The sequence below is a fragment of the Megascapheus bottae genome, chromosome 22 (assembly GCF_031878675.1).
Source record: "Megascapheus bottae isolate mThoBot1 chromosome 22, mThoBot2.hap1, whole genome shotgun sequence".
Classification (NCBI taxonomy): domain Eukaryota; kingdom Metazoa; phylum Chordata; class Mammalia; order Rodentia; family Geomyidae; genus Megascapheus; species Megascapheus bottae.
In genome coordinates this window covers 27,682,438-27,748,640 of record NC_143530.1, presented here as the reverse complement: position 1 = coordinate 27,748,640, position 66,203 = coordinate 27,682,438, and the positions used below count along the sequence as shown (strand labels likewise).

The following is a 66,203-nucleotide window of genomic DNA, read 5'->3' as shown; positions in this document are numbered from 1 at the left end:
AGCTAGATGTAAATTACACATCTATATCTGTAAACATATATAGGTCATATGCATATTTGCACAAACACACTCATTAAAGTATGGTATGTGAACATATACTCTTTTGAACACCTAACTTACAGTTTTAGCAAAATGAGTATCAGGAAGCTGGAGCATATGTTGGCAGAGTGAGATTGGGAGGAGGGAGTAGATAAATAGAGAAAGGCTATGTGAATGTAGTCATAACATTCAACGTACATATATGAAAGTAGAACTAGGTAACTTATGGGATGGGTGGTATGGGAGACATGAGGGAGAATCATGAAAGAGGTGGCATTGATCAAGATGCATTGTATTCATAAACCATTGAAGGGCAGCTCTTTTCTACAGCTACTTAAAGATATATATCATTACATATAATCTTGTATATATTACATACAAACATATATGTATTATAGATGGATGGATGGATGGGGTCTCAGAGTGAGCTTGCCGATTAAGTTCCCACATGTTTACAATTATCTGTTAAGTGTTTATTTCTCCAATGCTGTGTTATTTTCCCATGTGATATAGGAACTCCTGCCCCAGTTGCAGCAGTCTTGTTACACTCCTTCTCAGAGTCAGACTCTTCCCCCAGTTCCTATAGCCTACGTAACACCTTCACAATACCTTCTTCTTAGGACTGACTCTACCCCCAAACTCCCACCGTCCATGGAATGCCACCCATGTGACCGCACACATATGACCGACCTCTAAAATTGTGTTTAAAGTTCACTCACACCTGTCCATTGCTGCTTGGAGCAGCTTGGCAGATCTGTCCACCAATAAAGCCTTGAGTTGGTATCAGTTGCTTGCCTCTCATTTCTTAAGAGTGTGTGTGTGTGTGTGTGTGTGTGTGTGTGTGTGTGTGTGTGTGTTTGTATTATGCATAATGAACTCAGGGTCTGATAGCTGTCCTTGAGTTTTGTTGTTGTTGCTGTTGTTGGTTTTGGTTTGGGTTTTGTTTTGTTTTTTTTTTTTTTTGCTCAAGACTAGCACTCTACCACTTGAGTCACAGCTCCACTATCACCTTCTTTTTCTTTTGTTTAGTTAATTGGAGATAAGAATCTAATGGACTTTCCTGTCTGGACTGGCTTCAAACCAGAATCCTCTCAGTTTCCTGAGTAGCTAGGATTACAGGCAGGAGCCACTGGAGCCCAGCAATAAAATACATATTTTTGAAAAGATTCATTATACTCCCAAAGTGGCATTTTTAATTAAAACACCTTTGTAGCAAAAATATAATGCCAAGAAGAAGGTGAAAAAAGAGGGAAGAGAGGGAGGAAGAGGAGGACAAAGACGAGGAAAAGGAGGAGGACAAAAAGGAGGAAGAGAACGAGGAGGAGGAGGTAGAGGAGAAAGAGGAGGAGGAGGAGGAGGAGGAGGAACTAATGAATTTGAAGCCAACATTATCTGGCCCTGAAAGCTGCAGGCCACCAGGCACTGGGCCCGATGATCCATCTCTTCCTGGTACTAGAACACTGTCACAGTCCCTCCTGATACCCACAGGCAATGCAGCACTGGGGGGCAAGTGCAAGACAGTGTAGAATGAGTGCCTCTGCCCAGGTATATAGTAAATCCTAAGGGACAGTGTCCCTTCTCTTTGTGCCAAATACTATCCCAGGTGGCTCTTGTTTTTACTGGTAAACCACTTGAATAATTCATCCAGTCCCCGTGAAGATTTTGGGGGTGAAGACTGCAGCTAGAGGGTGCTGCTAAAATATCAATGTCCTTTTGACATCTGCAAAGTAAGAGATATGGTACAGAGGGAAGGCTGTCTTTACCACTGCCATGGTCAAGTTCAAGCATCTGAGAAATAAGGCCATTTTGTCCTGAAGCAGATCTTGGCAACACATCACAGCTTTAATATGTGAATTCAGGGTACATGGTCATACTGCATTTCACAATCACTTTCTGGGTGTGTGTCATGACTCACACTCCTGCCCACAGATGGAACGAAATGACTCTTTACAAGCAGACTTTGGTACCCTAGGGGAAACCAAGTGTGACCTCAGGTTTCCCACAATAAATAAATAAATAAATAAATAAATAAATAAAATAAAATAATCTGGGCGGCTATTCTGTGAGTATGGGGACAGGCCAGACTCTCAGGGCTGGATCCCCTGGAAAATCTCTCTGCATGGATGGGTAGACAGCTTTGCTTACCAACAAAGCCATAATTCCACACAGTTCCAATTCATTGAACCATGATGAACAAAAGCATGTCAATTTCACAACCAATGCCCTTTCATCCCATTTTTACCTCCTTTTCTGAGCAAATAAATCCCTCAAACACCTGCTTGGAGTTTCTGCAAGGTTGCAGAATGGAAGAAAAGGCATATGGAGTCTGATTGTGATCCACCAAATTCACCATCACTAATAATGCAGGAACGACAGCTTTGTTTCAACCTCAGAAACCCAATCTCATCAGCTTCCTCTCAGACCAGTCATAGATAGGAAGTTGCGAATTATCCCGACAGACACATTTAGAAATATACATTTGTGGTTTTGAAAATCATGTGTAGCTAGTTTCATTTTAAAGAAAACAAACATAAGTTATTCCAGACCAAAATCTTTGTAGAAATGGAAGAAAATAGAAATTATCAGGATCTGTTATTTCCTGATGTTTTCTAGACACCGTGATGTTTACCTAGTTCATTTTGTCTGTTCCTCATAGCAACATTGAGAAGTAATTACCTTTACCTGTGTTTTTGTCACGGGATGCAGGTGAAGGGTTTGTGATGTTTTTTTCTTTAAAAGTAGGGACTCTTCACTTAGGTTTCTTGACTTGGATCACAGAATAAGAATTTCTGGACTAGTAATGATAGTAAGAAAACTTGACAGAGCTTTATTGAGTAAGTAAGCAAGTAGGGAAGCAGACAAACACACAAGCAGAAAGGCAGAGACACTCTTAACAGAGTGTGGGTGTTCTAAAGGAAAGACAGAAACTCAGCTCCTTGGCCATTTGGGGTATTTATATGGTAAAGGCAGGAGACTTTACTACAGATGAACAGAGAGGACTTTTATCTTTAATCACTTCTGGTGTTTCCTTCTGAGTTTCTGGATGTTCGGGGCATTTCTTCCAAGTAAGAATGCATCTATCCTGCCATAAAACAGATGTTTCTCCTTGAGATAAGGAAGACTTCCTGTTGCCTACATTTTTAGTAGGAAGTGGCTTATGTTTGGGGGAACATTTCTCACAGGAAGGCATACATCCTACCAGACCAATGTTAGTTCTTGCATCTCTCAAGAAGAAATGTATCCTGTTGGGGTTTTTTTGGAACATTGATGGAGCTTCTATGTTTCTAAATGCCATATTTCTGAGTCGCCTTCGCCAGGCTTCATTTTCTTTAATTTATTCTGCCTCCCTTTCCAGTAGTCATGTGATTGGCTCTGAGTGACAAGATTCTTTAGTGCTGTAGCAAGGATTTGAACCCAGGTCAATATGACTCCAAAGACAGTGCAACCTCTGCTCTACTGCTGACTTCATGATTCATCACAGCCACTCTGTCACTTATAAATATATAGCTATAAGAGAAAAGTTATGGCAATTACCACTTCACTGCTGGAGTATAATAACAGTTATTAAGTAATGAATAGTACTGAACCCAATTTAATTAAGATGAATTGGAAAGAAAGTGGATTATGATTTCCAAGAGTAGGCTTGGCAACTTTGGGTATGAGAAGAGGAAAAAGCCAGGCAAGCACCTGCATATCCACATAGGCCAACATCATGTTGTCATTGAGGAGGGCTCAAGGTCTGCAGCTGACTTACAAAGAGATGAGTACATGGTGAAATCTGGTTGAGGCTTCTGGATGTTTATAAAACCTTAGTGAAAACAGAAGTTTTAAAGATCTCCTGTCAATTTTCCAAACCAGCATCTCCTTCACTGTGACAACCATACAGAATAGGTTAAGTGAGCTCTGAGCTGAAGGCAGGTAGAAGGGATATAACAAGTCACGTGATGGGTAACAAGATATGAAAAACTGCAACACCTGCATCAGGTACTTTTTCTCTATGGCTTTGAAGAATGAGTCCACTTCACAGAGGCAAAAGTAAAACAGCAAAGGTTCATTGAAGAAAAATATAAGCAGAACTGGGTGCTGGTGGTTCACACCTGTAATTTTAGCTACTGAAGAGGCTGAGATTTAAGGACTGAGGTTCAAAGTCAGCTCAGGCAGGTAAGTTCATGAGGCTCTTATTTCCTATTAATCACCAGAAAACCAGAAATGGTGTTGTGGCTCAAAGTGGTAGAGCAAAGTCTTGAGCAAAAGAGCTCAGGGACAGCACCCAGGCTATATAGATATAGATATATATACACACATGTACACACACATATAATATATATGCATAGAGCTCTTGAAAGACAGGAAGGGTCCACAAGGAACCTGGAGAACCTTATGCAGGGGCTAATAAGGTGTCTCCAGGAGAGAACTAAGCAACTCCTGAGATCATTGGACAGCCTGCAGGTTATATGAGTCCACAGACATGATTAGAAGCTCCACTTAGCTTACACGAGCTCTCCAGGCTCCCTTATCCCCCTAGCCTGAGTGCCTATTTAAGTGAACACCTCTAGTGTACACTCGGCCAGGTGATCATGTGCAAGCCTTCCAGGGGCAATGGACCATGATGTAATGCCCAGGGGACTTGCATTCATGACTGTTCAAGGCCACAGGGATAGATAGAATGCCTATGAGCCTACATATGGATCTGCTGAACACCAGGGTCAGGGATATGGAACTTCTGTGGGATGGGCCTTCATCCTGATTGCCTATCAGGGTCTGGATGGGTAGAAGATAAGACCTGAGCTCTGACCCTCTGTGGAGAGGGTCACCAGCCTCAGCAGATGCCAGGCAGGAGAATGGCAAGTGGCCAGGGTTGGGGCTCCACACAGAGCAGGTCGAAGCAAGATACCTGGATACTTGAGCAAATCCAAGCTGAAGCCAGCTTGCACAGGGGCCAGTGTGGCAAGGCTGAAGCAGCTCACAGCTCGTTTGCCAAGGCCTGAGCAGGAATACCTACCAACCTGCTGCCACTCACTGGCCAAACTGGGACCTTCTTAACCTCAGGGCCCCTGGTCATTCTCCTCATCCTTGGGTGATAGCAGAAAAGCCAGAGACAGAGGACCACTTCCTCATTCCTCGTTCCTATCTTCTTTCTTTGCTGGGCAGGAGAAATTCTTTCTGAGGAGGGAGGAATGTACATGTCCCCAGGGACTACTGAGATCAAAATATCTTTCCAGAGAACATTTCCTCCTGGGGGCACTTCAGGCCTACAGGGAAAAAGCCCCAACCTTTCCAGATCACCAAGCTGAGCTTGCTCAACTCAGTACTACACCTCCCAGCACGAGGCATCTTTCCGTGGGCCAGAATGAGTCAAGTATGCTAGGTCTCTGGTCTCAGTTCATCAGATGACAAAATATTCAAACTGCCCAATTCTTTTCTGCATGGCTCTCACACACAGAGGAGGCTAGTGTTATAGAAAGAAGATTTATATACACTTTAAAAGGAACTGGGATGTGGTATTTATACACAATGGAATTCTATGCTGCTGTCAGGAAGAAAGACATCGCCCCATTTGTTAGGAAATGGAAAGACTTAGAAAAAATCATATTAAGTGAAGTAAGCCAGACTCAAAGGAACATAGGCTCAATGGTTTCCCTCATTTGTCATAATCAGTAGAAACCTTGGCCTCTCCTAGCAGAGATTTACAACAGAACAAAATCTAGAGACATTAGGCCAAATAGTATGACACTAGATGTAAGGACCTCTAGGATAAGGAAACAAAAGCCATATAATGAGTGACTGTTGTCCTTAATGTACTATGTTATCTCTCATCTCTTTTGCCATCCCTTGGTTATCTCATATTGTCACAATATTTCACCATGGGGACCATGTCATAAGAAAGGGTATCAATGTTTGTGAAGTAATGCACCTTCTATTAATCACAATAAAAAAGAAAAATTAAACAAAATTTAAAGAAATGTTTTTTACCACAAAAACAAAAAGAGGAACTGGGAACAAAAGCTCAGTAGTGTGTGGATCTCACCCTATACCCAGCAGTGGTCACATGCTCCAGCACCAGATTCTTATGTGGTTAAGGAACTCTTTCTGAGATGCTGGGTATGGTGGCTCACACCTGTAATCCTAGCTACTCAGGAGGCTGAGATCTGCGGATCAGGGTTCAAAGCCAGCCCTGGCACTAAACAACTTGAGACTCTTATCTCCAATTAATCATTAGAAAATGGGAAGTGGAGCTGTGGCTCTGTGATAGGGTGGTAGCCTTGAACTGAAGAACTCAGGGACAGCACCCAGGCCCAGAGTTCAAGCCCCATGACCTACAAAAAAAGGAAAGAAATCTTTCTGGGGGCCAGGAGCATGGCCTAGTGGTGGAGTGCTTGCCTAGCATGCACCAAGGCATTACTCAGTGTATGTGGTACACATACACAGAAAAAGCTGGAAGTGGTGTGTGGCTCAAGTGGTAAAGTGCTAGCCTTAAGAAAGCCCAAGGACAGTGCCCAGACCCTGAGTTCAAGGCCCAGGATTGGCAAAACATTTTTTTCTAGGCACTGGAGGCTCACATCTAGCTACTCAAGAGGCTGAAAATCTGAGGGTTGAAGTTTGAAGCCAGCATGGGAAGACAAGTCTATGACACCCTTATCTTCCATCAACTTGCAAAAAGCTAGAAGTGGAAATAAGACTCAAATTACAGACCACAGCCCTAAATAAAAAAGCCAAAGAGAATGTGAGTACTTAATCTCAAGCCCTAGTACAAGGAAGGAAGGAAGGAAGGAAGGAAGGAAGGAAGGAAGGAAGGAAGGAAGGAAGGAAAAAAGAAAGGAATGAAGGGAGGGAGAGAGAGGAGAGTGAATCAATGAAAGAAAAGAGAAAAAGAAAGGCTGGGTACGGTGGCTTACACCTGTGATTCTAGCTACTAAGGAAACTGAGATCTGAGGATCACAGTTCAAAGCCAGCCTAGACTGGCTTTAAGTCAGTTAGACTTTTAACCTCCAATTAACCACCAAAAAAGTGGCATTGTGGCTCAAAGTAATAGAGTGCTAGCCTTGGCAAAAGATCTCAGGGACAGCACCCAGGCCCCAAGTTCAAGCCACATAACTGATGAGAGAGAGGGAGAGAGGGTGGAAGAGAAGGAGAAGGGAGAGAGGGAAGGAGAGGGAGAGATCCTTTAAATTCCCCACAGAGTAGCTATCCTTAGCACCATCCTCATTCTGTTTTTAATGTAATTACCGCTTTTCTTCTCCTTTTTCTTCTTTCTATATCTCCCTCAGCTCTCCCTCTTCTTCCTTGTACTATGATTTTGTGGATTTTGCACCTGTATCTTACACAGCTCCAAAATTCAGAGCCCTGAACAGTCCTTGGGATGCAGGAGGTACTTGATACAGTCCCTTTTTTCTCTTTCTCTTCCTGCTTCCTCATTGTTACCAGGCCTGGATAGAAATCAGGGACTCAAATACATCATCACCTGTTTGTCTACACTCTCAAAGGACTAACTTCATGGATTTTATTACAGTCTTTTCCTCTCTCCATAACAGGCTGACTCAGTTAAGTCAACTCCAATCATGAAATAAAAAATAAATAAACTGGATGGAGGATACGAATCAGGAAAGCTATTTCTGATGAGTCACATCTAGTTACCTGGGAAGTTTCAAACTCAATTACCCACCTGTTCTTGTGCATTTCTGAAAACCCTGGTTCTTGCTGGCTGTCTCTAGTGAGACACATTAGCCATCAAAACCAACAAAGATGAAACCTATCCTGCTGGGTTGTGTCGCAATTATCAGTGGGATACCTGGTCATTAAGCTCTCTTTGAGTGAAGAAAGGCAAATTGCTTTGGAAAATAAAAATCTCTTCTCAAAAACTACAAAAACAAGCACCCCCCCCCTTCCCACATTCTGCAGGCAGCCCTGCCCCTGTGACTTGGGCTCTGTCTTCATCCAGGCCTGTTTACCTTCAGAGGAAAAGAGCTTTGTCTGCAGAGCCTCCCATTCTAGAATGAAAGCTTGTGATCTGCTGCTTCCACCATGACCTCCAACTCTAGTTTAGTGCCTTACTTTATCAACAATGAAGACTGGAGTGATAACCCAAACTTCTGAACACAGGGAATTAACACCAGGTCTTGATAGATTGATTACAACAATGGATCCAATTGGTTCAGACATCCTGTGGGTACTGTCTTACCACACTGTTGATGACATGTGACATGGGAAAGCCAATGAAAAAGTAGAAAATGAAACACAAAATCTTAGAAAGCACTTGGTTGTCAGAGTATGCCCTCTCACTGTCCTTGAACCACAAACTGCTTTGTGGACTAGGTTCTCTAGACAAGCCAGATAGGAAAACATTTAGGCATATGGAGTAGAAAAGGTAACCCAATGCATCCTAGCAGAGCCTTTCTTTTTCTCCCATCCCTACCATGCCTAGTAGCAAGTCCAGTCAAGCCTGGCTACAGAAAGCAGAACCATCCAGTTACATGAATTCAAAGCAGAGAGCTAAATAAAGAGCTATTCGGCCATTACATTTGGAGTTTGGGTCACACAGCAAAGGCTGACTGATACAAGGGCTCATTTCCTTCATACACAGAGAATCTCTTTCTATTTTTCTCATACAGAAAATCCCTGAAATTCAATAAGGGGCTCTATTATACCAATACATTCTCATGCATGAGAGACTTTGAATAAAGCAGGTGTATCTTTTGAAACAATCCTATTTCCCATCATCACAGTCTCTATTCATGTATGCTGTACATGCAACTGGAATGACTTCTATAGGAGGAATTTGATAGTCTGCCAAATTATAAATTAATCTTTAGCACAGAAATCCACTTGAGAAGAAGGGTTGTCCTAAAGCTTCAATTGCCCGTGAATTGTGAAAAAGTTATTGTACAAACAGTTACAACGCATTGGAAAAAATCCTCACATCTCTCAGTGGGATTGAAATGAAGGCTCTTGTGGGTATCAGCCAAAAATGCAGAAGGTTTAAAGAACAGATAATAATTCTCAGGATTGTTTAAGCAAAAACAACAAGAAAGAGAGTAGTATGCACAGCATGCCAAATTTTATGTCTTAAAGTGAAGAATAATATTGCATATTTTCATGTATGTCTACAGTTAGTGTAAAAAGTCTTTGATCAGGTGGGCACTAGGCTTATGCCTGTAATCCTAGCTACTCAGGAGGCTGAGATCTGAGGACTGAGGTTCAAAGCCAGACTGGGCACTAAAGACTGTGAGAATTTTTATCTCCCATTAATCACTAGAAAACCAGAAGTAGTATTGTGGCTCAAGGGGTAGGGTAGTAGCCTTGAGCTGAAGAGCTCAGGGACAGTGCCCAGGCCCAGAGTTCAAGTCCCATAACTGAAAAAAAAATGTATTTGATCTACGGGTAAGAAATGATCAAACCGGTAACCAGGGTAAAGTCAGAAGATTATTAGAGGTAGGTAAGTGAAAAATAGGAGTGTGGGAAGGGGGATTTTTGAAAAATTACCTTTTAAGTAGTTGTACAAAGGAGCTGCCATTAAACAAAGAAGTTTATGAATACAGTATATCTTGATCACTGTCACCCTTTTCAACATGAAAGAGGGATTTTTACAGAATACTTTTTTATTCCTGCCATGACTCTCATCATTCCACTAAAGCTGTTCCATCAAAGCTGACAGTGACTTCGGTGCTCATACTCAATGTTCTTTCTTCCACCTTCATTATAATATGATTACTGACTTGTGAACCTTTCCTCTTCTCAAACTCTTTCTCCACTTGGCGTTTAGGATTCTGTTCTCTCGCCCTCATCTTGCCCCTTAGTCCTTCTCACATTTGTTTTTTGTTTGTTTGTTTTTTGGCTGGACATGGGTGGGGACTTCACTCTGGGAGCCTGGGCTCTGTCCCTCATCTCTTCAGCTGAAGGCTAGTGCTCTACCACTTTGAGCTACAGCACCACTTGTGCCTTTCTGGTGGTTAACTGAAGATAAGAGCCTTATGGACTTTTGTGCATGGGCTGGCTTTGAACCACAATCTTCAGATCTCAGCCACCTGAGTAGCTAGGATTACAGGTATGAGTCACTGGCACCTGGATAAATTTTTTGTTTTGTTTTGTTTCGACAGTCCCGGAGTTTGAACTCAGAGCCTGGGTAGTGTCACTGAGCTTTCTCAAAGCTAGCACTCTACCACTTGAGTCACAGCACCACTTCTGGCTTATTCTGTGTATGTGGAATCGAACCCAGGGCTTTACCAATACATCCAGGTGCCGGTGGCTCACACTTGTAATTGTAGCTTCTTAGGAGGCTGAGATCACTGTTCAAAGCCAGGCTGGGAAGGTAACTCCATGGTACTATTATCACCAGTCAACCAGCAAAAACCCAGGAAGTGGAAGAAGTGAGTCAAGTGGTAGGGCACCAACTCTGAGAAAAAAAGCCAAATGAAAGTGTTAAGTATGGAGTTCAAGCCCCAGTGCTGGCACCAAAACCAAACAAAACCCTCAGAAATAAAGTTCCTTGTGGACACAGAGTCTTGTAGAAAATTTTTGAATAGGAAGAAAATGAGCCATGTATCAGTCAGCTTTTGTTGTGTAACACAAGTCCACAAGTTTCCCATTCTCTTTTTGTGACATCTATGCATGCTGCATTCAAGCCTCAGGCCTCAGAACTCTTCCATCTATACCCTCACTCTTAGTGACCAAGTCCAATCTTATCTCCTTTATCATGACAACTGCAAAACCTCCACCCTCATATTTATTTTTTCTTCACTCTAAATTCCCAATAGTAATTAAAAACAATAGTCATCTCAATTTTAGAATGTCCTAAACAGAAATTCTGCTCTTCCTTATAATAGCTGCTCTGCCTTTTTACAAACAAAGCAGTGTATTATCAGGTAATCACCCTAGCCAAGTTCCTCTGCCATGGCCAACCCAACCTTGATGGGCCATTGTCAGTGTTACCACTATGGTACACTGTCATCCTCTGCCTGGTTACTACACAGCCTCAGAATAAATAGTTGTCTGAATGTTGATGTTCTCCACATTCATGGGTTGAATTCTAAACCCCAAGTCAATAATATAAGTGATACGGCCTTTAAGGAGTGATTAGGTTATGGAGGCTCTACCTTCATGAATGGGATTAGTTCCTTAAACACAGAGGCTCGAGAGAACCTATTTGTCCCTTCCGATGGCGAAAATCCATACAAAGTATCCACATCTATGAAGAATAAACGATTGTCAGACATCAAATCTTTTGATGCTTGATCTTGGATTCCTAGACTTTTCTTGCTTATAAATGACCCAGTTCAAGGCATTTTGTCACAGCAGCCCAAACAGATTAAAACACTGGTCTCCCTGCTTCCACCTTTGCCCTCAGGTCTGCTCTCTACCCAGCGGCCAGAAGGATCCTGAACAATCCTCTTTCAATCCCACTTGTTTGCTCAAATGCTATGATGCTTCCTGATTCTCTCAGAGTCAAGCCAAAGCCTTACAATGGCTTCCAGGTCCCCATGACCAAGCCTAGGCATCCACATGGCTGGCTCCCTCACCTTCTAGTCTTCACCCCACCATCACAGTGAACTTGCCAAATCATCATGCTTGAAGCTGTGCTCAGGCCAGGAACACAGCCTAGTGGTAGAGTGCTTGCCTGGCATGCATGAAGCCCTGGGTTAGATTCCTCTGTACCACAGACACAGAAAAAGCTGGAAGTGGTACTGTGGCTCAAGTAGTAGAGTACTAGCCTTGTGAAAAAAAGTGCTCAAGGACAGTGCCCAGGAACTGAGTTCAAGCTCCAGGACTGACAACAAACAAACAAAACAAGAACAACAAAAACTGTGTTCAAACTTCTCCCTGTTTATTTTTTTCTGATGGTCTTCCGCTCACCTTCTAGTATGTTCTCTACACTAGTTACTTGTCTACTGCCGAGTTCTCCTCTAGAAATAGGCTTTATTATTTGTGGCTATATCCCTGTAATGAGGGATGGCAGGTCTGGAATACCTGTTTTCTAAATGAATAATGACTGAGGGAATGAGCTAACCTTCTAAAGTACGTAAGTTTTTAAATTTTAAAGTGTATAATTTTCAAAGCTAAAAGAGAAAAAGAGGTTAAGAGACAAAAAGAAAAAAAAACTTGTATCACTAAATAAGTGGACTTAGACAAAAAAAACTGAACTAGAACTACAGATTAAGTAAAAAATCTAGGTGTGTGAAACATTCTGTGCTTCTAGAGTGTAGACCAAGACACTGGCAATAATAGTCACCTCTAAATCGGAAAACTGGGCCAGCTCAGTGAGGGATTGGGCTTGACCTAGCAGCTCAATGAGCAATTTTCTTTTCTTTTTTTGCTGATCCTGAACATTTTTTGTTTGTTTGATGGAGACTAGTGCTCTACCACTTAAGTTCCAACTGCAATTCTACCTTTTTTGGTAGGTAAGCCTCATGGACATTCCTGTTTGATCTGCCTTTGAACTCAGATCTCAGCCTCCTGAGTAGGTAGTATTATATACGTGAGCCTTAGAAGCCTGGTTCAATGACCAGTTCTTTATCCCTCTTGAATTCTGTACTATGCGTGAGTAATATTTGTTCGAAAAAACAAAGCTGGGACTTGAAACATGGCTTAACAGTAGAGTATCTGCCTAACAAGCACAAGACCTGGAGTAAAAAAATTTTTAAAAATATTGCGCTGGAAGTTTGGCCTAGTGGTAGAGTGTTTGCCTAGCATGCATGAAGACCCGGGTTTGATTCCTCGGTACCACATACATAGGAAAAAAAAAAGCCGGAAATGGTGCTATGGCTCAAGTGGTAGAGCTCTAGCCTTGAGAAAGTCCAAGCACAGTGCTCAGGCCCTGAGCTCAAGCCCAGGACTGGCAAAAAAAAAATATTACCACTATGCCAGGAGTTTGGCCTAGTGGTAGAGTGTTTGACTAGTATGCATAAAGACCCGGGTTCGATTCCTCGGTACCACATACATAGAAAAAAGCTGGAAGTGGTGCTGAGGCTCAAATGGTAGAGCTCTAGCCTTGAGAAAGTCCAAGGACAGTGCTCATGCCCTGAGCTCAAGCCCAGGACTGGCAAAATAATAATAATAATAATAATATATTTGCACATGAGAATTATATGCCAAACCAATTGGTTAGAAATGAGGTGTGCCAATTCTCTTTGACTAGGAAGAATGGATTCCAGGTGTAAAGAGTGGCCTGGATGCATTGCTGTGTCTCGGAGAGAAGTGCTTGGTGACAGGGCAGTCAGCCACAGCAGCTTTATCAAAACTAGCCCGTCCAGTACCCAGGGACACCAGCTGTGGAAGAGGAATGTTGACCCACAGATCAGCGTTGGCTGTGTGGTAGTGGCCAGAGCCATAACTATTCCTTCCAAAAGGACATAGTTGGAGCATCACAACACCTGCCCTCATGGTTGTCCTACTGCTACTGACCCTCTCTTTTTTGGGGGGAGTGGGAGTCAGTTGTGGAACTTGAACTCCTGGGCTGGAGGGCTGTCCCTGAGCACCTCAGCACAAGGCTAGTGCTCTTCTACTTGAGCCACAGCACCACTTCTGATTTTCTGGTGGTTAATTGGAGATAAGAGTCTCTTGGACTTCCATGCCTGAGGCTAGCTTTGCGCCATGATCCTCTGATCTTAGCCTTTTGAGTAGCTAGGATTACAGGTATAAGCCACCAGCACCCGGCTTGACCCGCTCTTTTAAAGCAAGGGTGCTTTGGATCTAAGAAGAGGATCCTTCCTCATAATTGTCCTCCAAACATTTCAGTCCCAACTGTCACTTTTTTATACTGCTTATTTATTGAATTTTGAGGGTATGATACTAATGATATTTCCAGTAGTATTAATCTAATGAATCCCTTCTATACTAATTGTTGGAGCTAGGTTTGAATCATTATTTGACTTGTTCTACTAACTGGGAGTCATGACGTTTTATTTAAGGGACAGTTGTTTCTTTTGTAAATTCAGAGAAGGGGAAATCACTAAGGCATTTGAGCAACTACTCAAGATGGTTTCATGTTACCTGTGCCACAAAAGATGGATTTGTTCCTTATTTGTTTACTAGCTATAAAACCAAAAGCACCCCCTGGCCTGTGGCCATCACATCCTTTGCTATCCCATGTCCCCAAACAAAGAGAACAATCATCAATACACTTTAGCCAAGTCAATACATTCAGACAAGTCTTATGTGCATTATTGAATGGCCCACATGGAGGTGGCGGAAACTGTGGTCTTATTGGAAGAAGTGAGCCTCTGCAACATGTCCTTGAAGAACAGACTTGGTTTCCAGTCTTTCTCTGCCTGAATCAGTCTTATCTGGTATGAGGTGAGTTACCTTACCTATCCTATGCTACTATCATGATGCTCAGTTTTACCAATGAGCCCATAAGCAACAAGGCCAAGGGACCAAGAACTGAAACCATAAGCCAAAATAAATCTCCTTTCCTTTGGGATGCTATGCCAGGTATTCTGTCTCAGCTAATCCAAAATGTCCTCATAGACTAGTCACACTTTTTAATCGGAGGCAAAACTTATTGAAAGCCAATCTCTCTCCTGTGAGATTATTTCTGGAGTATATATAGAAAGTGAGCTACAAAACATTAACATTGGTCACAAATGCTAAATGATAGACTTCAGCAGAAATCTATTTTTTTAAAAGTATGTGTTTGTTACTACACTGTTGGTGGGAGTGCAAACTCATTCAACCACTATGGAAAGCAGTGTGGCAGTGCCTCAAAAGGCTAAACATAGAACTCCCCTATGACCCAGCAATTCCACTATTTGGCATTTACTCAACCACCCAGAAACAAGGACATACTAAACCCACTAGCACAACAATGTTCATTGCAGCACTATTCACCATAGCAAAGATATGGAACCAACCTAGATGTCCCTCAGTTGATGAGTGGATCAACAAGTTGTGGTATTTGTACACAATGGAATTCTATGCTGCTGTCAGAAAGAATGACATCGCCCCATTTGTTAGGAAATGGAAAGACTTAGAAAAAATCATATTAAGTGAAGTAAGCCAGACTCAAAGGAACTTAGGCTCAATGGTTTCCCTCATTTGTCATAATCAGTAGAAACCTTGGGCTCTACTAGCAGAGATTTGCAATAGAGCAAAATCTTGATACATAAGGCCATATAATGTGAAGCTAATTGAAAGGACCTCCAGGATATTGAAACAAAAGCCATATAATGAATGATTGTTGTCCTTAATGTACTATGTTGTCTCTCATCTCCTATGTTGTCTCTCATCTCCTTTGCTGTCCCTTGGTTATCTCATATTGTTACAGTATCTCACTTTGTTATCTGATATATTGAATTTATTTGTATTTGGATATCTGAAATTTGATAGGGAAGGGGGGAAAACCAAGACGGGTGGGGGGTGTGGGGGGGGGAGGGAAATGGGTACCAAGACATGTGAAAGGGTATCAATGTATGTGAATTAATGCACCTTCTATCTGGCAAATATCATGTAACCCTTTTACTAATTACAATTAAAAAAATTTTTTTAAAAAAGTATGTGTTTGTGTTTGTTTAGAATTTGCATAAAAATACTGCCTGGGTCAAGCATGATGACACACACCTGCAATCCCAATACTCAAAAGGATCACAAGTGTGGAATCCATTGTGATTCCTTGTCTCAAAAACACATGATCTGATGAAGCAGCTCAGTTATAGGGCACTTGCTTTAGTACTTGCAAGGCAGCATGTCACTAGGTTCCACCCAGAGCACTGGAAAAATAATAAAACATATATGAATATATATTATAGCAACACTAGAAGCTGATCAGTGTTGAGGGTGGGGTCAGATGGAGAAAGGAATGGTACTGAAATGTTCCGCTAAAAACCTTTAACCTTGGGCTATGCGAATATAGTAGCCACCCATCCCCAAGAGTCTTGTGCCTGTCAGAAAATGTTTCATATGAAGGATACGCACTACTTCTCTTAGTTTTTTTTGCTATGTGCCCAGCAGGAGATGAAATAGGATCGCTCACAGTGCATAGATTAAGTGTAACCTTGTTTTCTAGTTTCTGTAGATGATGCTTTCTCATTTCATGCCCATATTGACATGGACTGCCCCCCCACAAGAGTTGCCAATTGTTAGATATAATTAAAAAACTTCTTTGCTATCTCACATTTGTTCACATTTTTCACACAAGCCAACATATACCAAGGCCCATACCTTCAGCAACCTTCTTTATTGGTACCCATACTCCAGGTAGTGCACTATCCATCTGTCCTCATCAGCCCAGTTCCAGACACTAGGGGTAGCCCTGTACACTAGAGATCATGAAAGCTGTGTATCAATAGGGGCTTGGGTAGAGAGATACAGAAGCAGGCTCTATTGGTTGTTGGATATTGTGGGAGGGGTTGAGCTAATGAGGAGGATGTGTTAAGGGTGGTCAAAGAAGATTGCAGGTAGGAAAACAGAAGAATGAAGACTGAAAAAATTATCTTAGGAAGGGAGAGAAGAGAGAGTGACAGAGAACGGGATTGATTGGAATATCTGCATACACATGTGGGAATGTCAAAGACCCCTCCCCCTTCTTCTAGAACTAAGATATGCTAATAGTGCCTGGGATATAACAGATGCCCTGCTAAGTGAAAACTGAAAATGTATTGCATGCCCAGAAGGAGAAATTGGTGAAGGTTAGGACATGTTGCTCAGGCTACATAGCTGCTAACACTTTGAACATATTTCTAAAACTAAGGGCTATCCTGGAGAATTGCACGCATCTGCTACAACTCAGCCTGCTCAATCATCTGGTAGTATGTGCTCATCCTGATAAACACAATGAGGGCCCTTATTGGATGGCAACCATGAAAGGACAGGCCCAGGTCATAATCAGATCACACTGTAACCCTTTACTTCAAGTAAGCTTCCTAGGAGGAAACCAGCATTTGTTTGCAAAACAAAGAAGGAATGCTTCCTCGGTCTGCAAATGGCAAGTGCAAAAGTTCCCTTCAAATAGGGAATTTAAGTGACTTAAATGATTCAATGCACATAAAGTCAGGTTTTTAGGTCCTATTGAAAAATGAAAAGATGTAGCTATTCTGAATCCACACTGCTAAGTAGAACAATCCACTGAGTAGCGGTACCTTCACGCATGCATGAGCTCTCCATTTTGCTAGTCTCCACCACCCCATATGACTTCCACAGAGGTGTCAGCAGACTTAAATGTTCATCTATACTTAGAAGGCTCTCCAACAGGAAGAATGGGCCTAGAAGACTAAGGTTTTTCAGAACAAGATGGAAACTAGAGAATGTGCTGATGGTTTGCAGGCCTGATAAAAATCATCAAAGCTTCTTCATGGAAGGGTCAGGGAGCCAGAGGAGGGTCTTGACGGATAAATTCATCAAGGGGAGCAAGAGCAAGAGCTGAAGAAGCTGCTCTTACAGTGGGCAGACACTGGGAAGGAAGTGTCACTGGAGAGCAAGGGTGTTGAGGATATAACCTTTGGCATCAGGCACTGAAGATTAAATCAGAATTCACTCAACACGTTAATTGATCCTAAATAGTTAGACAAGAAGCTTGCCACTTGCGCAGAGCTGCACTAGATTCCTTCCTAGGAAAGGGGAAACTGGTTCATCTATCAGCCATCTAATACAGTTTTGACGATGAAGATGCCTTAAGCCAAACACGGGTGAGAGAAATTCATAGGAAGAATGCAGAAATTACACCAAAAAGGAACTTAGTGCTTACTGTGGTTGTCAAAAAAGCCAATGTGGGTGTTACAAATGTATATTCATGGGTATTCGTGTGTGTGTACATTCAAGTGTGTGTGTGTGTGTGTGTGTACATTCAGGGTCTGGACATTGTTCCTAAGCTCTATACTCAAGGCCAGTGCTCTACCACTTGAAGCACAGCTCTACTTCCAGCTTTTTGGTGGTCAGTTGGAGACAAGAGTCTCACAGACTTTCTGACCTAGGCTGATTTTAAATCATGATCCTCTGATCTAAGCCTCCTGAGTAGCTAGGATTCTAGGCATGAGCCACCAGTTCCAAGCTATGTGCTCAGTTTTCACTTTGGACAGATCTCCCCTGAGGGTGAGAACACATGATCTTTTTCTAAACAACAGTATGACAAGGACAGGGCCAGGCTCCAGGGCCAGCATCTCATTTCCTTCCTTGGGCAGGGAACAAAATGAACCACCCCTTTCTACACAAACATCTTCAATAGATCAAAGTAGAATGATTGATTTTATTTAATTAAAATAGATTAAAAACAGACTGTGTAAAAGAATTAGAATTCTCAATAATTTACTATTATATACATTAGCAAAGACCAGTCATTAGTAGACAGGGAGATGAGGACAGACTTTCCCCTGAACTACAGCCAGGGCTGTACACTCTCCCCCTTCCCTTCCATTTCTATTCATCAGGACAACTGTGCCCTTGAACTTCAGACTCTGGGCTGCAGGGACAGTGGTATACTCAGCACAGAGAGGCTGAGAGGGGCCGGCAGCTAGGGTGGGAGATCCCTTTCCTCCAGAAGACACTCACCTCTTGGGTCAACCTGATTGCCAGTAACCTCCCCTCTCGGTAGCCAGAACTTCTACTTGTGTTTGACCTGTGAACAGTCCTGTGTGCTATTCTAAAAACTAGTTTCCAGGGAGAAGATGAAAAATAATTTAAAAAAAAAAAAAAACAAGAGAAACTGCTCATCCTGGTTCCCAGGGACGCCCTGCGTCTGGACCTGTGTTGTCTAGAACCCGATGACTCATCAAAACTTACTCCTAAATGGGAATGGTGGGGAGTCAGGCTGGTCAAAATCCCTTGGCCAAGAAGAAGGCCCTCCAGAAAAGGCAGTGACTGCCTTTGGAATATGCGCACTGTGACACACTACTTGTGGGTCCCAAAGGAGAGGCAGGCTGGTGGTACAAGTGCAGAGATGACCCCTCGGGCTGTACAGGCTTCTGTTGTTGAACCTGCCTTCAGCCTGTAGCCAATCAGGGCCTCTGCAGTGCCAACTGCAGGACACTGGGCCTCCCTGGGGATGGTGACAGGAACCCCTGGGTAGGCCCACAGCTATCGCCACTGAGGCTACCCAGTGGACAGCAATAAGACCTGCAGTCATTGGCTGCGGCAGGGACAGCCCCATAGAGAGATCAGTCCAAAATGTCCGTCTCAAAGGGGACCAGGTGGTAATAGGACAGGTTGGTGACATAAGCCTCAGGATCATCACCATCTTCCATCTCTGGGGTGAATTCACTGCTGTTTTCAAACCTGAAAGAGAAGATAAAAGTGAGGGCTAGCTCATTGGACCCCAGCTGAAGAGAAGGAAAGGGGAGAGGTGGTCTTGGTTGGGTGCTGCGAGGTCAAGGCTGAGGGAGGCTGGAGGTAGCCCTGTGCATGCTTCCCAGGCTTGCTGCAGATGGGTGCCAGCAAGAAAAACCAGAACTGCAAACTAACCGGGCCAAATGCATAGTAGACTGGCAGAGTGACTGGTTGCTTAACTATACTCAGCAGGGCTCCCCTTCATTGATGGGGTGCTCACTTTGCTCTTCTATTTGGCACCAAGCACTGTCAGCCTGGGGACCAGCAGAGTAGTAGGCAAGAGGGGCTAGGCTGGGGAAGGGCAAGGAGGGGCAGGAAGCCCAGGGAGACCCTGGAAGGGTCTGGTAGCCTGTGTTGGGTGGGTTTAGGACCCAGTCTGTGAGAGGCAAGGACTGTTGGGATGAGAAGCTCACATGGGGAGAGGAGCTGAGGGAAGCACAGGTTTCCCAAAAGTCAACAGTAATTTCTACCAGCTGGAATAGTTCCTACTGCCTGATCAACGCAGATTCCAACCACTGAATGGGGAAATGATACTAGACATTTTAAAAACATGTAACTGAGACAGAAGGCCTGAATGTAATTCCCCACAATGTTCCTGGGCTGGAAACTTAAATCCTCCTCTTGCTCCCCTCTTTGGTCTTTCTTTCTTTTCTTCTCTCAGCCTTCCCCTCTCCCTCTCTCTTCCTTTCTCTCTTTGGCCAGCTTGTAGATACCATCCTCATGCTATTTTGCCATCTCCTCTTCCCTTTGTCTATCCCTCTCCCTCGTTTCCAGCCCCCTTTCCCTGGCACCATGCTATGATGTAGCATATAAGTCCTGACAGAAAGCCAGCACCATGTTATGAATATTCCTGTTTCCAGCACTGGGAGAAAGCCATTTAAGCCTTCTTTAGATGGCTCAGGCAGGGGCAGCAGCACAGCTTGATGGAGGAGGGCATTCTCCCCAGGAAGGGAGAGGATGCCTCTCCTGATGTGGCTTCTACCTCACTAACCTAGAGTCAGTATCAACAAGGCAGGATGAGGAGATCACCAGGCAGGGAAACTTCCCAGCCTACCATATGCGCTACATCCAAGCACTTCAAGACTCCACTGACAAAGTGGCGCTGTGGCTCCAGGGATAGGGCGTTAGCCTTGAGCTGAAGAGCTCAAGGACCGTGCCCAGGCCCAGAGTTCAAGTCCCACAACCGACTGGAAGTTTAGCCTAGTGGTAGAGTGCTTGCCTAGCATGCACAAAGACCTGGGTTCCATTCTTTGGTACCACATACATAGAAAAAAAAAAGCCAGAAATGGTGCTGTGGCTCAAGTGGTAGAGCTCTAGCCTCGAGAAAATCCAAGGACAGTACTCAGGCCCTGAGTTCAAAAGCCCAGGACTGGCAAAAAAAAAAAAAATGACACCATTGACCAGTAGAGAACTGTGGGAACCAATTCCACCTCTGAAGCTAGAGTAATGAGGAAGTCCACAAGATGTCCAGACTACACGGGCCCAGGCCTTCCAAACCCATGCCACATTGGATATATGAGGTTCTTGTACCATCTTCCTGGGACAACCCCTACTGAGAGACAACCCACCCCCATCTCCTCCTGAGAAAGAGCCCTACCTAGAAACTGAGAAGGGGGCACTGCTGGTGGATCAGGTTCCCAGGTGTGGGAGGGTCTCCTAGGGCTCATGCACAGCATAGATGCCATCCTGGAAACTCAGGCCATCTGATGTCCACTGAATCCTATTGGCAGCTGCCCAAGCATCTCAGCACATGACTCAGCCTCATCCTAGTTTTGACCTGTATCTTCTGGGGGTCACTGAATGAGTGAATCTGGTCCTGAGTCTTCCAGACACAAGCCCATCTCTAGGGCATTCTGCTGCCCACATGGCTCACTCAGGGGCTTCTGGGCCAGACAAGGTTTGCTCATCATTACAGTCTTTTGAGGTGACGTTCATCTGTGACAGTGCAGACAGCCTCTCTGGAGAAAGGGTCAAAGAAGTCCCTGAGCTCATACAACTTGGTCTAGACAAAAAAGAGGCATAGGGGGTGACTTCCCTCATCTGTCTAGGGGCCATGCTGCCCTAGTAATTCACCAGGAACCTGACAGGCAGAAGCAGAGCATGAAGGTAGGTGTGCCCACTGGCAGCCAGGTGCCAGGCTTTCTAGATGGTTTTACAGTTAGAAATTAAACTGTCAGAGGTGGACTGATAAAAGTGACAGTGGTATCACTGGCTGTGCAGCCTTCAGTGGTGACATATTTATCTGCCCTATACGACAGGGTTGATGATCAGACTCCATCCTGAGCCACTGATCATGCATGAGGCCAATGTATGTAGCACATTCACTGAGACACAGCTCAGAGGACTGAGCTCTTTAATTGTAGGAGTGTAGTCTTCCAGTCCTGGGCCTGAGCACTGTGTCACATGCCGCAGGAAAGCACAGACTGGCCTCACAGTCAGCACCTAAGCATCTCCACAGATCAGTGACCTCATCACACTCAGGTAAAGGTCACTTTTTAAAATAAAATCCAAATATGGACAATCTGTTGCCAGGTACCTCTTGCCTTCCATCCATACTTTTTATAAGCAGCAAGCCCAGCCTGGATCGCCAGACTGGGGTCCCCGTCTATAAAAACCCCTTGGAGATCAGTGTACTTACAAATGCTCTGTGGGATCGTCACCCAGGGGCTGGTCTTGCCCATTCGGTATGCTGTGATCAATAACTATCGTTTCCGTGTTTGCTAAACAAAATCCATTGGACCTCATGATTTCTGAAAACCAGAAAGGAAGGATTAAGGAGAGTCAGAATCTGAAGTTGAAAAGTTTGGGGCTTACCCTAAATTTTCATACCCCCTTTTCCCTCCACCCACACCTACTGTCTCCCTTGCTTTCCTTCATTGCATACCAGAGACCCACTGAAGGGCTCAGCCAGAGGCAGAGGCGCCTCTCCCTCAGGAGAGAAGTGCTATCTAAGCACCTCAATACTGTTCCCCATTGGTTCAAAGCAGGGTCCTGTAGGCAGAGAGGGGATTGAGTGAGCCTGGGTTTGACACCTTGTAGATCTATGGCACCGCAATGAGCATCACCGTGCAAGTCCCTGAGCCTTTCTGAGGTTTGGCTTGTGACAAAGACAGGAATGGCAACATCCACAAACCCAGGCTGTCCTCAATGCATTTCAAACCAACTGAGAAATTTCACCTTTTTATGCCTTACGTAATTCTGTGTAGACAATGGCTTCCCCCCACCCCAATAAGCACAGATTTAGTAGAACCTTGATATCTGTAGTATAAGAGATGGTGACAGGAAGACTGGCAAATGCTCAGGATATATAGATGGGCTGCAGGGGTTTGAGTCATGTTCCCATAATGCCACCCAACTTCCACTAAAGACCACTGATTTCCAAAAAAAAAAATCACATTTGCTTGTTATTTCAATAAAGCACACAACTTTTTCCATAAAGCAATCTAAATAGTTTTTTTGATTTTTGATTTTTGTTATTGTTGTTGTTTTTGCCAGTCCTGGGGCTTGAATTCAAAGCACTGTCCTTGGACACTTTTTGCTCAATGGCTTTGCCATTTGAGCCATAGCACCACTTCCAACTTTTTCTGTATACACGGTATCCAGGTCTTTGTGCATGCTAGTCAAACATTCTACCGCTAGGCCATACTCCCACCCTAATAGATTTTGGTTTCTATTATTTATTTATGTCAGTACTGTCACTTGACCTGAGGGCCTGGACACTGCCTGTCACTCACAACTGACAATCTACCACTTGAGTCATAGCTCCACTTCTGGCTTTTTGCTGATTAACTAGAGATGAGAGTCTCACCCACATTTCTGCCTGGGCTGGGCTGACCACAGTGCTCAGATGTCAGTCTCCTGAGTAGTTAGGATTATACACATCAGCCACTGGCACCTGGCTGGAAGGTACCGCGGTAAGTCTTAACAAGACAGATGCAGATTCTCCTGCCTCTCATTGTAAATGGTATGTCTGCGTGGAGCGAGGCTTCATTTTAAAAAATCAATCCTGCCCCAAATCTGCCTTTCTGAAGAAGCTCAGAAAACCTCTAAGCAGCCTCCACACAGCTGCCTGACAGCCTCACCCTTTCTCCCACCCCCTTGTCAAAGGAATTTGACAGGGGAAGCCTAGAAGTTCAAACACATGTCACTGGTGAGAATCATCTCAGAAGCAAAAAATGATGAGGTTACCTTGCATGCCTGATCTTTTCTTCCCTGTGAACCTTGGAGTTCTGGAACATAGAATCTTTACCAAGCCATCTAAAACAGACTGGCAAAAATCCTTTCTCAATTGTCTGTAACAAAAAGCCTTGTGCACTTCAATGTTGCTTTACTGCTCACAAGAGCAGCTGGGCTGTGAAAAACACTCAAGTGTGTTGGTACTTTGGTGCCTCAAAGCCTTAATGCAGGCCTAAAGAGAACTTTCTAGAAGAAGAGTATTTCATGAAAGATGGTTCCCAAGAAGCTCTGGATCCCATTTCTGTTCTCTGTGAGCTCCAGCACCTTGAATAAAAACATCAGAGCAAGCTAGGTTGTGCAGCTATTAAGTCTGTAACAACCTTTTGGGTATGGGTTTTTGTTTTTTTCTTGTTTGTATGTGCTAGTACAGGGACTTGAACTCAGGGCCTGAGTACTGTCTCTGGGCTTTTACCTTGCTCAAGCCCAGTGTTCTACCATGTGAGCCACAGATCCATGCCCAGATTTTTTTTTGCTGGTTAATTGGAGATGAGAGTCTCCTGGACCGTTTTCTCTGGGCTGGTTTTGAACCTTGGTTCTCAGAGCACAGGCTCTGATATAGCTAGGATTACAGGTGTGAGCCACCAGCACCTGGCTGCAGTGACCTTTGGGACATGTATTCCAAACTCTGGCTTGGAGAAGGATGCAATATAGAAATGTAAATCACCTCCTAAAACATGAATGGGTATCAGATCTCAGCAGACTTAAGACCTAGCAAAATCTACTAAGTTTATATTTCTATTTATTCTGTTACCTAAAAATAACAAAATCCTAGGAAGTTAGGTACTAATGGTTCACATCTAGCTACTCATGGAGACTGAGATCTAGAGAATAACAGTATGGAGTCAGCCTGGGCAGAAAAGTTCACAAAACTCCATCTCCAATTAGTGAGCAGAAAAGCAGGGCTGGGGGTATGGCTCAAATGGTAAGAGTATCAGCTACTGAGCAAAAAGCTATTGAGCAAGGGTAAAGCCCTAAGTTTAAAAGATATGTCCAAGGAGGAGTTGAACAAATAATGGTTGTATAAAGCTTACAAAGAGGAAATAGCATTTAGCTCTAGCAAGTATAACTTCAGGCCTTTCTCCTCGGTGAAGACACAAGACAGCTGGTGCTTGAACACAAGTCACCAGTTAGGTCAGTTTTTACAGGAGGTGGCATGGGCTGGGGATGCTGCATCTTTAAGTAGAAGGTTTCATCGCGATTCAAAGGTCACGGACTTGAAAGGGGTTTCCTGTGGCAGTCCATTCTCAGCAAGCATCAGCAATGTAGAACTTTGTCATAACAGAGGCTAGATCCAAAGGGTCTAGAGGGTACATGAAGGTGACAGCTTTAAACGTGGGTAGGGTTGCTTCAGACCCACGCTATGCCTAAGAAGCAGATTACTTCTTGCTTGGTTTCTTTTTCTGTAAGTGTGAATGTCAGTATCCAGTCTCCAGGGCCTAGCCACAGGTTCAATGAGATGCTATCTATAAAGAAAACACTGGGGGCTCAAACAAATAGTAATTATGGCCATCTCTGTTGGGAATGTCTTCTAATAGATTGTGATAAGTGGGGGGAAAAAACCCTGAAGGGCTGAGCTACACTGGCTGATGCCTGTAATCCTAGCTACCTAGACTAGCCCAGATGGAAAAGCCCATGAGACTCCAGTCTCCTTTAATCAACAAGATGCTGGAAGTGGAGGTGTTGCTCAACTGGTAGAATGCTTGGTATGGAATGCAAATGCGTGAGGCCCTGAGTTCAATCCTCAGTACCTGCCCCCTCCCCCCAAAATACAAAGAAACTGAAGTCTGTCTGCAATCGTAGCTACTCAGGAGGCTGAAACAGAACAGAATAGTCTACAAAACATCCTCTCAAAATAAACTGAGCTCCTCCTCCTCTTCCTTCTCCTCCACTGCAGCTAGTGGAACCTAGGTCTCATCTATGTTAAGTAAATTTGCTCCACCACTGTGGAGACCTAGCCCTCAAGCTACTTCGTTAGTTACAAATTTGTCTCATGAAGTAGAGCACTGCTTAAATTGTGTGTGTATGTGTATGTGTGTGCTAGTCCTGGGCTTGAACTCAGGGCCTGGACACTGTCCCTAAGCTTCTTTGAATCACAGCTCCACACCTAGTCTTTTCTGAGTGGTTTATTGGAGATAAGAGTCTCACAGACCTTTCTGCCTGGGCTTACTTCAAACAGCCATCCTCAGATCCAAGCCTCCTGAGTAGCTAGGGTTACAGGTGTGAGCTACCATTGCTTGGTTATTTTTTTTAACTTCTTATCTTGAGCTGACTTTAGAGCATTCTCACACACCCCTCAGTAGCTTTTCCTAGTACTGACATTTCAGAGCAACTGCAGCACACTGGCGAAGTCCAGGATATTAACTTGGGCACCATACTAAAAAGTAAAGCCCTCACCACTGCAGTATCCCTGGTTTCTACCATTGCTCCCGTTTCCTGTTCCAGATCCAAGCCAGGACCCCTGGCCGCCCTGAGCTGCTGTGCCTTGACCTCCTGTGGCCCTTGTGGTTCCTCACATGGAGATGGCACCCTTATGTACAGCACAGAGGACTGCCTTATGGGGCACCTGTCAAGCTGGGCTCCCGAGTGATCAGATGCACCACTTTCCTGGGATCCACTCCATGGGATACGCCCACCGAGTGAGGATGTGTCTTCTGAGTAACACCAGTGCACCCATGCATGCGCACAGTCTATAGGTCCTATTACAGCTGATGCCAGCCTGAGGAGATAAGTGAGGCTGGCAGATGTTCCCAAAGTCAGATTACTTTCTTTCCCCTTGTCATTAATGGGTAAATGGGAGCCTTAGGCCTTGAGAATGTGTAAACCCTTGGGTTTTCTCCTCCTGTTTTTATTAGCCTTCTGAGTATCCACCTGTCTCACCAATGGGTCTTTTCTACAATAACCAGTGCTGTGCATGTGGTCCCAGTGGTGATTTTTCTATTTTGTAGCTGCAGCTATATCCCCTATGCCATTACCTCATGAATTCTTCTGTTCCTTTCTTTCTGCAGACTGTTAGTCTCAGCTATACAAGTATTCCTAGCATGCAATGCCTCCTTTGCAAGTCCTCTGAGGTAAAAGAACAGAACCTAAAGCAGCCCTTTAAAAAAAAATTAATTGGCTAAGTGGACCATCCCTGTGCAATAGAAATTGATGCTGAGTTGGTACAGATGCCAGATTAATGAAAAGTGATATTATTTTTATTCCCAGGCCTCAACCCTTGACTGAACAGATCTATGGCTGCAATCCATCAGCTCAATCAGCCAGAGGAAGGCTGAGCTTTACACTCTCCTTATGCTATATAGCCATGGCCACAACACAGGACACCGTGCGTTCTAAGATTTGAGAAGCATGTCCCTCAGTATAAGGCAAACCATGGAGTGGTTGGTTCTCTTCCTTGTAATCCCAGAACTGCAGGTCACAGTTCTCAGGATGGCTAGTACCTAGTGCCATCTAGTGGAGACTTGGCCTCAAAGCAGTCTAAATGTCCCACAAAGGCAAGGGGTATTCAGAGCCCAAGGCTCCCTCAACCATGATCCTAAACAGAGGCTCAAAGCCCTGTCCCAAGGCACGACCTTCTCCAAATGCCACCTTAGCCAGAGAGATCTGAGGACATCCGAGTTGTGGAATGAGTGTGGGCTTAGGATTCAGCAACAAAGGCTATTTTCCTAACTGGGTGGAATGAACCCGAACAGCAGATGGTGATCTCGTACAGCTATAGCACAAGCCAGAGTCCAGCACAGAAAGTACGGGATCTGGAGGGTAGTAAAGAAACAAAAACTCGACCATGGATTAAACCTTGGCACACCCAAGTGACAATGAGGCCCACTGGACTTTACCCCAAGGGAAGGCGTGAAAGAAGTAAGCTGTCAAGAAATGGCTGAAGCCTGACATCTACTGAGTGTGTTCTGGAGAAAAGGAGAGGCCACATGGACCAGTTTCTGGAAGGCCAGCCTTCTCCAGCCCTCAAGCTGAGGCAGAAACACCAACTATGGGGGCTGTGAGGCCACAAGAGAATATTGTCTCAGGGATGGGAGTGCTTCCTGGAGTGAAAGCTGCCCTAGAAAGCACGTGGAGGCGGTCTCTCCTTTCTCCATGAGTAACCAGCCACATCCTGCCCAGGGAAGTAGGGACTTCACTGGCTGGCTACACACTCCTCAGACTGGTTCTCATGGGGAAGTCCTTGCTCATACGCAGCAAGGAGGGCTGCTCTGGAAGCCAGGACGGGACGGCTCAAGAGGAGAGCCTCAGAAGACGACGAATTACCACAATAGCCAGGCTACTTCACTCAGGGAGAAACAGCAACGCCTCTGTTGGCCCCAAGTCTTGGCACAGAAATTTCTGGCTATAGCCTGCTTGTTAGAAAGTATTTTGTGTTGATCTGAAGTTAGCTTCTTCTGGCCATACTAGTCTATGGCCAGTGCCCTTTCCACAACCCAAAGGGTGTTATCTTCTCCCTCCCAAGCCCTCCTCCCAATTTCTTCCCTCTCCTCTTCCCAACCCCTACACATGAAGGATAAGACCATGGTCTTCCAGATCTGGACCCTGTAACTATGTCATGCATGGTGGCTGGGAGAAGGCTTGGGTACAGCAGAGGCTAAAACATGTCCTTGGGTCTTGCAAAAAGTCACAAAGGACAGATATGGCCACTCCTCCAGCCACATCATAGTGTAACACAGGAGGGGGAGTTACAGGATGGGAACGTTTGGGAGTTATTTCTGTGGACAGCTCCGCACATCTGGTTCCAGGTCATCCCAAAGCCATGGCCTCACTCCAATGGGACTCAAAGGAGGGAGGTTCTGGAGACTCTTACCATCAACTAATCACCAACAAGTTAGAAATAGACAGGTGGCTCAAGTGCTGAAGCACCAGCCTCGAGTGATAAAGTCAAGTGAAAATGTGAGGCTTTGGGTTCACACTTCAGTACTGGTATGTGCACATGAACATGCACATGTATGCTTGGACACACACACACACACACACACACACACACACACAATATCTTGCTAATGTCACTTAAGTGCTTTCCAATTAAATGCAAAAAAGAAAATCACTGAAAGTAGGAACAGTGTAGACTACAAGTTAACAGGTAGAAAACAACAACAACAAGCAAACAAAACTTAAGCAACAATTTTCTCACACACTGTTTTAAAAATTCTGATCAATTATCTTTCTAGAGCCCAGGCTGTGCCCAACTTGAGGCCAATGAAGAAAAAAGTCAGCCACTCTGACTTTTTCACCCCTGATACTTTTTCACTCTGACATCCTCACCCCTACCCCCAATCTATGCTCCAGTTCTCACCTGATATTTTGACAGGACTTTGGAAGCTGGGTTGAATTTTATGGACATTATCATTTTTTAACACCTGATCCAGAGGAGATCTTTCAAAGAAGGTGAGTACAACTTCTGACCTAGAGTACTGGAAAGAAACACAGTCATGAAAAACATAATAAAACCTCCCATTAGCTGGCCCCACTTATTCACCTGAAATATTGCTCCTATACCAGGCAAGCTGATCTGACACTTAACACCCAGGGCTTTCTAGCTGTTCTGATGGACTTTCTAGCTTTTCCAAGGCTCCATGGCTGCCCAAGTAAGTCCTAAGGGTACAATCAAGTCAGCCTCTCCTTTATTTACTATCCAGGTGGCCAAAATGAAAAGCCAAAGGAACAGGATGCCTCCATGAAAACAATGGCTGTTTGTGGTTCACACACATATCCTTTCTTTTATTTTGTTCCAGTACTGAGGCTTGACATCAGGACCTAGGTTCTGTCCCTTACATTTTTCTGCTCAAGGCTGATCCTCTACTGTTTTCTGGCTTTTTGATTGTTAATAAAAGTTCCACAATCTTTCCTTCCTGGGCTGACTGAGCCTTGATCTTTATTTCTTAGCCTCCTGAGTAGCTAGGACTACAGGTGTGAACCACCAGTGAGTGCCTCATGCCTGGCCATCTCCCTTTTTCATAGTAAACTGAAGTCCCTGTTTGCCTGACAAGGAGTGAGAAACGTAAAGATCTAATGGCTCATCAAGCCCACTGAGCTGGGGGGAGGGGGAGCAGGAGGAGTGAGAAGCACAGAGTCCACAAGTCAACTTGAGGAGCAGGGTATCCTAAGTGAGATACAGCAAGCAGGCCAGTTATGGGGAGGGTGGATACCTTTTCAATTTGGAAGAAGGCAGATGGATCCCCTCTCCCTGTCCCCCCTGGACCCGCCATTCTTACCTTGCAGGGCATGCTGATGATTGTCTTAAGCAGCTTCTCCACCTCATTGAGCCTAGTCTCTATGTCATGAGCATCCTTTATGGCGACCAGCCCTGCAAGACAGACAGAAAGTCCTGGTCAGAGCATAATCACTGACTCAGGGAGATGGGGAGTGCCAACTATAGCTCCCGTACTCCCAATCCCTGGCTAGGATGTGTGGCTAAGAAAATGGAGGCCCTGAGGCCAAGGCTGGCGGTCATACTACATGGCAGCTGCAGGTCTCTGGCTCTGGGCATCTGTGGGACTCATTTCTGGCCTGGGCAGAAGTTCTGATGATAAAGATAAGCACTCCTCCTGCCCCCAATCCTCCATGGGCTGCAGACAGAGTAAATAGTGGTAGAGTGCTTGCCTGGTCAAGCATTTGTGAGGCCTGTGAATTCCAGTTCCAATACCATAAAAAGAAAAGGCAGATCTCTTTGTTCTCTGTATTTTATGTAGGGAAATACTTGATTACTACAGGGGGTCTCATTTAGTGGGATATCTCTAAATCAAAATGTAAGTTATTGATTTATAAAAGCCAATCAGACACAGCAATAGAAAAGATCATTTGGGTAAAAATATGTATGAATTACCATGGTGAAACCCCCTGGTAGAATTAATATACAATAAAATAACAAATGACAGGAGAGTAAAAAAGGCTCTGTTGGAAGGGTCAGGTAACAGTGGGAGGGAAAGGAAGAATGGAAAAGGTGAATGAGAAGAATATCTCAAAGTACTTTACATGCACATATGGAAATAGAACAACAAAACCAATTGAAATTGTTTTGGGAAATAAAGAGGGAATTACAGGAGAGTGACAGCCAGGCATCAATGGCTCACACCTGTGACCATAGCTACTCAGGAAGCTAAGATCTAAGGACCTCAGATCCGGTTCAAAGCTAGCCTGGGCAGTCAGATTCATGAGACTCTAATCTCCAGATAACCAGCAAAAAGCCAGAAGTAGAAGTGTGGTTCAAATGGAGCGATATGTGAAGCAAGAGTGTGAGGTTCTTCACATCCAAAATATATTTAGAGCTTAAAAAAATTAAACCCCTGGACTGGGAGTGTTGCCTAATGGTAGAGTGCTTGCCTAGCATGTACAAAGCCTGGGGTCCAATTCCTCAGTACCACATAAACAGAGAAAAACCGGAAGTGGTGCTGTGGCTCAAGTGTTAGAGTGCTAGCCTTAAGGAAACTCAAGAACAGTACCCAGGCCCTGAGTTCAAGGCCCAGAACTGGGAAAAAATAAACCCCCTTAAACTCTCAAAGAAACAACTAAATTGGATAAAGACTTAAAGAGAGACTTTTTAGAAGAAGAAATAAGAATGGACAATAGACCAATGAAGAAACATCTCTAGCCATAAAAGAAATGCAAATAAAAATAACATTGAGATTCTACCTCACCCCAGTTAGAATGGCCATTAACAAGAAAACCAACAATAAGAGATGCTGGTGGGGATGAGGCCATAGGGAATGCTACTACACTGTTGGTGGGAATGCAAAATTGCACTTTGTTAAGCAGGTTGGAGGTTCCTCAAAAGACGTTAGTCTTCCCTATGACCCAGCCATTCCACTCCTAGGCATTTATCAGATAGACCACAAATAAGGTCACACTGAAAAGTTACCAGCAGAACCATGTTCATTGCAGCACTTTTCACCAGGACCAAGAAATGAAATCAGCCCAGATGCCCCTCTATGGATGAATGGATCAAGCAAATGTAGAATACATATACACTATGGAATTCTGCGCTCCCATCACAAAGATTAATATTGTACCATTTGGAAAGAAATGGAAAGACTTACCTCATATTGTTACAGTATCTGACTTTGTTACCTGGCATATTGGGAAAGGGAAGAGGGGAAAACGAGATGATTGGGAAGGGGTGGGGGGAGGGAAATGGGGACAAAAACATGAGAGGGGTGGTCAATGTGTGAGAAGTAATATACCTTCTGTCTGGTGAATGTAACTGTGACCCCTTTATACATTACAATAAAAAATTAGTGAAAAAGAAAGGCTTTGGAAAAAATAAAAACAAAAGAAAAAAAAAAGAAATGGAAAGTCTTGAAAAAAAATACAGTAAGTGAAATAAGCCAGACCCAAAGAAACACAGGTTGCAAGGTTTCCCTGATTTGTTATAACTACAATGTGCCTATAAATCTACAGTTAAACACATTAGGTGGTAAAAGACAAAAAAAATACTTTGACATGGTAAATTATACAGGACTCTAGACATTCACACAGCAAGATCACAGGAGAGGATCCAAAGGCTCAAGAGCTATGTGCGTATGTTCATATAAAATGATATTTATCAAAATGAACTCCAAGAAAGGGAAACAGTTTTTTTGTTAGTTTGCTTTTATTTCCTCCTTTGTCATTTTTAAATTTTATTTCGGTTCCATTTGTCTTATATGTAAGTTTATTGCTTGGGGGAGGGTAAAGGAGATCACAAAAATGGTGGGACAAGGGGTGAACAAAAGCAAATGTAATATCAGACACTATGTTGAAAATAAACTATGCAACTAATGGGGAGGGAATCAGGAGGAAATTGGAAGAAAAGGTAACACTTTATTACCTGATTTATTTAACAGTAGCCCTGCTATATATCACCTTTATAATAACAATTTTTTAAAAAAGTATAAAGCCCAGAGTTCAAGCTCTAATACTAAGGCACCCATGCATACACACACACACACACACACACACACACACACACACACACACACACACACACACACATTGAGACTCAGAAAGGGTTGAGATTGACAAGGTACATACATTGTAAGTAAGTATAACTGGAAATGTCACAATGAAACCCCCTTAGTACAGTAGTAATGTATCCTAATTATGTTTTATTAAAATTTTTGTATAGGAAGGAATAGTCCAAGTCCAAAAGGCAGAGCAGGACATGTGTTCCTGACTTAAATAACCCTGAGGTCACCTTCCATAGTGGGATGTGGAAAGATCTGGAGCCTCATTATCTGTGAAGAATATACACTACGCCCACCAATGGGTGCCTGAAACCAAGGCACACCAAGTGTTTTTCCACCTCAGCTCAGTGTTTGTCACACACTGTAGTTACAACTTCTGCAGCCGGGGGACAGAAAACCCAGGGTGGAGTTCTTCACATACTTCTAGTTCCTGTTGACACCTTTTACCTTTTCACTTAAGTGAAGCATATATGGCTTCTTTTGGGCATATCTGAATCACAAGCATCTCTATGCTTTGGGAACATTATTAAATAAAACAAGGGTACTAGAACACAAGTACTGCGATAGCACATCAGTGGATCTGACTGCCAACTACTGAGTGACAAAGAGGCAGCTGAGCTATACAGAGTGGAAACACCTGATAGAGGATTCACCACCACACAGAAGAGAAGGACTAAGTTATATCAAAAACTCTATATCAAAAGCTCTATTCCAAACGGCATGCCACTTAAAACATATGCACAAACATGTGTTTGTTTCTAGAATTTTCCAGCTAACAGTTTCAAATCATTATTGACCTGAGTGACAGAAAGAACAAGAAGCAAAACCAAAGGAAAGGGAAGACAACTACATTCACCCAGCTCTATGATGTGAAGCCTGTTCTAGAAGGCTGCTCCAGACCTCATATCAAGTTTCCTCAACCCAGTGAATGATCAATGTTTATGGTGAGCCAATGCCACCGATGCAAAATGAGGATGGTGGGGTGAGAGGGCAGGTGAAGCAAGATCACCTGGAGAGGGGCATCCTGGGTCCATTCTACCAACATCTACCTAGGGCCAGAGCTCAGCCTGGAGCTCTCAGGCTCCACCAACATTGTAACTGCAGAAAAAAAAAATGGGTGGCCCCAATGACACAGGGACAGACTTCCTCTGCATTGCCAGACCACAAGGCCCATGTAAACGGAGCCCACATTTAGAATAATCGGGTAAATACAGTGCTTGAAAAGAAAGTCAGCTCTTTACCGGAGAGAAAACCAAAGTGGGCAGCACTCACAGCTCTCCAGGAAACCGGGCATCTGTGTTTACTCAGTCTCTGGAAGCCCTCAATGGCTATTAAGTTAAGCACTATTTTATTGGTACAATATTATAGCTCAAGGCTATATGTGGGAGACTTGGGGTGCTTTTTTGTCTCGTCCCAGCAGTAAAAATGTAAGACTTCCCAGCACAGTTTCTATCCAGTGTCAGAATCCGTGCAAGCTACAGGCAAATGGCACAAGCCTAGACCCCCAAGCTATTCTCAATCACTTAAAGTCCTCCAGACATCCTGTTCTGGTTTTGTTTCCCCAACAGTGAAAGACTTGTTCAACTCCTATTGCTTGGATCTACGAAAGAGGTAAAACTGATTACTTAAACTAGCTGATTGAAATTAAGTGGTCAGAGCACATACAGTTTCTGGGACCTGTCATACACAAGAAGATGTCTCTGTCTCTCTCTGTCTCTCTCTCTCTCTCTTTCTGTCTTTCCTTTCTTTCTTTTAAATCTAATTACATAGCGTAAGAACTCTTTGCAATGGAGTTAAGGCCAGGCACTGAATTGGCTCCTCCACAGGTGGTCAGCAGCCCCTTCACCCAGCTTACCTGGTACACAGATGTCCCTGCATATCCATGGAGATGTCTGATCCTGCCTGATCCACCCTCAGCCCCAAAAAGCTAATGATATGATTGGCCCACTGGAAAACCTGCAGCTCTGTCCATGCCTGCACTATCACCAGAGGAAGAGGCTGTACCATCCTCTCCACCACACTGCATGTTGGGATAAAAAAAGAAAAATAGGAGAAATCAGACAGCCAGAGTCTATGGATGCCCCTGTCCCATGCTTTGAATTTTTGGCCCTTACTATCATGTTATTCATTGTTTAGCTGAAATTTAAATTGAAATAGGCACCCTGAATTTTACTTGTAAAATCTTGTACAGAATTTTAAATATTTATGCAGTTTATACATACACATTATATTATAGTATAGTATCATATCATATCGTATCATATATAATCATGGGCTACATAAGGACATTCTTGGTTGACAATATTGTTATGACAGAAACTTCCAAAGGTCTACCAGCAACCTAATAGCTCAATTTGTGTAAACACACTGAATAATATTCCCACAACAAAACATCACTTAATGACCCCTGCCCTTTCAGTAAAGCAAAACAAAGTGTGTGTGTGTGTGTGTGTGTGTGTGTGTGTGTGTGTGTGTGTGTGTGTGTGTGTGTATGTCTATACTGGCACTTGAACTCGGGGCCTGGAGCTGTCCCTTAGCTTTTTCTACTCAAGGCTGATTCTCTGCTACTTGAACCACAGCTCCAATTCTGGCTTTCTAATCGTTAACTGGAGATAAGAGTCTCGTGGCCTTTCTTGTCCAAGCTGACTTTGAACAGTGATCCTCAGATCACAGTGATCTTCAGAATTCAGTCTCCTGAGTAACTAGGATTACAGGCATGAGGGAGGAGTCACTGGCCCTGGAATAATCAACTTTTTTAAAGAGAGAGAGGTCCTCATTTCTCCAAGGTACCAGCCCACCTGAGTGACAAGGACTGATAGAACTTAGCCACTGGGCTACAGGACAGAGCCAGGATAAGCGGGGAAGAGCCAGCAGGACTGGCCTCTCCCCAGTCAGGTTTCAAGTACTGTGTCACTGGTCACCAGCCACATGTTTCTGACAGACAATGCCCAAATACTAGCCTCTGGAGTTCCTGTCTCCTGGATACCTCTCCTCTTCAACTATCTCAAAAATGGTTTCTGTTTGCCAGGCAATAATGGTTCCTGTGTAGAATCTTAGTTTCTAAGGGAGATCTGAGAATCTCAGTTTGAAGCCAGCCCAGGCAGATGGAGCTCAGAGACTCATTTCCAATAACCAGCAAAAAGCTGAAGGTGGAGGTAGGGCTTAAGTGGCAGAGAACTAGCATGAGCAGAAATGATTGAGCAAGAGCACTGAGCCCTAAATTCAAGCCCCAATATCAGCACAATTTTTAAAGAAAACACATAGTTTCCATCAAAAGGAAGTATTTAACAAGCAAGGAAAACACTAAGAGAAACAACACAAAATAAAAATAAACTGTACTCTGGGACCATAGTGCAGAAATGAAATAAATTTTCCTCTTGAAAGTTCCAATTGCTTCACCCTCCTTTAGATGTCTTCAAAGCCTGCTGCCAGAGCCCCAAATCATCACAAACATACACAATAGCAATAATCAGAGCAGCAGTTCTCAGGACATTCCACCTTCCAGATACTGCTTTATTCCTGAGATGAATCATCAAAATCATGAGCAATCCCCAAACACACTAGCTGCGAGCACTGTGTCTGTCCTACCTTCTACATTTGTCCTCAGGACTCAAGCCAGGTGGGGCTCAATGGCTAGTACAGTGTTTCCAAATGCCACCTGCTTATTGTAAGGAACATTTTTTTTGCCAGTTCTGGGCTTGAGCTCAGGGCCTGAGCACTGTCCTTGGACTTTCTCAAGGCTAGAGCTCTACCACTTGAGCCACAGTGTCACTTCTGGCGTCTTCCTATGTGTGTGGTACCAAGGAATCAAACCCTACTCTTTGTGCATGCTAGGCAAGCACTCTACCACTAGGCCAAACTCCCAGCCCCTGTAAGCAGTACTTTTAAACCGTATTTTTGAAAATGTGCTTAAACATAGTGATCTAGGGTCATTTAAAGATGTGAGGCTTTATATTTCAAATATTGTTATGAGAGGATATGAATAATATTGAAGGAAAAGGAAATTAAAAGGAAATCAACTTCCTCTTGATTATCAAGCTGCTGTTCTGAGAAGAGCCAGCAGGGGCCAGGAGAACTCTGTGGAAGCTGCATCTGCTTCACTGACAATTGCCATATGACGGGATGTCTATCATCTACATCTAAGGAAGGGAGCACAGAAGCCCCCATCAATTCTGTAAATTCTGATAAAATATAAACACTATTAAAATGATAAACCTTTAGAAATTCACTGTAGTCAATTTGTGACATGAATTTTACCTAGGTTTCCACAAATAATTGAGAATTTGAAACACACAACATATATACATACATATGTTACTTTATGTCAATTTTGATCACCAAATTGCACATAGAACTAGGGCGTAAATATCTGCCTGGAGCAAGCCAGACTTCCCTTTCTGCTTAAAGGACTTTGGTCTTGAAAACTGAGAACACAAAAGGTGTTTTGGACAGTTTCAGGATTAGCTGTTTTGTATAATCACAAACACCTGGCTTATTCCTGACCTTGAAAATGAGCAACAATCTAACCACAAGAGCAAAGGTGAACCAACACAGAAATAATAGAAACAGGGACCCTGCTTCTGACAATCATTACCTCAGGCTTCCCCTTCAGAGGGCATAGGGTCAGATTCCTGCTACTGGGATTCTGGAAATAAAGGGAGCGTGCCCAAAGCACAGGCTCTAAGAGGACCCAAGCTTCACTCACACACAACAGGAAACCTTGGGGGACTTTCCATCAAGGAAGCTTCTAAATGGGGTCAAGTAACAAACTATATTGAAATTATTTCTTTTCCATTTAACAAATGTGCCCATTAACCCACCCTGCCTGAACACAAGTGCTTTACTTGGAGATTAGTGCCAATGTGGCCAGTTTGTGTGCTTAAAGGACTTAGTGAACCACTCAGAGGTAAGGAACACTAATTACACATATGCAAGTCCTGCGGTCTAAATGCCAAATACAAAAATAAATGGAAGGAAGGAAAGAAAAAAGGTAGGAAAGAAGGAAAGGAGGGAGGGATGGAGGGAGAAAAGGAAGGAGGGAGGGAGGGACAGAGGGAAAAAAGGAAAGAGAAAACAGGTGCCAAACTCATACTGACCTGCCCTCCTGTATTCTATCCCGGCCAAGAGCTGCTTTAGGGCTTACACCTCTCAACTTTGTTATCTAGAGGACACTGTAACTAATACCTTCCAGAAGAATGTACTGCATTTTCCATGTGCATCATTAGCTCCCTACTGAACTCCAGAGATGCTAAACTGACCATATCCTCAGTAGTGGATTGGTCTCAGTGAACTTTGACACTGCATTTGGGGGTGGGGGAGACATTTAGTGGTGATCTGGGGTTGAACTCAGGACCTTGCACTTGCTAGTCAGGTATTCTACTGCTTGACCCATGTCCTCCAGCTTTAGTTATTTTTCAGACACAGTCTCTTGCTTTTGCCCAGGGAGACCTGGAATGATTCTCCTATCCAGTTCTCCCTTGTACCTGAGATCATAGGTGTGCACCACAAACACCTGATTGTTGATTTTGCTCTCATGTTAGCTGACCATAAAGCAGAAACTTCTTTTGCCTCTGGTACAGTATTTGCCAAACCAGGTGGCAGCAAAATATCAGCCCAAACCTGTTGGTAAGAGGAAGCCTATCCATATCTCTAGAGGATAGCCCAAGGTTATCCAGGAGAGGCAGAAGCCAAGTTCTCCTCTGAAATTTGGTGGGAACAACCTTGACCTAGAAGCAAGCTGTTAAAGCATCTATGTAAGTTTCTATCTGGCTCTTTCTCCAGGCCTGCAAGAACATGGGTGTCACTAGGGGTCGAGGATACTATAGTATTAACACCTGTCAGCATGAAATCAACCAGAAACCAAACATACCCAAAAGACCATTTGTGAAGTGAGAACTGGGATGAGGAAATCAAGAGCTCATTCAGAACAGAAGGAAGATGAGGAACGGACTGCCTTGAGTTTTCCTCTGACTGTCGACATGAAGGCTCTACGGATGGGGACCAGTCCTGAGATCAGACCCCTAGTTTACCTACAGCTGGGGACTTGCTGGGCACATTACTCCTTTCTATACCCTCCACCCACCCACCTGCTTCTCCATCACGAGCATCTCTAGTTCAAGAGACAACTATTGGTACAGCTAGACAACAGTCCCGGTGAGATAGGTGAGCAGACAGGTTCATGAGCACCGCATGGAGCTCATGATCACAGGCGGCTCACATCACAGGCCTTACCTGGTAAAATGCTAAATGCCACAATCTAAGCCCAGCTCTAGGCCACCCTGTTCCCATACAGCTCCTCCTAAAACTGTCTTTCTGTGAGGCATGGCAGTCCCCTATCTTGGGATCATCCTGAACTCTCTCTCACACCTGCCATCTAGACTATCAATGTCTCCCTTCCAGACCAGCCAGTGTCTGACCCTTCTTATACTGGCTCTACCACACCTGTCCCCAGGTCCCAGCACCTCTCACCTGTTACTCTACCTCCCTTGTTTTGTTCTGATCTTTCTCAATACTGGAGAGGTTCAACATGGATATGATCAATCTTTAGTGACAAAGCTGCCTTGGAATAGGAGCCCAGGACAGACTTTCATCTACCTCATCTTCTACCTGCCTGGCCTAGACTCTCCACTCCAGCCACAGTGGCCTCTTCACTGCACAACCCTACTATGTACACATCAGCCTCAAGGCCTTTGCACTGACTTTCTGTGCCTGGATGCTGTTTGCTAGGTATCTACCTCTCACTTCCTTCTTCCCTTCAAGTATCTACTTGAGAGTCACTTGTCAGTGAGATTATCTCTGACTGTCCTGTTTAAAAGCTAAACCCTTCCCCTATGCCTAGTGTCATAGCCCTTTTTCTTGGCTTATTTTTCTCCTGAACATTTATCACTATCTAATATTATTGTTTATCTTTTTATTAATGTATCTCTTCTAACCAGAATACATTTTTTTTTTAGTCTGTTCACGTCAGTGTCCCCAGTAACTGCCAGTATGCCGTGGGCACATGACACGCAACAAACAGATATGTGACTGGCCAAATGAAAGCAAAACCAAGATAGTGACTGTACTGTTGCCAAGAATCAAAGATCACCTGACAACAAATAAGATCTGTGGCAGCAGGGTGATCAGGCCAGGTCAGACGTCACCAGCCTCTAACAGGTGATACAGAAAAAAAAAAAAAAGATTGAAAGAGTCAATAGACAAATTCTGCATTCTGCTGGAGCCTTAAAGCCCAAAGCTTTCCTAGTTCAAAAAGATATAAATAAGAGATCTCAGCCATTGTCTGGTCAGGAAACCCTGAGCCTCACACTAAGTATTGAATACAAAGGATTGTATTGAGTACAGAAAAGCAAAAGGCAAGAGGGGAAATACCTTAGCAAGTCAGGGATAATTTTCCCAGGAAGCAGCAGTCAGCTCCATCTCCTAGAGCTAAGAAAGAGGTGAGTCTATGAGATAGGCAGAAAAGCTATCCAGGCAGAAAGCTATCGATAAGGCATGCTGCCAAGTTGGGGTCTAAGGAGAGACCAAGGTTCCAAGAAAAAAAAAAGATACACGACAGAAGCAAGACAAGTCCTGTTTCAAGTTTTTCCCTCAGCTTTGCCCTGCCAAACAGAATGGGCAGGAAGGTAGGCTGGAAAGCACAAAGCCTGTATACTTGCCTTCAATTTAAATACTCCTATTGTATGTCACTAGGACATATATAAGGCCCATGGACAGTCACTAAGCATAACACTGCTATGTGTGTGCAGAGAAAGAAAAGACTAGTTCTCTGCAGATAATATGCATCTCCTCCATGGCAGTCCATAAGGGACTAAGACAAAAGGGCTCAGCATGGCTTTTGTAGCATGCTGACTCAGAAATGGACCTAAGCTAACAGGTAGGGTACACAACCAGAACCTAACAAGATCTATCAATCTGACATCAAGCAGAAACTCTGAACCTAGGGGGACACAGATTTCCTCATGACACTTTTTAATGACACCAGAGAGCACAAATTTAAGTCAGCCCAGAAATTTCAATAAGTACAGACAGGAAATCTGAGGTGAATTATACTGAGAGAACTGGCACTGTCAAGACAATACAACATCTGGTTGCTTTTTGTGTTTATATTTCGCAAATCCAGATGATCTTTTTATGCAAATAATAAATCTACATGGAAACAAGGTAGCATCTGCTTTTATATTACCATGAGATATTTTATGTAGTCAATAACTTTTCTAGATGAGAAGAATCACTTTCCAGACACTAATGGCTCATGTCTATAATCCTAGCTACTCAGAAGGGTGAGACCTGAAGATCTCAGGTTGAAGCTAGTACAGGTGGACAAATCTGAGAAACACTTACTCCAGTTAACCAGCAAAAAGCTGAAAGTAGAGGCGTGGCAGAGCCCTAGCTTTGAGTGAAAATGTCAATTGAAAACACAAGGTCCTCAGTTCAAGCCCCAGTACCAGCACAAAAATAAAATGTGGGGGGTGCGGTTAATAAAAGAATGACTTCACTGGCATTATGCAACAAAGCTCAGCTGGTTCTATGAACAGCAGACCCACCTGAAAAGAGAGACCCAAGATCCAGCAATAGAGACAGGGCATGAGCTGTCCCCTCCTCTGGTCTCCTCAATCCCTCTTGATCCCCACCAGGAGAAGTTAGATCAGACTTGCAAGAGGCCTCCACCAGACAGGACTCACCAGCAGTCAACAAAATGGTTCTAACAGGGGCACAACAGCATTGGTTCTCACCCTCTCCATCCTGGATACGCCATCATCATGTCTACTGCCCATCTGTGTTATCCTCTAGGGACTTGAAGGCAGCTCTCACCATTCCCTGTCTTCTTTTCCTCAATACTAGTCACCCACGACATATTTTCTTCCTCCATGTTTTCATTCTTTGGAGACGCATGTCCATGGACCCCACAACCCTAGAACTGACCTCTCAATGTGCATGAGTACAAAGGAGACAGAGCTAGGGGTGTACATGGCAAGGCAAAGTCCTCCCCTCCCCTCCATGTTGAAACCGCACCTGGACCAGAAGCCTGTCTGCAAGCAGCTGATGTGGCCGGAATGGACAAATGGCTTTGTCCTCTCCTTATCCTAAGTTTCACAAAAAATACAACAGGAGCTTGTGTCACAGGGAAGTGTGTGCGTGGGATCACAGCTGATGTGGGGCACCTGATTAGAGTGACACTCAGAAGTTCAGTCTGTTCATAACCTGACTTCATGCAAAAAAAGGCCACAGAATAAACTGTCCCTTCCTGACTAGTGCTTTCCTGATTTGGGCAGTAGAAGTGATCTTGAGCACTTGGAGAACAGCTACCACCAGACATTCTCACTCAGACCCCCAGACCTGTCAGCTAGGAAACCTTCCCAAAGGAGGCCTAAGAACTGAGCTGATTATCCATCCACGTAATTCACCCGCGGGGCGAGGCCTACCACCGGGGGGGAAAGCTGACCTGGAACAGAGAAAAGGTAGTACGGATCGCCCTACCGTGAGTAATCCCCTCCAAGCTGCCTGTGATTGGGAGACACTTTACCAAGGCGGAGAGAGGGCGCTCCCGGTCCCCGTGCCCCCTTCCTCCAGTCTCAGCTCCGACTCCGCTTACTTCTTCTTCCCCCCTCTCCCTGCCCCCTCCTGGGCGGTGGGAAAAGGGGAAGGCGCCACTGTTTCTGGAAACAAGTCTCCGCCAACCAGGAGCAGTCACCAGGGCAGGGAGGAGGCGGCCGCAGCTAATCAAACCCAAATGCGGCCCAGCTCAGGGGTGGGGACCCCGGGTGGCGCCCTGGAGGAGGAGCCCCCCTCCCCGCCCCCAGCGCCGCTGCGTGGCACCCAGCGCTCGGTCAGCCGTCGCGGGGCCCGTGCTGTGGAGAGGACTCGGAGACAGCCGCCAGACCCCACGCAACCCCAAATCCGACCCTCGGGAACGCTTGCCAAACGTTTCCCCCAGCCCCTACCCCCCTCCGGCCGCGAGTCGGTCCTCCGAGGGGGGCGGCCGAGGGCTGGGGTGCTGCGGGCGCTCCGGGCTGGGGACTGGGCCGCGTACTGGTCAGCCCGTGTGTCCCTCGGCGACAGTGAGGGGGGGGGTGTCCTCCGGCCTTGGCCCTTTGCCAACCCCCCTCTCCTTCGTCGCCAGTCAGTGGATGGGAGCTTCCTGTCCCGCCAACACTGCCGCCCTTCTTCTGAAGACGCGGGATCCCGAGCCCAGCCAGAGACAAGACAGTCTCCGGGCAATCTTTCCCGTCCACTCGGTGGCACTCGGAAGCCGCGGGGCACCGCGTTCCCCCAGCCCCGCAGCCCCCGTACCTTGTCGCAGCGGCGCGCGCGCCAGCTCCGGCCGGTCCTCTGGGAAGGCGTCGCGGAGCCGCTTGCACAGGCGGTTGAGGTCGGCGAGGCTGCGGTGTAGGTAGAGCACGCTGCGGTCCGACCACTCGGTGCGGATCTCGAAGAACTGCTCCTCGTCGCCGCGCCGGCTGACGATGAGCCGGCGGATGCCGTTCACCCAGCAGCCGCGCACGAACATGTTCACTAACGACGTGCCCTCAAACACCGCCGAGGCCATGCCGCGGGCCGGGCATGCCCCCGCCGCCCCGGCGCCGCCCGCGGCCCGGGGTCTCCGCTCGTCCGCCCGCCGGCAGGAGGCGCGCCCGAGCCGGGGGGCGGGAGGCCGCGCGGCTCCGTCTAGGGCCGGGGTCTGCTCAGGACCGGGGCGCGGCGCGGGGCTGGGATCGTGCGCCTGCGTGCGTCCCGGGCAGGGGCGGACCCGGGTCTGTCCGGGATGAGGTCTGTCCAGCCCTGTCCCGGCCTCCGCACGTCCTGCCGGGAGTGTGCGCGCGGCCGGCGCTCCGGGCGGCTCCGCGGTTAGTGGTAGGGCCCCGCCGGGCGGCGGCTTTATAAGGCACTTCCCATGGCGGGCGGCGACGTCGAGGCCCGGGCGCGTCCGCCTCCTTCCCGCCTCCCGCCCCGCTCCCCGCGCCGCCGTGTCCGCGGGTGCCCCTCGCTCGCCCCCGCCCACGTCCCGGGCCCCGGGCCGCGCTCGGCGGCCTTGCCCTGCGGCCCCCAGGCGGCGGGCGGCTGGAGGGACTCCGCGCGGAGGCGGGAGGGCGGGGCGGGCGGCCCTGCGCCCCTCGGCGCAGAGACTTTTTTCTCTTTCCGTTTCCCATCCTCCAGACTAGTCAGGGTGGAGCGTTCCTCGCCCCACCACGCCCGGCCCGCGAGGGGTGCCCGGGGAGCGGTCCGCGGGCTCGGCCCGATCCTCGGCTCCGCACTGCCCGGGACCGTCCTGGGGCTGGGCTGCGGCCGGGGAACGCAGGCGGGCCCGCCCCGTGTCCCCTCGGCACCCGGAGCCCCCGCCCTGCGTCCTTCGCATTCCGGTCGTGCCTGGGTCCGGCCGAGGCCCAGAACGCAGCGGGACGGACCACGGGACTGGGTGGTGCCCAGCCGGCGTGGAGGGCGCCAGCCGCTGGGCCCTCCTGCCCGGCAGTGGGGAAAGGGGCGTCTCTGAGGACTCAGACCCCCTCTTCCCCCCACCCCGAGCCTCAAGAAGTTAGGAAGTCCAAGTGGGCAAACTTCTCCGAGCCGGGACACATTCGTGACCACTCGGGACCTCAGCTGGCTGATCTCAACTGGAAGATAATGTCCAGACATAGCTTTAAGAGTGACAAGTTGGTGCTCTGGGTGAGTGGAGTGACATCACCTCGCCATGGACCCGGGAACCCTACAAACTTTAGTTTTCAAAAGCCTTTGCAGGATCCATAGAGTTATGGGGCGTGGGGAGCAGGTAAACCTAGATGTGTCACTGCTTCCAGTTTTATTCGTCCTCTGAGTTTCCAACCCTATGGTGGGCATCCTCCCTGTTCCTGGATAACCGAAACAGCAGCGATACTTGCCACAGCCTGATGGCCTCTGCCCCTCCCTGTGGCATGTAATCAGTAAGTAGTTGAGTAGTGACAGAATGACCCTTGGAGCCCGCCCAGTTAAACGAAGACTCTGGCTAGAAGTCACAGACTCTGCCAAGGGCAGAGTGAGCTGTGCCCTCCTCCTCCTCATCAAAGCCCCTCTTCAGGGCTCCTGAACTGGTACCCTTTTCTGATGGTGCTCTTACTTTCCCGACAGGACCTCTAGAATGTTGGTCCTTTAATGAATCCTGATTCATGGGCAGTCTTGGCTAGGAGCAATCAAGTGCTAAGAGGCCTAACTTCCGGATGTCGTCTCTAGACTGTGCCAGGCATTCCCAACCACTGAAGAAAGTGTTTTCAAGTCAGTGGAGTTTGTTTAAGGAGATGTGTTGCTAGAGAAAACTGGATGGCCAAGTAAAAATAGCAAGGGCCAGAAAAGGCACTCTGATGAAAACAAAGACAGGCCGATGTTTAATCCATTGCATTGATGCATTTTCTTACACTTAAGAAAGTTTATTAACAGAGACTGAAAAATTATATATTCTGCCTGGTAGAAATGCAAATATTTTTCCTCTGAAGGAAAGATTAGCCAGGTACCACTGGCTGTTACCCGCAATCCTAGCTACTTAGGGTGTTGGGATCTGAGAACAGAGGTTCTGCCAGCCCAGACAAATCTGAATCTCTTATTTCCAATTATTCCCTCCCTGCCAAAAAAAGAGTGAAGCTGTGAATCAAGTAGTAGAGCATCAGCTTTGAGCAGAAAAAGATAAGCCAGAGCGTATGATACTGGGTTCATGCTGTGGTACCTACACACACACACACACACACACACACACACACACACACACACACACACGGTGAAGGAATAAGTCACTGACCTATAAACATAGAGGACTACAATACAGCTATGAAAAATGTGTTTTTTGTCCTGTGAGCAAATTAAGGTGGAATTCTTTTTTTTTTTGTACTAGGATTTGAACTTAATCTAGGAAGGCACTGTACCACTTGAGCCAAATTCCCAGTCCCATTTTTCATTTAGTTTATTTTTTAGATAGGAGCTTATATATTTTTGTCTAGTACTGTGATTCATCTACCTACATTTCTATCCAAGCTAGGATTATAGGTGTGTGTGTGTGTGTGTGTGTGTGTGTGTGTGTGTGTGTGTGTGTGTGTGTGTGTGTGTATGTGTGTTGGGGGGGCGTACCCACCATGCCTGGCTTGTTTGTTGAGATGGTAGTTCACTAACTTTGGCCCAAATTGGCCTCACACTATACTCCTCTGGATTTCTGGTGTGTATTCTTACCACACCTGGAAGATTTTCCTGTAAAGTTCTATAATAATAATGTGTGTGTGTGTGTGTGTGTGTGTTTGTGTGTGTGTGTTGGTACTGGGGCTTAAACTCAGGGCCAGGACACTGTCCCTGAACTCTTTTGCTCTAAACTAGGACCCTAAAACTTGAGCTACAGCTCTACTTCTAGCTTATTGTGGTTAATTGGAGATAAAACTCTAGGATTTTTCCAGCCTGGACCGAGTTCAAACCACAATCTTCAAATCTTAGCTTCCTGACTATGTAAGATTATAGATATGATCCACCAGCACCTGGCTTATAATACATTTTTTAAAAAATTAAATGAAGGCAAATGTTGCTTTGTAAATTTTATTAGGGGATAGGAGCTGTAGAAGCAAAGGAATAAATGCAGGCTGTGTTTGGTAGGTGAGAGTAAACAGTATTGATGTAAGAGGCATCCAAAAAGATGCCTTTGCTGGACCTTATGAATTAACGAAAAGTCCCCCAATTTCGTACCTGTGAAATGGCTCAGTAAGCTGAGCTATTCCCTGCTGTAGTCTCTTTACTGTTAACTTGGGCTCCATACTCACTAGCATCTTGTTTGGAAAGCAAACTGCCCCTCAAACAGGCAATACCTTTTGGGGGGGGGTGCTAGTCTGGTGCTTGAACTCAAGACCTGGACACTGTCCCTTTTTTTACCCAAGGCTATTACTTTACTACTTGAGACCTCCCCTTGTAACTTTTTAGTGGCTAATTGGCAATAACAGTCTCCAGGCTTTCCTGCTCCTGCTGTCTGATCCTCAGACAGGCTTACAGGCAAGAGCTTCCAGTTCCCAACTTCTTATCATCTTAAAGAAAATAGCCTAAAATCCAGGAGACCACCTTGTTCCTGTTCTGTTCCAGTAAGAATAAAACGATAACTTTTCTAAGACTCCTTCAAGGACAAAGACAGAGATATTGGTCAACCGAGCCACACACCCTTGACCCAGTCCTATTCATACATTTCTTATCTCTTTGCCCTAATTTCCTCTAGTTAACCTAAGGTTAATGTCTATATCCTTGAAGATGGCTGAAGATGTACTGAAGTGCTATCTTCCTATGACTGCCTTATAATAAATCTCTTTTCTGCAATCTTTAACATGTCTTATTTGGCATATGGGGATGAGGGCTAGCCCTAACTTGGGATAACTGGACTTCAGGCCCGGGGTCTAAAAACATGGTTTTATTAATCTTTTCTCCTTAGTGCTTTTCTGTTCAAGTATTTTTTTCTGATGAAGATGGTGATGGTGCAGAAAGAATCTCTGAAGTAAGTACAAGTTCAGTGTCACCTGAAATGTTTGGGACCAGAAATGTTTATGTCTTTCCAATATAGAAATATTTTCATAGGCTTTTCTGGGTTGAGCATCCCTGATCAAAAAATGATAAAGTGGCAAAAATTCCAAAATCTCATACTTTTCAAATCTCAGTGGGAATTTAAAACCAAAATAAAGTTGTCGAATGTGGTTAAAGACAATGAAAAGGTATGGCTGAGTGAGCTGTACTTACGTCAGTATCAGAAACAGATAGGTAAGAGGTGGACTGGTTTCAGATTATAAATCTAGCTGATGAGGTAGCTCAGTGCTACAGGCTACATAACAGACTTTGACAGGAAAGAACTAGAGCACTATGGGTCACCTGTCTCATGTCCAAGCCTGGTTTCAGATTACAAAGGTGTAGGCAAGAAGAAGTGTTTAGTTGTAGGTTCCAAGCTTAAGAAACCAGATACTTCAAGCTGATTATAAGAGTAAATAACAGGACTAAAAGCCTTCATGCAATTCAAAGCCTTTATTTTGGAGGCTTAGATGTTCTGTTTGCTTTCCTTCTGTAGTTTTGTTTGATTTACATTTTTATTTTCCAACTCTTGCCTTTACTTCTTAACATTCAAAGCTAAAGACCACACAAAAGTTGGGAGCCATTTATTCCCCTGTTGACTCACACTTTTGGCATCTGACAAGATAATAGCAGTGTAATGCAAAATAAGATTGAGTCCTTAGCTTGGAGCAGGAATTGGACTGGGAGAGAGAAGGGAGAAAAAGAGTCTGGGCCCTAATGACCTCTACCTTGCAGGGTTACCATTTATGTCCTCCATTCAGCTGTTTTCTTTTCCCCCCTTGGGTGTTTACAGTAGCAGCAACATCATGGTTTGTGTTTTGACTTAAGACTTTGCCAGTTGTTTTGAATGTAGTATGCTAACCCAGTGCCAGTCCTGCAAAGCACAGCTTTGTTGGTGTCTCTTGCAGAGAGCATTGTGGCTCAGGATTAGGATCTGTTTCAGACTTACTGACTGATGTGATTTTTATAGCAACCCAAATGGATGGGCAGAGATCACTGGTCTCCAGCCTGTGGCACTATTGGAGGCAGTGGACCTTTTGGTAAGTGGGGCCCAATAGGAGAACATTAGAAGGTAAGATTGAAACTCTGCCCCTTCCTTTTCCTCTTTGCTCCCTGCATGCCTACAGGTGAAAGATCCTCCTTTGCCATGTGCTTCCACCATGATGTTCTGCCTCATCACAGGACCAAACTGTGGGTGCTATGTGGCTATGAAAAAAACCTACAACCTATAGGTTGACTTAGCTCAGGTATTTGGTCACAGTAATGACAAAGACTTCATCTAGTTCATTCAGTGCATCCTTCCTTGCAGGATGACAGAAACCTGAGGACCAGGCACCAATGGCTCATGACTAAAATCCTAGTTACTCAGAAGGCTGAGATCTGAGGATTATGTCTTGAAGTCAACTCAGGTAGAAGTCTGGGAGACTCTCATCTCCAGTAAACCAGCAAAAGAGTTGGAAATGGTGGTATGGCTCAAGCGGTAGAGGGCCATCCTTGGTCGGAAAAGGCCAAGTGAGAGCTGGAGGTCCTGAGTTCAAGCACAAAAAGAAAACAAAACAAGAGGAAAAAGTAAATACAGGGAATTTAGAGTGATCCTGAATATAGGATTATATAGGATTGTCTCTAAGTTGGAGATTTCCAAAGTGCTTCTTGACAAATAGTCTGCTGACCCACCACCCATACCCACAGCTATTCTCATCACATTTCATGAACTTTCCTGAAGAGCTGCTCCCAGGCATGACATCCTCATATGGACTGACTTTACTCCCGGCCCGCCCGATGGATTCCCATGTATCCTACCACCTCTTTTCTGATTCACTATGAATGAGAATTCCCTGGGACCTTGCTAAAAAGCAGCTTGTGCCATTGTGGGTCTAGGGGAGGCCTAAACTTCTACATGCTTGATACAATCTGAGAGCATTGCATCCATCTGCAGGCTGCTCTCAGTAGCAAGGCTGATGGGGGCATAAACTTCCCTAGTTGTGGAAAGTATCAGGAGACACACCGAGGGACCATCTCCAATGCTCTCTTCATATTTGTCCTGATGTTTTCTTGACTAGAAAACATCTTTGCTCCATGAGAGCAGAGACCAAGAAAGCCTCATTTCTATCAATATTCCCACAGCAAACTAGCACCTAACAAAGGCTCGCTCAAGTCACTCAGCACAGAGGACTGAAACAGCAGGCATGCAACACTGCTCTTCCCACACTTCAGTTCCAATAATGGGACATTTAGGAAAATTCCCAACCCATCTTCAACTCTAGAGTCTACTCGAAACCAAACCCTATGTATTGAATGGCTTAAAAGGACAAATTCAGATTTTCATGGTGATTCGTTAGAATGGGATTTCAGCCAAGCATCAGAGGCTTACGCCTGTAATCCTAGCTACTCAGGAAGCTGAGATCTGAGAATCACAATTCAGAACCCACCCATGTTGGAAGTCCATGAGACTCTTATCTCCAATTAACCACCCAAAAGCCAGAAGTGGAGCTATAGCTCAATTGGTAGAGCTCAAGGACAGTGCCCAGACCCTGAATTCAAGCTTCAGGACCAACACAAAAGAAAAAGAGAAAAGAATAGTATTACAAACTAATATTTTCCTTCGTTCACTACTTGCATCTTCCAATTTTAATGAAAGGTATAATTTAAGCGTTTTTGATAGTTGGAAAGTAATTTGAAAGCTCATGTAAGCACATTTTTTTTTTGTATGGGTCATGGGGCTTGAACTTGGCCTGGGTGCTGTCCCTGAGTTCTTCAGCTCAAGGCTACTGCCCCACCCTTGAGCCAAACCCCACTTCCCGTTTTCTAGAGGTTAATTGGAGATAAGGGTCTCAAGTCCTTTTGTGCCCGGACTAGCTTTGAACCTTGATCCTCAGATCTCAGCCTCCTGAATAGCTAGGATTACAAGTATGAGCTACCACACCCGGTTAAGCATATTCTTTTATCTATACAATAACCTCCCTTTCATCACAACAGATGGTGAACTTGAGTGGCCAGGATCCATCACTTGTGCTTACCCAGTCTCAATTTCCGCAGCTACCAGGTCTACTCAGCTTTCCATTACTGTGACAAAATGCCTGAAGTAAGTCAGCCTAAAGATTGAAGGTTCACTTTGACTTATGGTTGCGGAGGTTTCAGTTTGTGTTCTCATGCATCCCGTGCTGAGGTACAACATCATGGTGGAAGTACAGGGCAGAGGACTGTTCACTTCAAGGCAACTAAGGAGGACAGAGGGAAATAAAAGAGCCAGAATACAATTATCCCCTTCAAGGGCACTGCCACTGGGGCTCACCTCCCAAAGAGTCTATCACCTCTTAATAGTGCCATTGGCTATAGACCAAGCCTTTAGTATCTATGGGACATTTAAAATTTGAGCTAGACCATCTAGAAAATGATATTGCTCATAAATGACCACAGAGGCTTTTTCCAGTATAGCATCTCCGTAAATCTGCCTTTTTTTCATCTACATATGCTATTCCTTCTCCATTTTCAACTTCCACGACAAGTCAATCCCAGCCCCATTCCTGATGGCCAAGTGTGCACACTTCTAGAAGCCATCCGACATACCATTTCATGTTTCACCTTTGCTGAGGCTGGAAATTGACTTAAGGCCTAAGTAACAGACTTACCCTTTGCCAACATGTAATTATTTGTATAAACTTAAGTATAAACTTGGTGTAAACTTAGCATTTTTTAATTTTTGTTTTTGTTTTTGTACTGGTCTTTGGGGCTTGAACTCAGGGCCTGGGTAACTGTCCTTGAGCTTTTGTACTGAAAGCTAGGACTTTACTACTTGAGCCACAGCTCTGTTTCTGGCTTTAGTTTTTCTTTTATAGTTTAATTGGGGATAAGAGTCTCAAGGTCTTTCCTGCCTGACTTGGCCACTGTGCCAAGCTTCCACTTCTTAAATTTTGATGTGCGATAGGATGAATGAAATAAATAATTCTGTCAATAAGAATCAAGATTTTTGAGCTGGGTTTTAGGAGGCTGAGATAGGGATGATCATAGTACAAGCCACCCAGGATAAGAGTTCATGAGACTTCATCTCAACCCATAAAAAGCAGCTTCTGGTGGTGTTTACCTTCATCTCAGCTACACATGAAGTGTAAATCAAAGGACCACAGTCCAGGCTGGCAAGGCACAAAGGGAGCCCTTATTCAAAAAAATGAATACTAAAAACTCCTATAATCACAAACTGGAATTGGAAACACTGATGAGAAATGACAACATTTCTGCTTCTAAAATAATTGCTATCAGCCATTTGTCAGTATTTTCAGAGGACTGATTTTACTACTGCCAATACACAGATATACACAGATATTCAAATTCCTTTTATAAAGTGGTTCACAGAACCTCTGCACATCTTCCTGTGTACTTTAAATCATTCTAGATCCTTTATCATGTCAGATACAATGCAAATCTAGATAAATAGGTGTCATGTATATTGGGAACAATTATAAGGGGGAAAAGAAAGCTGATGTTTGTTGAGTATTGACGTAGTTCTTGTCCAAGGCCTAGGAACTAGAGTTGGTTGAATCATGAATACAAGGAGTGGGCCATGGTATTGTCCAACTTTGTTCATTGTAAAGCCTTAGCCATCATGTAAGTTCAGTGAATACTGAGACTCCTAAATATCAATGAAAACTAAGGCTCCTTAAGATTGAATATTGATGGGCAGGTGTTGGTGGCTCACACCTGAAATCTTAGCTATTCAGAAATCTGTGATCTGAAGATCATAATTCAAAACCAGCCCAGGCCCAAAAGTTGTGAGACTTTTTACCTCTGATTAACCACCCAAAGACTGAAGGTGGAACTGATATTCAATGGTTAGAGCATCAGCTTGAACAATAAAAGCTAAAGGAAAGTGCCCATACCCTGGGTTCAAGCTCTAATATGTAGGTATGTATGAATGGGCACACACACACACACACACACACACACACACACACACACACACCACAAATATACACTAAGACCGAGCATTAGTGTCAAATAATTCCCCTGGACATTTTAAACTTTTCCTAAGCGATCATTATACCACATACTCTTAAAGTAAATATAGAACCTATGAAGATATTCAGCAAATAACCTGTAAGCAGAGAATTTTCATCCCACCCCCATCCTATTGATCCAAAGGCATGTTTAATAATTTAATACTATTTTTTGGTTTGAAGCTGAGCTTTTCTTCACATTAGTTAGTTCACTGAAACCTCTTCTTAACCTGCTTTCCCTAAGGTTCCATGAATGTGTTAAAGTTCAAATCTGAGTTTTAGATCAAATTAGATCAGCATACTATGACTTGTGACCGACTGTCAGCCCATAATATTTACACGAGGACTGCTTTTATAAGGACATTGTGTGTCTTTGTGTGATTAGATTAAATAAGATTTAATAGATTGTTATTACTGTTAGTGTTATGCATTTCCTTATATTCTAAGTAGAAATAAACTTTCTATGCCCAAACTTCATGCTTGCTGTTTTGAGCTAATATTTTGCCCCATATTAACAAATGATATTTAGCAGGCTGTCAGTGGCCCATGCTTAAAATCCTAGGCACGTAAAAGGCTGAAATCTGGAGGATGGCAGTGTAAGGCTGGACTGGGCAAAAAAGCTCATGAAAGAAAAAAAAATCAATAAGAAGCTAAACTGTAGGGAAGGAGGGAAAGAAGGAAGGAGGGAAAGAGGGAGGGGGAAACAACATTAACCTCAAACAAGTAATACAACTTTATCATTTTAATTGCACAGAGATAAGAAAAGAGACGTGTGTGTGTGTGTGTGTGTGTGTGTGTGTGCACGCACACATCGATGCTTGTGTGGACATGTCTGTCTTTCATGTTTGATTCTACCAATGTAACTTGCCAAAATATATAATAAAAGTACATAAATTTGAATACAAGACCAGGGAAATGTAGAGAAGTAAAGAGCTGAGAAAAATGCATGCACCAAGAAGTAGGCCAGAGATATTCCTACTCACTTACAAAGTGTAGATTTCAAACGGTTTCCTGTGTCAGAATTAAGCTCCAAATTAGCCTGGCAGAGAGAACTTCTGTGTGGCCTGACCCTGTCACTTCATCTTCTGTCTCCACCCCTGACATTCTCACACTCTCTCAGGTGACTCCCCCTTAGATATGCCAGGCACAGCCACCCTCAGGGTCCTGTGGTTACTATTGCTATAACCTCCACCATTGCTGTCCAAATATACTGCCTTGCCAGAGATCACTCTCAACCACCTACCTGAAAAAGCATACTCCTGCCCATCATTCTCCTTACTGCACATCTTTGTCTGTTTGCTGCTGCTATATCAAAATGCCTGAGACTGGGAACTTGATAAAGGAAGAAGTTTATTTCTTGTCGTTCTAGAGTTTAGGAAAGTCCAGGTCATGGCTTGCTTTCTCCATCATGCCATTCTAGAGAGCATCATATCAGGAGCAAAATCAGCTTCTTCTTCATTTTTTTTCTTTGCCTTGAACTTAGGGCCTGGGTATCAGATCTCAGACTCCTGAGTAGTTAGGATTGCAGGTGGGAACCACTGGCACCCAACTTCTTCCTATTCTTTTTTTTTTTGCTAGTCCTGGGCCTTGAACTCAGGGTCTGGGCACTATCCCTGAGCTTCTTTTGTTCAAGACTAGCACTCTACCACTTGAACCACAGAGTCACTTCATCTAAGGCAAACTTCTACCACTAAGCCACATTCCCAACTCAACTCCTTCCTACTCTTATAAAGCCACTAACACCATCATGGGGGTCAGAGTTCATCTGATGTTAATTATCTCACTAAGCCTTAGCACCAAAATACATCATCACATAAATTTAGAGACTAAGTTTCCAGCCCAAGAACTTTTAGGGGACATGTTCAAGCTGTGTTTCATGTTTCTTCAGAGCACTTGATGTAATGCGTGTTATTCGCATACCTAATGTCTGTCCTATAACTGGTATGTAAACTCTGGAAGAAGGTTCTTCAGACTACCATATGCTGAGAGCAGTAGATGATTAAGATAGAGTCTCTTGTCAGAGGTGGAAAGCCAACAAAATAAATAAATAAATGTATAAATATCAACTGAGCGGACTAGGGGATGGATAGATATCTTTTCATAGGAAAATTCTTGTCTGAGCTGGGCACAGTGGCTGTAATCCCAGCTACTTGGGAGGCTGAAATCTGAGGATCATGGTTCGAAGCCAGCCCAGGCACTAAAGACTAAGACTCTTTTCTCCAGTTATTCACTAGAAAATGGGAAGTGGGGCTGTGGCTCAAGCAGTAGGCAATAGTAATTCAGCCCTTAATCATCAGATTGGCTTACTTGAACCTCTCCAAGCCAATCTGATGATTAAGGGCTGCTGAATTACTAATGTATAGACAGCATATTTAACATGGATATGCAGAACAAAGGGAGAAATAATTTCCACCCCACGTGGGATACTTTGAGTTCTCTTCATGCTGCTCAGAATGGCACAAAATTTAAAACTTTTACATTTTTTTTCACTTACAAATTTTCCCACTTAATATGTTTAGATCCATGATTGACTAAACTTTGAAATGCAGAACTATTGACACATGCCCACCTCAGTAAGAATCTCCAGTTCTACCTTTTTGTGTTTCTCTCTAGTAGGTCTATATATGTACTTCCAAATACAGCCAAAACTACTTATCTTAGTTGTCTGCACATTCCAAGTGTTTTTTAGCTAATTGCCAACTTTCTGCTAGATTGTCTAGTGACTGTGAAAATCTTCCCATGCCAGAATAAATTATTCCTAGGTTCAAAGTGTTTTGTAAGACGAACTCAGGAGAAATAAGTAAATAAAACTCAGGGCTGTGGAAAAATGTCAGGATCATGGGCCAAGGAGGGACACCCCCCCACACACACACACCCTTTCTTTTGTCAATCGTGGGACTTGAACACTGCCTGAGTACTGTCCCCGAGCTCTTTTGCTCAAGTCTAACACACTACCATTTCAAGCCACAGCTCCACCTTCAAGTTTTTGATGGTTAATTAGACATAAGAGTCTCAAAGACTTTCCTGCCCAAGCTGGCTTTGAACCATGATCTTCAGATATCAGTCTCCTGAGTAGCTAGGATTACAGGTATGAGCAGTAGTGCCTGGCTACTACTGCTATAAAGAATTGAGTATTGGCATTTGTCATGATGGATTGCTCTGACATTTAACCTAGACAAGAAAAGAATTTACATTTCTTTTCCCATGAGTGAGTGCAACATTCTAAATAACTAAATTCTAAATACCCCTGTTCACCCAAAAGACAAATCATAGTCCACAATTTTTTTAAAGTAAATAAATTTTTAATGAGACAAAGAATATACTATCTTTCCCAAACATCCAGTTTAAACCAACAATTGAAGAACTAAAAATAACTGGAAAACTTGCTTTCTCACTAAAAAAATTGAATTGCTTATAATGTTTATGCTACATATCTGAATGAGTGTATTAGTGTGTGTGTGTGTGTGTGTGTGCGTGTGTGTGCGCGCGCGCACATACACTCACATACATGTTTGAGAAGTTTATGGTTCACACTGTTTATTACACCATATATTGTACTAGAAACCAGTTCTAGTTCTGAAGACCAATCTTGGGTTCAACTACAGCTATTGTTTAAAAGCTTAGCTATTGCAGACTCCTCTGCAAGTTTTGCTTTTTGTTAATAACCTACCTTAAACTTGAGTGGACTGACATTTCATTGGATTCTGATTATACTCCTGAAACTCCACTCCAAGTTCAGCATCAGCAAATCCTGTCTCACAGTAAGTTAGAATGTTTTCTTGGCTTGCTAGTGTACAGTATTTGAAAGACAGACAATGCAAGCATAGCTGTGTTCACAACTCTCCACCCCAAAGTCCAACTGTACTGAAAGATGGTTTTGCTTAAAGACAAGCCCTCTGAGACAGCTGGTCTACTCAAGTCGGCTTTGTGGAACTGCTTTGGCCAACAGCCAAGGCTCATGGGCTGTCCACCAATCTTACACTCATAACCACACCCACGTGTAGCTTAAGCTGTCTAGTCTTCAGAGGTCTTTATGTAATTTTATACTTAGTGATAATAGCCCTTGGTGATTAATTTTGCTGCTTTGGGCCCCTTTTGGAAAGGCAGGTTTTGACATGTAGTCAGTATTTTTCAACTGAGAGAAAATGGCAATGAGGAGAGTGTTTTTAAATGAATTAGTTCCAATGATTTTAAGTCTCAAGTTAGAAGAATTATAATTCTTTCAAGAACCCAGCCTCACAATACTGCTATAGGTTTTCTTTGGAATCACTTAGAAACTAGATATTTCAAAAATACCAAAATCTATGGATGCTTAAGACCCTTCCATAAAATGGTAAATTGTTTACATAGAACTTAGGCACATCAGGGCTGGGAGTTTGGCCTAGTGGTAGAGCTATTGCCTAGCAATCACGAAGACCTGGGTTCGATTCCTTGGTACAACATACTTAGAAAAAGCCAGAAATGGTGCTGAGGCTCAAGTGGTAGAGTTCTAGCCTTGAGAAAAATCCAAGAACAGTGCTCAGGCCCTGAACTTAAGCCAAGGACTGGCAAAAAAACAAACAAACAAACAACAACAACAAAAAAAACCAACTTCAGTGCATCTTCCTGGTTTCTTTTTTCCTTTTTTTTTTTTTTTTGGCAGTACTGAGGATTGAAATCCAGGCTTTATATTTTTCTAGGGAGCTGCTCTCCCACTTTAGGTCACATTTCAAACCCCTTTTTTTTCCATTGGCTTTTTTTTCTTGGTGTGGGTCTTGAACTCAGGGCCTGTGCACTGTCCTTGAGCATCTTTGTGCTTAAGGCTAGTGCAGTACTACTTGAGCCATAGTGCCACTTCTGGGTTTTGAGTGCTTAATTAGAGATAAGAGTCTCATGGGGACTTTTCTGCCTGGCCTGACTTCAAACAGCTATCCTCAGATCTCAGCCTTCTGAATAGCTAGGATTACAGGAGTTAGACAACAGTACCCAGCTGCATTGGCTATTTTTGAAGTAGGGTCTCATTTTATGCCAATGCAAGATTGGGGAACGATTTTAAGTTTTGAATCTCAATTTTTAGTGCCACATTGTCTTGGAAATGTTTGAAAATATTAATTTCTGGCCATTTTGCTATTACACAAAAGAATGTGGAGGATCAAGAGGACAGAAGGCAAATGTCCTCACATTAGCACTTCCCTCTGCTTTCACTCTGATTCAAGGGGACAGTGTTCTCCCTTTGACATAAGAGATTCTGGAAAAGTCTTTTGTTTGAAAATGCTGACCACTCCTTAACTTGTAGAATTGGGTGTACGGGGACCAAGTGGTGGGGCTTGAACTCTGGCCTAGGCGCTGTCTCTGAGCTCTTCAGCTCAAGGCTAGTGCTCTATGCCAGAGCATTACTTCTGGTTTTCTATAGGTTACCTGGCAATAAGAGTCTCATGGACTTTTATACCCAGGTTGATTTTGAACTGTGATCTTCAGATCTGAGCCTCCTGAATAGCTAGGATTTTTTCTAAAGCCACTTGAGCCACAGCTCCACATCTGCTTTCTAGCTGCCAAGGCTATCTTTGAACTATGATCCTCAGATCTCAACTCCTGAGTAGCTAGGATTATAGGAGTGAAGCACTGATGCCCTGTTCTATGAATTTTTATGTTTGATTTGGCCTCAAACCTCAACTCACCTCAAAACTCCACATCTCTACCTACAAAGCTTAAGACATCTAAACTGTTTGAAGGAATGGGGTGGGGGAAAGGATTGCAAAGGAAAAGGGAGAATGATGCTTAAGATGTACTGTATTCATAAACTCAGATATATTAATGGTATCCCCTTTGAGCAACTATTTAAAGATAATAAAAATTAATAGAAAAGGACATCTCACCCACCTCCTCCAGAATGCTTTAAACCATCTCTAGGTGACTAGTAGTGTGTAAATAATTGTTGTATTGTTTAGTTGTTTGGGGTTTTTGTTTTAAGTATTTTTGATCCTTGCTTGGTTGCCTCCTGGACATATAGCATGTACATGGAAGATCCAAAAAGAGTTTGTTTCGAAAAGGGTTTGGGATAGTTTCCTGAAAGTGAATAAAATTAATGGGTTAGGGATATTGGATTGAAACCAAGTACATATGATTGATTTTATTTTCTATTTCTGAAGCTATTTTAGTCACGTTACAAAACATGAGGAAGCAAAATAACCTTCCTTCAAATTGAGTCACACACAAATCGAGTCACACGCAAGACACTAGGCCTACTGATATTCTTTAGGATGTTTTTCACGCGATTTAACAATTTCAGATGAACACAGAAACAGAAACCTTCAAATTAAGCCAATGAGTGGAATCCCAAAGCCATTCTTTGGCCTTCTGCCACCCCAGGGATACTGTATCTCTTAGCTGGCTATTTCCTTCCCATAGTCCTAGTTCTTCAAGTTGAGGAGTGGTCAGCATTTTTAAACAAAAGACTTTTCCAGTATCTCTTATGTCAAAGGGAGAACACTGTCCCCTTGAATCAGAGGGAAAGTAGAGGGAAGTGCTAGTGTGAGGACATTTGCCTTCTGTCCTCTTGACCCAAGATTTAGTGGTCCTCCACATTCTTTTGTGTAATAGCAAAATGGCCAGAAATGAATACTTTCAAACATTTCCATGACAATGTGGCACTAACAGTCCATGTCCCAAGGAAATGGAACTCCTGAATGCCACTGCAATTTCATTGGAAAAATTGAGAAACACACATTTCCATTTCTAGATTATAAATTGAGTTTCAAAACTTAGAATCTTTTTCCAATCGGGCATGTATTTTTACTATTTTTACATATGCAAATATTTTTATTTTTCTTTTCTTTTTCTTGGCCAGTCCTAGGCTTGAGCTCAGGGCCTGAGCACTGTCCTTGGACTTTCTCAAGTCTAGTGCTCTACCACAGCACCACTTCTGGCTTTTTCTATGTATGTGGTAACAAGGAATTGAATCTGGGTCTTCATGCATGCTAGGCAAGCACTCTACTGCTAGGCCAAACTCACAGCTCCAATATTTTCAGTTTTGAATGAAACTTTTCTTAAAAATATATTTATCCAGAGCCAGATGTGGGGGCTCATGCCATTAATCCCTCTATTCAGATGTTTGAGGGTGGCCTGAATATAGCAGATCTTGTCTCAAAAAATAAAAAAGAAAGAAAAAGAAAGATATGCCTACACATATAGTCATCTAGTATTCTCCTTGCAAAAGTTCCTTTTTATGCGCATTTCTCCAGCCTTTGTCATTTATTACTTCATTCAATCATTCATCTAACAGATTTTTTGTTATCCCTTGATTTTATTTATATCAAGTGGTGCATCACCCATATGAGTGGAGAATTCTTGGGGATCTCTGTGTGCTTTTAAATTAAAGATAAACAATCACTCTGTGCCTTTTAAAGAATTACTTACTTATGTTTAAGTAGTTGTACAGAGGGATTTCATTTCAACATGTCAGTTTATGAGTACAATGCATCTTCTCAATGTCACTCCTTTCACTCTGAGCCTTGAGACAAAAGTAGGTTGTCAGAATTATTATCTTATAAACATTTAGATCTGCTAGCTGCTACAGTTTGTATCTGGAATGTTTCCCAAGTGACTCGAGTGCTAAAGGCTTAGTCATCAGCTTGGCACGACTGACAGGTGGTAGAACTCGAAGAGGGCCTAGAAGGAGGGCTTCATTTCATGTGAATTATACCCCCAAAGAGGACGTGTGGAGCCTTGATGCCTTTCTCCTTTCCTCCCTTCTTTCCTTTTCCATTCTAACAACAAGTGAGCAGTTTTGCCCTTCCATAGGCTTCCATCGTGGTGAGCTGCATCTCCAGAGAACTCAAAGTAATGCTGCCGATTGTTTCATCGTGCCTTCAGACCATCAAAGCTGTGAGCCAGAAGAAGCCTTTCATAAGTTACCTCAGACATTTGTCATGATTCTGTGCTAAGTCTTAGCTTAACCGATCATGCATTACTCAGCTCTCAGGGACTGCAAGCAAGGAAAGATGATCCTTCTAGAAGCAGATCATCTGGTGCTTTGGTAAGGTGTTGTATCAATTTTTAATTCCACTGTGGTTTTATTTTTCCACGTAGGAGAGACTGCAACAGCCATCATGTCCCTGACTATAATCAAACTGATCTCTGTAGAAGATTGCTTAATGTGTGCTAAGTGATCATACTGCCTATACTTTGTGTCAAGATCTACATGGAAAATAAAGTTTGGGGTTCTCTCTACTCTCCTAGATCTTTTCTTAGGGTCATTTTGTTCAGTTTTGCTAGTATGAAGCTGAAATCAGAGCCTCATGCTCACTTGGCTTGCTTGTTCATGGCTGGTTCTCTACCACTTGAATCATACCTCCAGCCTGGACTTTTGCTCAGTAACTGGAAATGAATCAGTAAAAATGTATTTTTCAGATTTTTCTGCCTGAGCTGGCTTGGAAGTATAATCTTCCAGATCTTAGCCTCATAAGTAGTTAGAATTACAGACATGAGTTCAAGCACCCAGCTATTTCTATAGTTTTTACTTGCTTGCTTGCTTGCGCTTTGCTGTTTTGGTGCTGGAACTTGAACCAAGGACCCCATACACATGTCCCACATGTTCTACTACTAAGGTATTCCATCGTCTAGACCATTTCTTTTCTGACCCAATTTTCTCACCAATTTTAAGGGATACTTTCTCCATAGTGATGAGCCCACTTACAGTTTGAATTCGCCATTGGAGGTGCACTCATTACAAACCTTTTCTACTACATTAAAAATGACACACTAGCTAGGCATCAGTGACTCATTCCTGTAATCCTAGCAATTCAGAAGGCTGATATCTGAGGATCATAGTTAAAAGGCAGTCCAGGCAGAAAAATCTGTGAGAATCCTAACTCCAATTAATCACCGAAAAGCCAGAAATGGAGCTATGGCTCAAGTGATAGAGCACTAGACTTAAGGGGAAAAAAAATAAAAGCAATAGCTCAAGGACAAGCCAAGTGCCAGTGGCTGGTGCCTATAATCCTAGCCACTCAGGAGGCCGAGATCTAAGAATTGTGGTTCAAGGCCAGTCCAATCAGGGAAGTCCATGAGACTCTTATCTCTAATTAATCACAAGCAAACCTAAAGTGGAGCTGTGGCTCAAAGTGATTGAGTGCTAGTCTTAAGCTGAAAAGCTCAGGGAAAGTGCCCAGGCCCTGAGCTGAAGCCCCACAAGGGAAAGAAGAAGAAATAACAACCCAAACAACAAACACTTGGGGACAATGTCCAGGCCCTGAGTTGAGGCCCCAGTACATAAAATAAATAAATAAACAGATGCATAAAATTTATCATAACAGCAGACTTCTTATGTCCTTCTTATAAAAGCTACTTCCACAATCCTTTTCCTGGGGTTTAATCAGTCTATACATTAGGAGAAAACAACAACCACAAATACACAGCTAGAGTACCTGTGGACAAATCACATCATGAACAGGAACATGCCAAACTTCCAATTTTGTGCCTCTGATACAAACAATGATTATTCTATATCATGCTTCAGCAGTCTGATTCTGCTAAAATATACTAATAATTTTAAGCCTTTAAGAGCATTGTGTCTGGTAGGAAGGTTGGTGATAAGAAAACACAATCAACCGGAACAATAGATTGACAGAAGGCAAGCCTAACCACAAGGGATAAAAAAGGAAATAATCATTTGATTCTTTTTCCTGATGTTCACAGGACTGTGGCAGCTCCATTGCATACAGGCTGAGTTGAGCCCAGGCTTTCAGCAACAGGGTGGGGGATGGCAGTGGGGTGGCATCGCTTACATGTGTCTTCCCTGAGACAACACCATTCTGCATCTGCACAGCCTGCCTGACCAAAGAGGAGGTGGGGGGTGTGGAGGTGTCCTGGAAGAAGGGCAATTCTAAACCAGCCACATCTTTTCTTGAAAGGATAGAGAAGCCTTAAAAACAATTTCTGTTTTATAACTTTCCTAACTAATACATACCAGCTGTATTTGCATAACGTCTCCTTGGTGGCACTGGGCATCCATCCACAGCTTCCTGGAGTGTATAGGAGGGCACTTGAATATGTAATTTGTTCTGTGTGATGCCTGTGAGTTGAGCCTCTAATCTCATTACCAGCTCCCATACTTCCAGTGAGTTTATTCTGCTGTGTTTAGAACTATATTTTCACTTGTCAGCCAAGCTAACAATGATATTTTTTCTTGCTGAGAGATGTTGAATAAGAGAATGCTTTTGATGGGAATGAAATTAAAGATCCTAACATGCGCAGACCCTCATTTCCCACATCCTCCATCTCCTTTACCCAGCAACATTCTCTACTCTATAGTGGTTGGCATTGTAAAGCTCCTGTTTTCTAGAACACTCATTGCCACCCAAAAACTTGTAGAGATTACATTGAAAACAACATTGAGCTGGGAACTGGCTCATCATGTATGTAATCCTGAGATCTGAGGATCATGGTTCACAGCTAGCCTGAGAAGAAAAATCTATGAGACTCAACAAGCCCGAAGTAGAGCTGGAGCTCAAGTGGTAGTGTCAAGCTCAATCGAACAAAGCCAAGTGAGAGCACAAGGCACCGAATTCAAGCCCGAAATACTGGCATCAAAAAAGTAAACAAAAAACCCTCAACAACAACATCAATACACACACACACACACACACACACACACACACACACAACCCCAAAAACCCTTCCAAGCACTGATAAATCCCATTTTCCAGATGTTCTAATTTGATCATGCCAAGGACGCAATCATTTCTGGGCTTGGGGAGAATGTTTAATTATGGCAGGCATAGCATGGCAGGAGGTCCTAGGCTGGTTCTATCACTGATGGTAAGATATAGTTACAGAATTGCATACATGTACTTATAATTATATTTACAAAATATGTAGGTCAAAGACAGGGCCTAAACAATTCTTCAAAGCTATTCACAGTTATCTGTGTAGATTCTCTTCACTGCTCTGAGTCTAGACACTTTGCCTGGATCATTTCTGTTGCTGCAATCCTAGGATGTTTTTGCCATCCCCAGTGACCAGGTCTGCCCTACCCCATTTCCTTTCTCTCTTCTCTTCCTCCCTCCCTCCCTCCTTCCTTCCTTTCTTCTTCCTCTTCCTAACTTTATCTCTTTTTTCTCTTTTTTATTCAATTTCTTGCTTGCTTGCTTGCTCTCTTGGTGTCTGTGTGTGTGTGTGTGTGTGTGTGTGTGTGTGTGTGTGTGTGTGTGTATGTGTGTGTGTGCCACCAGTACTGGGACTTGAATTTAGGGACTGGCTTGCTAAGCTTTTTCACTCAAGGCTGACACTTTAGCATTCAAGTTACCCCTTTATTTCTGGCTTCTGGTTAGTTAATTGGAAATGACTGTCTCTTGCATTTGTCTGCCCCAGCTGGCTTCGAAACTCAACTCTCATATTTCAGTCTCCTGGGTAGTTAGGATTACAAGTATGAGCCAATGATGCCTAGCTTCCTGCATCTTTGATTTTTGCCTAATCCTTGATCTTTCTTTCCTGGTTCTTTTCTCTTCCTGGGCTTGGCTTCCCTGGATGATAAACAGCCTAGCTCTGACCTAAAGAAGCCTAGCATGCTTCTTAACTAACAAACCTGCTTTTCTGGCTTCTTGTTGCCTCAGGGACTTGCTTTCTGACAAGACAGGCGTTTCCACATTGAGTTCCTCTTTGTAATCACCTGGGGGTACTAAGGCAAAGAGTCTGTCCAGCATCCCTCTTTGGAGATGCCCTGGGACTAGCTAAGAACCAGAACTCTGTGAACAATCTTTCTATGTGATGCTGGTGGATAGCCAAGTCCTGTGACTCAGTGGTTTGAGTGTATGCCCCTCGATGGATAGAAGCCCGGTCCTCAGTGTGCAACAGGAAGGTGGTGGGCTTTTAGAGATGAGGACTAGTACAGGGCGATTATTCCGAATCCTACTGACGGAAGGGATTGATGCTAGGTTCCTGGTGACAGTTTCCATGAGGGCATTTTGTTATAGAAGCAGAATAACAATATGCCAAGTTAGAGAAAAGATATTATTTTCCACCCACATACCTCTTTTGTGTGTGTGTGTGCCAGTTCTAGTGCTTAGGCACTATTTGTAAACTTCCTACTCAAAGCTACCACTTGAGCCACAGCTCTCTTTCTGGCTTTTATCTAGACATAAGAGTTTCATAAACTTTCCTGCCTGGTCTAGCTTCAAATCACAATCATCAGATTGCAGCTTTGAAAACACACACAAAACCTAAACCTGATTCCACACCACTGATCCTGAATCCTTGGTGGACACTGAGCTCCTATCAGATCTAGTGAGCAGCTCAGGATGAAACCAAGCTATCGCCAAAGGGATGAATTCCAGGCATCCTGACAAGCTTAAGAGGAAAAGACATTATGGGGACATTTGGGCCTTCTGGAACTGGATTCTGGGTTATCCCTAGCTAGCCCTAGCCTTGATGCTCATGGTATTGTGGATTGGTATAAGGAAGTCACACATCAGCCACGCGTAATGGATTGTGCCATTACTTTCAACAGATATTGGTAAATGCAGGCTCATGCACTGCCATTCTTGATGGGTCTTCTCTTTCAAGTCCTCCTGGAAAGCACTTCCAGATCCTGGCTCATTGTACAGTGGATTGAGCTGACTCCCATCCAAGTCTTTGAGCACTGCCAACATCATAACCCTCCTGTGTGCTCTCAGTGGAGAAGTTGTGACCCTTGTCTCCAAAGAACTTCAGTACCCAACTGGGACATCGTGGAGTACGACCACTTACTGCCAATAGCTAGTAAGCATTGAAATCCTTCAGTAACCCACTGTATCGCTAGTCTAAGAGTTATTAGGGAAGAAATCCCATATTCCAATGATTATATACATTTTATATACACATTTTTAGTATATTCCATATATCCATGTCTACAGAACAGTTAAATGTAAGCAAGCAATACCTCACTGAAATAATCTCTTAATTGCAAGTAATAGTGCATTTCGAACAGTCCTTAAGTAGTGTACCACCTTTGAAGCAGGGGACTGGTGGAAGTCAGGCTGGAGTTCACTGTGATAGGCTCTGTATGCATGGGTATTGAAAAGTACAATTCTGAATATCATGATGAGCTGCACTGTGTGTGTGTGTGTGTGTGTGTTGAGCTGTGTGTTAGGTGTGTTAGGGATATGTGTGCACACACTTCTTTGTTGGGAGTGGGTGCAAAAGGAACAGACCCATTCTGGGGATGCCTGGTGTCACCTGGGCAGTCTTTGGTTAGGATAGGAGAGCTGGGAGTAACTGTGGTCTTGGTAGTGCTGGTGAGAGAGCTGGGAGAGGGAATGTGGCCAAGAAGCTGGTGTCAGGCAGATTGGACTCTCACCAGATATGATACGTTGGAGAGGGTCTGAGTGACCCCTGCCCTGAGATTTCTTAGCAGGATGGTACCTGTAACCCATGCATCAAACCGTAGAGTAGCGAGCTTGGGAGGGAACAGATAGAGAAGCCAGTCTTTCAATTCAGGAGTTTGAGGCATTGAACATTTTTGTTCAAAGGAACTTGAAATCCAATTATTCATTCTGTTTATTTACTCTAAATTTTATTCTTCTGTGTAACTCTGTATTGGGGCTTGAACTCATTGCTCTTGCTTGATCTTTTCACTCTAGTTCTGGCCTTTTGCTGGTTAATTAGACATAAGAATCTTATGGACTTTTCTGCATGGGCTGGCTTCAAGCAGTGATCCTCAGATCTCAGCCTCCTGAGACAGCTAGGACTACATTATTGAGCCACCAAGCAGTGCCTGTCCTGTTTATTTTAAATATTCATTAAAATATTAACTAGGGGAGAGGAATAGGAGAAAGCAATGGCTTCTCATGAGTCTAGTGGTACCTTGTGAGGGCAAAGATGAGGCATCCTCTAATGGAATTCCATGTCCCAAGGCTGCTTGGCTCATGGCACAGTATACTGAGGAGAGCCTTTTATGTCAGCTCTTTTCTGCTCCAAATCAATCAATCCAGAAATGACAACTGGAAGCCACGGCAGAAATAGTTTCCGACAACCACAGCACCCTCCTTCCCCACCACTGAGGGCTAATCAAGAAAGCTTCTTCTCTCCTGTGGGTTTTCTCCCCCATCACTAACATGTAATCTTCCTGCAACAGCTTGAAGTCTCTTCCAGGAAAATAAAATGCGATGGAATCAGCAAAGATGGGTCACGGCATGCATGGCTAAGTGTGTGCGAAGGTGTAAGCTCTTTCACAGAGGCCTCCAGCTTGGCATGG

General features: G+C 44.0%; 1 protein-coding gene and 1 long non-coding RNA gene across 2 annotated transcripts; one reads left to right on the top strand and one right to left on the bottom strand.

The window, feature by feature from the left end:
• Positions 1 to 18,702: 18,702 nt before the first annotated feature.
• On the bottom strand, positions 18,703 to 43,357 carry Pxdc1 (PX domain containing 1). Its single transcript, XM_090356406.1, has 5 exons — positions 42,753 to 43,357; positions 29,736 to 29,827; positions 28,817 to 28,934; positions 21,923 to 22,034; positions 18,703 to 19,233 (listed from the first exon to the last, which is right to left on the bottom strand). Exons 1-5 carry the CDS (start codon positions 43,006 to 43,008, stop codon positions 19,116 to 19,118), a joined length of 696 nt encoding a protein of 231 aa, XP_090212532.1. The 5' UTR covers positions 43,009 to 43,357; the 3' UTR covers positions 18,703 to 19,115.
• A 3,512-nt stretch (positions 43,358 to 46,869) lies between these two features.
• LOC150048417 (uncharacterized) lies at positions 46,870 to 50,205 on the top strand. Its single transcript, XR_016539252.1, has 3 exons — positions 46,870 to 46,938; positions 47,974 to 48,043; positions 49,980 to 50,205. It is a non-coding gene; the product is annotated as an uncharacterized LOC150048417 (long non-coding RNA).
• The last annotated feature ends 15,998 nt before the right edge of the window (positions 50,206 to 66,203 follow it).

Bases quoted from the DNA above. Each gene is read 5' to 3' on its own strand.
- Pxdc1 (XM_090356406.1), bottom strand. From the start codon at position 43,008: ATGGCCTCGGCGGTGTTTGAGGGCACGTCGTTAGTGAACATGTTCGTG. The intron at 22,035-28,816 runs GTGAGAACTGGA...TCTGGTTTTCAG, and splicing joins AAGTCCTGTCAAAATATCAG to AAATCATGAGGTCCAATGGA. The intron at 19,234-21,922 runs GTAAGTACACTG...CTTCTCTTTCAG, and splicing joins GACGATCCCACAGAGCATTT to GTTTGAAAACAGCAGTGAAT.